Raw genomic sequence first — 72,089 nt, 5'->3', positions numbered from 1 at the left:
CACTAAGGACTACATCTAAACGTCTTTTAAAGACCTCCAGGGACGGTGACTCAACCACTTCCCTGGGCAGCCTATTCCAATGCCTAACAACCCTTTCCATAAAGAAGTTCTTCCTAATATCCAACCTAAACCTCCCCTGGCGCAACTTTAGCCCATCTCCCCTCGTCCTGTCACCAGGCACATGGGAGAATAGACCAATCCCCACCTCGCTACAGCCTCCTTTAAGGTACCTGTAGAGAGTGATAAGGTTGCCCCTGAGCCTCCTCTTCTCCAGGCTGAACAATCCCAGCTCCCTCAGCCGCTCCTCGTAAGACTTGTTCTCCAGACCCCTCACCAGCTTCGTTGCCCTTCTCTGGACTCGCTTGAGCACCTCAATGTTCTTCTTGTAGCGAGGGGCCCAAAACTGAACACAGTACTCGAGGTGCGGCCTCACCAGAGCCGAGTACAGGGGGACAATCACTTCCCTAGCCCTGCTGGCCCCACTGTTTCTTATGCAAGCCAGGATGCTGTTGGCCTTCTTGGCCACCTGAGCACACTGCTGGCTCATATTCAGCTGCCTATCAACCAATACTCCCAGGTCCTTCTCTGCCAGGCAGCTTTCTAACCACTCATCTCCCAGCCTGTAGCGCTGCTTGGGGTTGTTGCGCCCCCAGGTGCAGGACCCAGCACTTGGCCTTGTTGAACTTCATACAATTGGCCTCAGCCCATCGGTCCAGCCTATCCAGATCCTCCTGCAGAGCCTTCCTACCCTTGAGCAGATCGACACACACACCTAACTTGGTGTCATCTGCAGACTTACTGCGGGTGCACTCAATCCCCTCATCCAGATCATCGATAAAGATATTAAAGAGGACTGGCCCCAGTACTGAGCCCTGGGGGACTCCATTAGTGACCGGCCTCCAACTGGATTTAACTCCATTCACCATGACTCTTTGGGCACAGCTACCCAGCCAGTTTCTAACCCAACAAAGCGTATGCCAGTCCAAGCCAAGAGCAGCCAGTTTCTCGAGGAGAATGCTGTGGGAAATGGTGTCAAAAGCCTTACTGAAGTCAAGGTAGACCACATCCACAGCCTTTCCCTCATCCACCAAGCGCGTCACTTTGTCATAGAAGGAGATCTGGTTTGTCAAGCAGGACCTGCCTTTCATAAACCCATGCTGACTGGGCCTGATTGCCTGGTTGCCCTGCAAGTGCCGCGTGATGACACTCAAGATAATCTGCTCCATGAGCTTCCCTGGCACTGAGGTCAAACTAACAGGCCTATAGTTTCCTGGGTCAAGCTTCTGGTCCTTCTTGTAGATAGGCGTCACATTTGCTAGCCGCCAGTCGACTGGGACCTCCCCTGATAGCCAGGACTGCTGATAAGTGATGGAAAGTAGCTTGGCCAGCTCTTCCACCGGTTCTCAATGTAGGCATGTAACCAAATTAGAGCCCAAACCTTCAGCCCAGTCCTTGACCTGAATAGTGAGTGAGGATCAGGATCCTGGCATTTATACGTGATAGTTTATACGCAGCCAAAGTAAATAGTGTAGTCAGTGGTCACGGGGCTAGATTTTGAAAAGTCCTACATAAAGAAGAGATAGAAAAGCAAATTTAAATGACATTAATGTCAAGAAAAGTAATTCTGATTGCTATATTCTTTATCTGTCGTGACTAGACAGATGAAAATCTATGACAGCAATTTTGCCTTTAAGGTCATTTTCTTTTTTCTTTTATTTCTTTTATTTTTTTATGTCTTTTATTTCTTTTATCTATTTATTTATTTATTTATTTTAACAGGCTCTGTACTAATTTTCCTCACAGAATGACTAACAGAAATATGACCCTTGTGCACCTTTTGTAGTTAATTCATTAGGTCAACTCTAACCACTAGGCCCCTTGTCAGGTTATTTCTCGTAATGATAAGGAGCAATTGACCTTAAAAGACTGAAGCCAGGTAGATGAGCCTTTTCTACAAGGTCTCTTGGCTCCACCCTTGTTCAGTGAAATCTGCCAGGTGTGGATCATTTGACCTTTGCTGTATAGGAAGCATGAGGACGTGTGGGGAATTGTCTCCCTGGGGGAGTTTGAGGCTCAGGTTGTCTAGGGTGCTTTCCTACTATGGTGAAATGGATTCTGTGTTCTCCAGTAGGCTGCTTTTTCTTCATGTTTTCTACCATCTCTGTGAAATAGTTTTAGTGACTCTATGAGCTAGCTACATTGGTGGTGCCTTCTCAGTACAGTAAAACCCTGGTGGTATGACTTCACTGTGAAGTAGTTTGGAAGTGACTCAAGCTCAGAAGCTGGCAGGTAGGTGCTCCTGGGTTCTACAGTTGTTTAATGTTGAGGAGTTTGAATACTTCCTTCACCTTGTCTGTTTTCAGTGAAATTACTTATGTGGATTCTCAGCTCCCTTTCCAGCCCTTAAAAATATAATAATAAAAAACAAACACAAAAACTCAGAAGCTCAAGTGCTTACAGGTAAGCCTGACTTTGAAGAATGTTCTTAAGTATTTGTTAAGGTTGAACAACAGACTGTGTGAAAAAGGCGCCTTAACGTGAACTCAAATTATGCCTTGTGGTGAGTAGAAACAGATTTGGATAGATACTGGTGGCATTATCGTTACTTTCACTAAGTGGAAATTGTGAGAATGTGCTGTTCATAAAAGAAATGCTATTTTCCCAATATGCAAGTCAAAAGCCTTTAGATTACCAGAAGTTATAGCTTCAAGGAGATAACTTTAAAGAAAGAAAGTAGTGTTGGACATTTCCCCTTGACCCCTCCGTAGACTAGCTCCCTGAAGAAAAAGTGTGGAAGGTGTAATTGTTAATAGTTTCTGAGGTAGGGTTGGGGGAAGGTGTTTTTTCCCACTTGTTCCCTCTGCCTTTCTTGTCCTCCAGGAGTGTTATGGTAGCTTTCCAAAACTTTGACTATCCTTGGGATGTTCAGACCAGCATGTTCTTATCGTTACATCTCCTGAATACACTTCAGGATTTGTCAAAGGTTAAACAAATACTTAAGAGTGTCATCCAGAGATCCGTCCTGAGGCAGGATAGTTAGGAGTGGCAGGGAGAGTGGGAGGATATGGGCAGGCATCTAGAGCAGGGGGCACCTCCACTGGAAAGGCCATGAGGAACCCACAGTGGATGAATTGGCTAAACAACCCTGGCAGTACGAAGAAAGTCTCTCCTCTTCCCTACAGGCCTGCGTCTCGGCTGTGGAGAAACTTTCGGAAGAAGTCCGCCAACTGAGAGAATCTACCTCCCTCCCCACCTGTACAAACAAGTGTCTGAGGCATCAGGGGTAAGCGTCCTTCTGTGCAAGCAACACGACAGAGTGGGTACACAGCCCGTGTCACCCTGTGGTTATACCAATGTGACCATACAGAGGACATGAGAAAAAAGGATGGAAAATCTACGTTGACACTACAGGCACAGGTACGTGATCTGGTCCCCGCTTTTAAAGGGCTGTTACACCGTGTCGTGCTGTTGCTGGCTCACCCACGTGTACCTTCAGACCTTTGAGAGCTTTCTCAGTGCTAATAATTGTCTATTATGCTGCTAATATCGTTGTTAGACTCCCTCCCTTAGTGGAGGCTTTGGGGCTCCTGGTGCTGTAGGTGCATCAGGGAGGCTGTTTTGTTGGCATATGATCCCTGCCAACAAATTCCAAAATCAGGTGTTGTGGGATGTTCTGACCAGGAGATACAGAGAGGAAATTACCTGATGGAAAGCTTGGTAGCTGCTCCTGCAGTAGTCATATCACCTGTGCCCCGTCCTGTGTTTTATGAAAAGTGATCTGCTCCTCTGGGCTTTACCGTGCGGAGTCAGATATCATCTGAGAAGCCAAAGAAACAAGAAACTTTCCAAATGCTGGTACTACTGTGTGAGGGAACAGGAGCCTCCCTTGGGCCTGATGCGCTCCTTGAAGCGTGTATGCTAGCGCAGTTAAAAGGCATGTTGTTAATCACATGGGGAATATGTCAGAATACATGTTGTCTCCTGTGTGGAACTTGTTCTGTGAAAACCAGAAAACAGGCTTTTTGTCCTGCCTGCACTTAGAAATAACAAAAGAGGGTTTACGAATGAGGGGAGTGGCAACATTGTTTTTACTGAGTTGTGGTTGAAGCACTAATATCTATTAAAACAATTGAAGTGGGTTAATTCTTATACTGGCGTGGTTGTCACAATTAAAAATACAACATTTGGATTAGATTTAAAAAAACTTTCAGTAGGCTGTACGAAGTTAGATATTGATTTACTGAATTGAACTATTGTCTTGATTTACTTAAAGCTTAGATTACTTCTTACTTGGATGTCTTTTTCAAGGTGGGAAAGAGTTTCCATCTGCTGAGAGACAGTAATATAAAATTGAATTCTTAGAATACTTCTTCTAGTAAGTATTTGTTTCTTTTAGTTTTGCTTGTATCCTAATGTCAAGGTGTCTTTAACTTTCCATTACTTTAAAGGTCATGAATGCTTGCAACTACAGGGAGCTTTTCCACAAATGCAGAAATAGTGAATGCAATAGTGGCAATTATAGTGACACTAAAGACTTTCATTCATGATGTTATAAAATGGATTATAAATAAGCCCTTCTTTCCTATCATATTCCTCTAGTTTCTGTAAGCTAAATTGTGACTTTAGCTTAAAAATCTATATGTACGCAAAGCACAAACAAAATTGAAATATAAAACAAAATCTGATTTACTTAAGAAGGAAAAGAATATATAGAGAAAACATTAATGCCCTTTCATTTGCATGCTGAGCACAAGAGCCAAAAGCCCAAAGGTGTTTTCTGCTGTGTTTTTTATGGTGCTCGGAGTCAGCTTGAAGTCAGGGTTATCCAACCAAATCAGGAAAGCCTGAGAGCTCTTTCATTTTTACTACTTCTGGAAATGTGATCATCTTGCAACATTTTGTCTCTGATTACTCAGGAACTGTGCAATGGCTTCTAATTTTTGACTTGGCTACGAGGATTTTGTAGGTAACCTGAAATGTACCAAACACTTCAAAAACATTTTTTTATTTAGTGCTGTGGAACATTTTGCTTCTAAACATGCCAAACATTACTTTGAACTTAAGTGAAAGTATGTAATATTCTGTGCTTTGTTCTGAAAAAACACTTTTTTAATACAATTGCTGCAGATAAATGGTTACTACAAAAAGCAATAATACATCCTCTTAAAAGTAAACAGTACAATTTCCTGCTTACCTGTTTTCTTTATATTTTTATGTTTAAAAACAATACAATAATGCCATATTCTTCACAATGATTTGATTTCCCTGATAGCGATCAGGGAGCTGGATTTAACTTTTCAGCAGTATGACTAGGCAGCAGTGGGAAAGATCAAAACAAAACATCAGTTTGATTTGTGTACACAGTGACCTACCTCTTAATTAGATTTTCCCCATTTAATCTCCCATTTAATTAGCTGTTTATATCGGGTATCAGTAGAGGATGGGATTGCATGTGCTGGGGGACAGGGCTATGAGTTGTTGAACACAGTGGTTTTGGTACAATTTTAGGTTTAAGTTTGCAAGGAGGTGGAGAGAGAATTTATGCTCTGTGTACCAGTTTTGTACATAGCCTCAGCTGTTTGCTATTAGCTGTTGCTGAAGACATAGCAGAGAATGTCTTGGTGTGACTGGCCATAGTGATCACAGTATAGCATGTGATTACGTATGGCATTTCTGATGCCATTTTGAGCAGCTCATACAACTCTTCTATGTAGATCTCACTCTTCTGTTTAGGTTGGTTCTAACCTCTTCAGTTTGAATTCTAACCTAAATTCCTACCCCATTTTCTTGATATTTACTTTATTGGCCGTGTATTTACACACAAATTGTATACAAGAAGCACTATTAATGGTAAAGCAAGCCTGGGAGGCTATAGGCTATTATTCTAGGGAGAAACTGTGCAGCAGGGGTAATGTTATTTTGTGTCTTAGCCAGCCAGGAAAAGCTTTGGAAAACACAGTAATTTATTTTGCCTGTCTTCCTCATACCAGGAGTGACCTGGAAGGGAAAGGGAAATACCAGCTGCTTCTGCATTGTTTAGGGAGGGAGGCTTGAAACAAGAGGAAAATGTGCTCAGAGTTACTAAGAAAATAAGCTTGAATGAATTTGGGTTTGTTCATTTGTAGGCAATACACATCACTTACACGAAACCCATTTGCAGTGTCTAAGCACTACTTTTATATTGGTCTGATATTAACTGGTTCTGCTAGTCTAGCCTAATGCTGTTACTGCTTTTTGTTACCAGAAATGGACAGTGTATCACATGGACACTTGTGAGGAATGAGAGTTTCCATAATTAGCTCTCTCTCCCAGCCTTAACAGTGCCTGTGGAAATGGATGTTTCATAGTTTTCTACAGCCGTCAGCCTGTCAGAAAAGATGTACCTCCTCAGACAGGGTTGAATGAAAGCAAAATAAAACCTGATAGGTTTGGCTGTGAACAAATGTAATTGCAGTTTTTGTCACTCTGATGGTATTGATTAAACATAGTTTTGTATTAAGAGCTGATGAGGGTTTTATACTGTGGTAAGCATTTAGCCAGTCCCAGACTTACCCTCATACACCCATGGCACACCTTGATGATGACAGGAAACAGCTGCCATTCCTGCAGGAAATGTGATTGCAATCACGTCTTTCCTTCCTTGGGTGTCCTTCCTTTTCTACACGTTATTCATTAATTGCTGTGTGTTTATTTTGTTTTTAAACATCTGCTTTGCACAGCTCCTGATAGCACAAAATGAAAATGTTCCAATCTGTATGAGTCTGCTTTACCACAGCACTTTTGGCTTCTGGTACTCTAATAGAAGCTGCTTATGCATTAAAAATATTAAGAAAATGATTGTCCTGACCGTGTCCTTAAGCTTTCCTCAGATCTTCTTGTCTTCTCATAAATCAATACCAAGTTTTAATTTCCTTGTAATCATGTTTACAGAAGCATGTAATTCTGTCTCCCTAAATGCAACAAACAATAACAGGAGTCAATTTTGTATGCTTACACTAGCGAGCTTTGTCTTTAGCTTGCTCTCTGGCTTCTTGTCTTCAACACAGACTGGAACAGGTCTGTTGCTCATGGCATTTGACAGGTGCTAATTGACTTCTGTCAATACTTGGCTAATTTAAAATTAGCTCAGATATTTCTTAAACTTGGTAAGTAGCTATAGTCTACCTAATACGAGGTTTGATTTTATATATTATTTGAAGTAAGATGTAGGTTCGTGTCACCTGGACGCTTACTGAAAAACATAATGTCAAAGAGAACTGGGAGCTGGTGGAAGAATTCAGGTGGGACAGTGTTGAAGCAAGGGCACATGAACAAATTGAAAGGGTTTTTATACGGGTTTCCTAACCTTATATAAATACTGGAGGTAGGCCACTTATCTTTGTCCAAACAGGGAAAGAGAGAGGATATTAAGTAGAGATCAGGCACTGGTGATGAAAGAGAGAGGAAATAAGATCCTCAATCCTCCTTCTGCTTTTTTTTTAATAACTTTGTGAGTGAAAACTGTAAAAGTATCCTGAGATTATGTACCTGAGTATCCAGAAAGTTATTTTTGGAAAGTAAAGATATATTTTTTTGGAAAGAAAAATAGATCTTTTCCAGAAGCTTACTCAAAGATGGTAAAACCTTGAAATGACATAATCTGAGAGAAGGACAGAGGGAGAACATTACAAGAAGAGCAATTAATGATGCTGAGCTTGATTTATTAGTCATCAGCATAGAAATGATAACTGAAGATGTGTCAGCTGATGAAATTGCTTAGAGAGAACCTAATGCGAGATGAGAAAAAGGCAATGGATGCTGTCCTGGGGAATATCGAGAGTGGGAAAACAGCAAAAAGGCTCATCAAGACTAAAAGAACAGTCTTGAAATGGTCTGGAACAAGAAGAGCAATCTTCAAGCCTAGTGGGTGTGAAGTGCTGGGAAGGCAAGATGGGTCAATGGCATCCAAAATAGGAGGAAGACAGAAGAGGAAGAAAAGATGGGAGAAGACGACCTCATGCATTCCTCATCTATACATCTGACCATGATTCCCTCCTGCTATTGTACCATGTAAGATGGGAAAATAAGATATGATCCAGATATCGGAATACGAATCACAAGTGCATTGTGATACAAATAAAAAGATAATCTTTGTTTTGCAGGGCTTAAATATATAACACATATAGAAGGGCAGGGCTGACAAAGATAATAGAAGCGCCATTGTTTTTGTGCCTTATGCAATTTTTCATGTTATTATTTAAGTATGAGGAGATAACATTCTTTTCAAGGCAAAGATTTCTTTTAAACATTACTCACACTACAGGCTGATAACTTATTATATTATGGATGTCATTTCCAATATAAAGTTTTATGTTTAAGGTCAATCTGATAGGGTTCAATTTTTAAACAAAATACATATAGGCGGTTAATTGGACAACTACCTTTATTTTACAGTTATTGCAGAGGATAGACTAAATGAGCTACCAAAACAGAAGACTTCTTGCGATTTTGGTATCAAATCTGAAAGGAAACATTGCCTTCAGGAAACTGTCTCTGGCAGCTAGCTGAACAGGCAGCACGTGTGGAAAGCACGCAGCTGAAGTCTGATACCATATTGCTTACGGACACAAAATTGTTACTGAATATTGATCTTCCTGGACTAACAGTACTGGATTTTTATGAACATGGAAATGATTTTAGAAAAATGTTAATGTTTGGAATTCTTTTGTTTGAGACCTATGTAAAAACGGTTAGAAGGCAATGTCTATTTTCACATGTCAAATTAATCCTTGACTAAAGGAAGGAGCAGTTCTAGCACTGGAGAGTGATATGTTAGGTTGCCTAAGTGCTACTTTGGTATTTTTTAAAGAAAATACATTTTTAATGGCTGATAACTTAGGAGCAGAGTACTTGAATATACATAAAAATATCCTCCTGATCCTTGTCTGAAGTACTAGATTGTCGCTATAATTGGAAAATGTTTTCAAATGTATTATATAATAAGGTAAATGTTTCATCAGACAAATTATTTATTTAACTATTTCTTTATTTTTCCCTTTAAGCGGCACAGAGACAAGGTTTTACATTATCTGCATGGTCTCTTTTGTGAAACTGTCTATGAAGTTTATAGAATAGTTTCATTCTTCTGTGTAAATATTTTTGAAACAACTTGGAGTAAATGTTGTACCTGATAATTAGTGTATTGTTTTTACTATGGGAATGCAAAGGCAAGTTTAATCAGCCTCTGAACTGTATTATACCTGTCCATACCCAGGGGAGGCTTGGTGCTCTGGATCCTGAATGAATTAAGATAACACAAAAGTGCCAGTGCAATTCAGTAAGTGATCCACAATTTTATTTTTCATAATTCTTATTTAACATTTCCTATTTGCTGACTATGGATGATGCTTCAAGCGGGAACGCAGAATCATCATATTTTAGTTTTGGGGATTAAAATGGTTGGTATGTGGTTTGTTTTGCTAAAACACCAATTCTCATAGAAATGTAGATGGATATGCTTCAAAGTCTTAGGTGGTTTTGAATATCCCATATATAAATATTATTTCAGGAGGAATTCTTTCAGAAAGAAAATTCAGGAGGTAACAGAAAGAGGATAGATTTGCATACTAACCTGGAATCAAACTGGAAAGGTCTGTATTTTTATACTCTGCCATTTTGAAATTAAGCATTGCTGTAGATGGTTTGTTTTCCAGTCTTCCAATAATAATATCCAATCAGTTATCACCCTTAGACTTTCTGATACACCTATTGTATCAGCATTCTTATTTCAGAAAGCAGAAATACTTAGACTATTACTACTTTTGTAGAACAGATATATTTGATCTGTTTTACTGTTTTTCTGTGCCTTAAGTAGGCATTGATCCTGATTCCGTACTCTTCCACAAGTGTGTTACTGATTATTCTTAGAGCCTGTGCTTTGGTTAGGAAATACTTCTAGAGTAAAATGTCTGACACTTTAGATATGCATTTATTTTTCACCTGTCTTCACCCTGTACTAACATAAAAATTAAATTAGATGAGAATAAAGCAATAGTTTGTTCATTTGTGTTTGTTTTACATCACTTAATTACTCGATCTAATGGAATGCAGTGGTTTTATTGAACTATATGGACTGTTTTGTATTGCCATGATAGTATGGTTGAAAAAATGCAAGCATTTTTTCCATGTTCAGCATTTCTGTTTTCATTTTACAGAGACACTCTTTAACACCAATCACACCTTGCGTAAGTGCCATGTACTGGCTCCATCCTTTTCTTTGGTATACAGCCTCATAGTTAGCAGAGGAAAGGAAAAAACAGGTCATGATGAGTAGCTGTATTAGAGGCAAATCCACAGTACCTAATATATGAAGAACACTCTACACTTATCTACAGCGTTAACTCATTCTTCACACTGAGGTAGCTTTAGCTGATAATGAATATCTTGATAAGAAATACAACTTGAAAATTTCAAATGTCAAGAAAACTATGACATGTAAAAGACTTGAATATAGTTTGCGGACTGATAACGGAAGTCTTATTCTTTAAATCATCTAACAGTGACATTAAATATAAAGTGTGCACTAATGTTTGCTTTGACAATCCTAATAATATATGTAAAATGAGATATGGAAACGAGTTTAAAATTTCACAGAGAATCAACAATACAGTACTCTTAGATATTTTCTGGATCAATATACTTGGTTTATGTACTGTGTAACAGTATTAAAGCATGTCAAGACAGATCATACAACCATCCTATGAAGAATGAACATACAGTGTATCTGATAACTTTCCATTGACAATATTTTACTCATTTTGTTTTAGAAGATATTTCTTAGATTGATCTGTATTATTCTCTTCAGTTCATCATTAATCTTATTTAAAAAGAAGTTCTGCCTTCAAAAATCAGTATTTAACACCAACATTCTTAAGTTATTTGATATTGTGCTGTAGAGGTTGTTTTTTCCTAGCTGTAATTTATCCATTTTAATGAGAAATACATTAACCCTATGTGATTATCATTAATAGGCATTCACTTGAATTACTTTGCAGCACTGTCATGATACTTGTATTCACAGTTGCTTATAAGTATTTTCTTTCTGCCAAATACTTTTGATTTTTTTCAAGAAAAAGAGAATTGCTTAGAAAACAGCCTGTAAACAGTACAGCTTTGTAGCTAGAGTACTCTTTATCACCTCTTCTCCTTGATCAAAACCAAAGCTTCAGTAAATAGTTTTACTTCAGAAAAAGGTGTTGTTTTGATATGTTTTTAAGTCACATTTATAGTAAACAAAGATAGTGAGGTGTTCTGGACAAGATTTGGTCATGTAATCTCTTTTGGATAGAGAAGGAAGAGAGTGCTACTTGACTAAGAATAATATGTAAACACCAGTTGATTGAGTTAGGCTGTCACACATTGACACTTCTGTTTAGGGAAAATGGATAAAAAATAGAGAAATACGAACTTTTTGACTATAGATAATTTTGTCCAAAGTAAATCTGATTATTATTTACAATGCTTTTGTTTTCTGTATTTGGAATGGGAACACAAGTGCATTCTCAAAGTAAGAAGCAATCCAGAGCACTGCTGTGGACTTTGTTATGAAGGACAGCAGGCTACAATATTCTACAATATTGCATGGCTTCTTCCAATCTGTGAATTTGCTCTCATTTGCACCAACCAGCAAAAAACGTACCTGTTGCCAAATCCAGTAGCCCAAGGGAAGCAAGGCTGCTGCAGCACCACGTCGCCAGGGCCAACTGATAGTGAGCTGAAGCACACAGCAAGTGTGTACACACAAAATATGTACATAGACACAGGCAAAAAACAGCACTCGGGATGAATGCCCTCATCTGATTTCCCCTTTCTGGCTGATCACAACGAAGGTCCACTAGTGGGAGACAGACAGACAGTGTCTGTCCCTGCAGTGACTGGGCTTGGTCTAACCAGGAGCTGGCCCCTGTATCTCCATTCCCCTGTTGCTGCTAGCTGTGAAGGCGCTGCTCCAGCAGTGATGCAGATCTCCCCCCCCCTTGGAGACACCAACACACACAGACACGCCATATCTACTGCTACTTCAGTTTATCCTGAGAAGTTTAAAAAAAACCCATAAAACCCAAAAATCATACAGAGTCGATTCCATGAACATACTATACCATGTTTTTAATTACGAAGTGGTTTTGATAATGTATCTAGAACACTGCACCCTTAAAAATTCATTAACATGAGAAAAATAATGCATTTTTAGGAAAAGAAAGTGTTGTGTGTTGTGAAACAGCATTAACCATGTAGTCCATTTGATAGAAGAGTATTGAACTACAGAACTTCTTTAGCACACATACAAATAAAAGGCAGCGGCTTAACATCCATTGTCACTGTACATGATACGTTGATGCTGTATGTGCTGCACCCTGGCCTTTATGCATTTTTATACAACAAATGACTTCTGTTACCCAAGATCACTTTTACCTAACCTACCTTTTTAACTTAAGGTTTCTCAAATTTGATGTAAAAGATGTACTTTGTATTATTAAGATATCTATTACACCTCTTTCCCAGACATAGTTCTTTTTTTTTCCCAATAGTATCATCTTTAAAAGACAAAGAGACAAGATTCAAGTATTTTAAGGTACTTTTATTTAATAAATAACTTCAGTAATAGCACTGTAAAAAGTGAACATCTGTTAAAATAAAAAGGCACTTAAAACAAGAAGATGACTAGGATGCAGGTTGAATGGTCAAAGGCAAATATACATGGCACATGTCAAAAATGTGTGACTTGTCACATGACAAACTATGCAATCTTAGCTACAGGGCAAAGGCAAATTTACAGCTAAGACTGCCCCCAAAAAAAAAAAAGCTTGTGTTGATACAAAAATATTACAAAAAGAATTGCAAACAAATACATTAAAAAGATTAGAAGGGTGACAAAGCACCAGGCTTTAAACTAAGGAAACATTACAGAAGAAAGACACAGTATGACATAAGGCCCTTATGGGTTTTGAGGATGTCTTGGTAAAGTACTTCATGATACTGCCACCCAGGGCTTGAATTTACAAAGAAAAACTAGGCAAGTTACCAGTCAGCAACTTTTTCAGTAATGGCACGTGTTTTAAAGCTATTTATTCCTTCTTAAAATTCTTTCCAAACCCTTTCATCTTAACCATAACCTGGCAATAAGCAATTAAAAAATTAAAAATAAGTATGCACACACTTTTTCAGTCCTTTACTCTCCTCATTTCCAACTTACTCAACTTACCATATACTTAATCATATATCTAGTAAGTAGAACACCAGTTATTCACCAGCTCCATGCTACATGAGTTTAATTATACCTGCAAACTCAAGCCCTGATTTCCCTGTAAAGCTAAAAATTTTAATACTAAATGGCTAGGCAGAGCCCTCATGCTGATTGCTTTAACCATTTCCCTCCCGTCATGTCATAGCAGTATCACACCCTGTAGAAGATCTAGATTCACAGCAAGGGAGTGGAAAAAGGTCAAAAAGGCACCATGTGACCTTAGCTGACTAGGCTATACAGTCTCAAGTTTTTTTGTCAGACCCCAGCACTGATTATTTTTATTTGCAAAAAAAATAAAAATAAAAAAATTACATATGGTACATTCTCAAAACCTGAACAGGAAAACAAACCTATATGTAATGAATTAGTAAAATCACTGCAGTTTGCCCTAAATCTATCTTACTGTGACTACAAAAATTGCTATGCTGCATACAGTGTTGTGAAGTTATACAAGCAGTGTTCATTTTCCCTCATATTTAGGATTGACCACAGTTGTCACTGCACTCTTGTAAATAGGATTTTCACCCTAGAAAAAGAAAAACATTTATATTAACATTCAAAGAGATGAAAAAAGCACTGTGTTTGCAAGAAGTATGAAAATTAGCTTAAGAAATTATCCACAAATGTTTTGTTTGTATACAAACAGCTTAAGTCAAACTATTTTTCCCTCTTGCAACTTTAACAAAAGCATGCTTAGCTAATAAAGCAAAGGGTTAGGGCATGATCCTATTCAGTTTATGCCACAGGTTTCCTTCAATACTGCTGCACCTCATATGCTCGTATCTCAGGGCTGAGCAGTCAACTCAGGTCTGTAGCCCATTATGCTTTTTTAAAGAACTGCAAACGATATCTTTTGAAACTATGACAGATCACAGACCACATTCTGCTAAAATTAATATTTAAATAGCTTCTTTCATATTATAATTTAATTCTAGTAACAGATTGGAAAGGCTTGTACTATTTTAACAATACACATACAGTATCTAATGTTGAACATTAGCACTTGTCATTCTCATTTTATTCCTGCAGGTTTCCCCCCATCCCAATATACAGAAAATGCATAGTTAAAAGAGATTACTGTCCTGGTGAGAATGCTGTAATAAAAACATTATTTCTACTGATAAGAGGAATGCCCACATAACTGCTTATATCTCTCTTACTGAGATTTGAAAACCTCTAAAATAAGCTTACTTTAAGTTTAAACTTCCCTTGTCCCCAAGTTTCCTTTTATCTCAGTAAATCTTACTCCATTTATGGCACATCTTTGCACACCTACGATGAACTCCTTGAACTCTAAATGAATAGTTAAATCTTATTAGAAGAAACTCCACCTGCTAGAACTCTACTGATACAGCCTGCATCTCCAGTACTGTACTCTTACCACAACTACACTTCAAGCTAAATAAACATTGTTTATCAATGTAAAGCTCTTCTGTGCATGTATGAATAATTTCTGAGGAAATTCAGTACAGAGCAGATCTCAGCCTGAGCACAGCTCTGGCTAGAACCGTATCTGGCCTTCATTAGCAGCAGGGGAATATCTGAAGGTTAGGAAGGGAGTACCTTTGAGGTTCTTCCCAGCTGTGATAACTTATAACGCCATTATTCAATTCTGCTCTATTAAATTACAAACCATTTAAAACATTTCAGGTAAAAATTATTGTTCCTACAGTCAAAGGAAATCCTAGCCCTACGCCCCAACCTTGGATGACATTTTTTTTCTTTAATCTTTGATAGTCCGGCTTTGGGTGTAGAGCAAACTGTGTCTAGTAGAGACTTATTGCTTTAATAAAGTAGGTTTTCAAGTAGTCTTTTATTGTACTTCACACAGCACTTCAGATCAGATGGCACATAGCAGGTGTTCTGTAAAGTGTCTAAACCTAAGTGACTAGTATTACCCATTAAACGGGTTGCATCTTGCCATGAGATGCCGTTCCGAATATTCATTTTATTTCTAAGAAACCCAAAGCCCCTGTAAATATATGTGATTTATAGAGATTAAGCATGCGTGTTTTTTCCAGGGTCGTAAACCTTGAACATCAACTACAAATACCACAGGATGTGCCAAAAGGTGACAAGGCAAGCAAGAAACAACTTGGTCTGAAACCATATCAATTCCTAGGAGGTTTGTTGCCTTCTATTTGTGAGACCTGGTAAGGGGCAAGTGACTGTACCCCAACAGAGGCAGCTCCTGCTGCTAGGGCAAGGCCAATTAGCTGGTATTCTGCCTTTCTGTCACAGTTTCTCTCAGACAAAAAGGGTATTTCTCCTTAAAGTAGGCTTTTCTACATGCCAGAACCAAAGAAGCACATGCAATCTTGCTAGATCTGCCACCCCAGCCTAATCTCTCAAGTCCAGAAACTGCACTGCTGGACAATGTCTCTTCCCTGGAAATCAAGATTCTCTACTTCATCTCCTCAAGACCTGAGTCAGCATCATCTGGTTTGAGGTAAACGTGGAACTAGGTGTCCAGTGTTGGCTAAACTTCACAAATACACAGTAACAGTAAAAGGCTCTTCCATCAGATGCCAGGACAACTCTCTCTTGATTAAAAATCTGTCATCTACTGGTTTGGAAAAGGATGGGGAGCTGAGGGAAAGAATTTATTTATGACAGAAACAGAATGTTGTGGCTAGTTCTCAGCCAGAAAAATTATCAAGGCAAAAATTACTTGTACCTTCTTCCCAGAATATTTTTTATTAAAAAGTTTTGCAACAGTAAGATACAAATTAAACTGAAAAAAGCATCCAGGGGCGAGGGATTTCATCAGTAACTGAAATATCTCATTATGCCTCAAAGGGCTTGGCAACGTATGTTGATTGTTTCCTAGACAAGTTTTAACAAAAACTTCGGAAATAAACAAAATAGGAAAAATCCACACACACAAAAAAAAAGCAGTAAAATTTGTAATTCAGAGAAAGTCTATAAGCTTAGTAGGCTATATTGAATACAGATTAGAAAATAATGCACATAGCTTTTCAACAGCAAGGCATTATATAACACTTGTTACTCTGTGCTTTTAACCTTCAACATTTTACAAAACAGACTACCCCCTGCACAAGCATGGAGGTATATGTTTACATTTTCTTATTTGTAAAAGAGCAGTAACTTCCATCCATCAGGTATTGCAGGAATCAGTCCAAAGGTTAGGAGTAAAACCTGGAAATCTGCAGGGTACGACTCATGTAAGTAATTTCTATTTGGAATCAGGTCCAAAATGCAATTTGCAAAATATGACTGTAAATATTTATTATAATGCTTCTTCAAGAGAAATCATGATTTGAGATGTACAAGCTCTTTATTTAGCTAGCATAAGGCCTATTTACAAAGAAAGTGAGATGCTGTACTGTCTTCCCCTGGGCTTGCATTTTACATTTACAAGAACTCACACTGGGATTTAGGTCACAGAGCAGCACTTAACCAGGTGCCTCCCCACATCAGCTGAGCGTCTCAGTTCCCACTACAAATAATGGAGATTCAGTCACCACATTCAGAACTGTTCAGCTTAACCCAACCTTACGCTTAATCAGCTTAGCAGCTTGTGTGGCTTTACTGCCTGTAACCAGAACAGAGGTGCCCGAATGGCTTCTGTTAGCCAGGCACTGGCAGCACTGGCCTTGCCAGCCACGCTCAGTCTCTGTCTCAGCAAAGTCTTCTGGACAGTTTATTATTAAAACTAACATGGAAGTAGTAAATAATACATCCACTAGTCTAACCCAACTCTCACCTCACTTAGGCCCCTGACAGCTGGCACATGGTACGAACTTCAAGAGGTTAGCAGCATTCCATATTTTTAACTGGCCACTAAAACATGGTATTCCAAACTTGCTTAGACAAGAGCTACGGCTTTGTGAGTAAACCCATTTCCTTTATGCCAATGCAGAAAACACACTGGTTTAAGCATGCAAAGTTAGGAAAAACTTCTGCCACAAGTTCTTATAAATTAAAACATCACACACACTTAAACAAAAACAACAATAAAATAAAACAAAAATCAACAAACAATAATTATATGGAAGATAGAATGAAATACATTGGACAAAAGATAGAGGCATTTAAAAAAATACCTTCACGAGAGAATAAAGCGTCATGTTCTTGCAACAGTACTTATTTTTAACCAGACTGGGATGTTGAGAAGTAAACAGTTTAGTCTGGTGCTTTATAAGGATAAACTTATTATACAGGATGTTTGATCAACCTTTTTACTTCTTTTTTTTTTTTTTTCCATGGACTTCCTGCTTCAACAGTCACCTGAAATACCTATATAGTGGGTTTAAACCCTAGGTCTGTAGGAAACTGCACTCCAGAATATTTAAACTCACCCAAATTGTTCAAGAGCTGGCTCTTACGTTTGTCAGCTCTCATACTTTTGTTTTATTCATTATATTATCATTATTATTACTCATTATTTTACAGTAAAAAGACAAGTCATCTGTCAATCTGTAAATACAGCAACTGAATCAGAGGATAAAGCAAAGGCCCAGGCTGAGGGCAGTACAGATGACAGAGGGCATCACCTACCACGACTGGAAGACTAGAAGAAAACAACTAGCCTACGACTAAGCAAATACTTTTTTAATGGCACAAATCTAAACCATGCAGTCGGTGCTGCAGGCCAAGGACAAACTGAACTCAGTTCAGCCTAGCTGCCCTGAGCACCAGATGCAAGGGAGCTGCGGGGACAATCCCTTCGCCGTGCCACAGCCCAGGGCTGGTGAAGTACCCGGGCACCTGGCCCATGGCGAGCTGTGTGCTGCTGCAGCTCTGCTTGTGGCAGTAACCGGGCCACGTATCACTATGACTGCTATGGAAGGGATACACAAAGTGCACACAATTTCTTTTATTGTGTATGTATACATCTGGAGGGAACTTATTCCGTTGGATTTTTCTTGTAATGGGATTCCAGAAAACTTCCTTGTCAATGTGAGACAGTTCTTTCTTCCTCTCGTATTAAATGGAAGCCCAGAAAATCTGAGATATATGGAAAAGGAAGACTTTCTCCTTTTTCTTCTTATGGGTGATCTGTTCTGCCAATACTTTCTGGTGGCCAATAAAGCTAAAACTGCCTGCCCTCTCTCTCCAAGGATCGGATATTTCCATGGATACTAGAAAGGATTAAAATCATACTTGAAAACCTATACTCCTTCCTATTTTTTGATTTTCACAGTAAGTGAAACAAGAACACAGGATTCACTCTCCATGGAAAGAAAGCTTTCTGCAAGAAGTAAATTTTGAGAAGAAATGGCAACACTGAAGACATTGTATCCTGGGAGGAGTCATGGGTAGAGAGTGAGAAGAAAGAATGGAAGTTACACACCATGTGGTTTGTTACATGCTTGTTCTGCACGGAACAGAAAATACACAAGTCAGTGAACAGCAGAAAAGAACGTAACAGAGACTTAACAGATGGAATACGTGAAATATCAGAGAGGAGTAAGAACTCAATCTCCTCCCCAAAATAATCGACTCTGAGAAGAAAAAAAATTGAAAAGAAGGTGAATGTGGTCACTGTGGCAAGCAAAACATTTTTTTTTTTTTTTTTTTTTTTTTTAAAATCCATTTTGGACACACTGGAAAATAAAAAGATTGTAAAGAGAAAAGGAAAGTACTTTTCATCAAGCTGGAGCTCAGAATGCTAGACAAAGTATTTGAAAATGTCATAGTGAGGACAGGTAAGAGCTTAAATACTCTTAATTCCCATTTTCTCTTTACAAAATCTTTCAAGTGCAACACTGAAAAATTGAAACAGCAGACAGAATAAAATTTGAGATAAGAGATCCTTCCCTTCCACTAGCTCCTGAAAAAAGCCCTTTGATATTTAAAGGGATGTGCTGCCTTCCCAACGTTTTCAGGTCCCACTCCCTCCCTTTAATCAGATTTTCTGCACATCTTATCTCTCAGCACTCTGACATCTGCTCCCCTACTCATCCTCCCTTTCCCACTCCTTCCCCAGCAACTGGGAATCCCAGGGAAGGAGGAGAATCCTAAAGCATTCAAGACAGTGCAATCTTAAAGTCTACACAGGATATCCATCACTTCTGGTTTACTGTCTTGCTCTTCTGGATACTACTGTTTCTCTCTGGGTATGAAGAGAACTGAAGTCAGCATTTCCAAACAAATTAGGAGTTCAGACAAAGTTTAGGAAGGACTAAGAAACTAGGGCAAAAAGTACATCTGGAGGGGACAAGAACGCTTCCTCCTCTCATATGAATGCTCTTTTCTAAGGAAGGCCCCAAGCTGACTGAGCTACAAGGATTGACATTGCCAGTTACAACAGAAATAGGGATGGAAAAAATAAGATGCATATTTAATTACCAAATGAGTAGAGTATATGCATTTCACACTTTAAATTCAGGCTCATTCTATGCTAGGTTAATAAGCCAAAGCACTTAAAAAATATTATATTTATAGGCTGGATATCTCAGGAATATCTAAACCAGCTTTGCAAACACATCTGTTTTAAGTAAACTGATTGCTGATTTGAGGGTGTAGAAGATAAATCCCTCCCTGAACAGTGCATTTCTTCACAATCCAAAGAGCTTCTTTAATCCAAAGAACTGTTCTATTACATACCCACATAGTTATTCACAAATAGTTCATTTAAAAAAATATATCACTGGTAGAATAGTTTAAGCCAGTACTGGTGGTATTAGTAAGTAAGCAATCTTTCTGTCAAAACAAGTTAGACTTTCAAGCTGCATTCTTTAAAACCCCAGAATCAAAGCAGCAGTAGATAAACTGCACAAGACTCAAACTGTGATTAACTGACTGTGACACACAGTGAGTTCGAAGTGACATGCAAAGGAAAAAAAAGGAAGAAAATGAAAGAAGATACAAACTGAGCCTTAGAGACCAGCTTTACGTCCATAGTTTGGATTCTTGAAATTGTTAATAGGACTCTTGTATATTGGGTTTTCTTGCTGAAGTAAAAGAAATGGTCAATGTCGAATAATTCAACAGGGAAAAAAAAAGCAACATTCTCAACTGTTACTGAAAAAATCATGCCATATATAAAAAGAAAATTGTTAGTATTATTTTTCCAATTTAGACTTAATTTTCTTAACAGAAGACATCCTAGGAGATTTTTTCAAATTATTCTCTCACCAACCATGTATGGGTATTGACCTATAGAACAGTAGCATAGGGTTTTTGATTAGCAGATTCCTAGCATTTCCCAGAGGCAGAGACCCAATATCATATGTAAGCCTACAGACCATAGGCTTGCTTTTCTTACATATTTTTTCTGTTGTCAAGAGGTTGGGAAGATTTCAACAAGCCAGCACCAATCATGACCTTGCAACCAGTTATTGAAATCTCCCAACTAATCCCATGTGAATATTTACAAGATCTCTTTCATAAGCATAAAATTTCCTTCTTTATTTTATATAAGTGTGATTTTCACCTTCTAACAGACATTTTAATAGTATCTTACAGAACGTGGTACAACTGCAAAGCTGAACTATTCTCTCACCATAACATTTTCTCTCTGAAATTTTATTCCAACTGAAGTTATTACTCACTTTTCTAAACCAAGATGTTCTTCTTGAAGAGGACTGTGATTTTTTGTTTGTTTGCTTTTGTTTTGCTATTGGTAACAAATGACACGTTTTAAATCAGCTTAAAATAAGGATATTTCTGTATTCCTGTCCTATGGAGAAACAAATCTGAAACATGTAGGGCATGTGAACAACAATCTTCTAATCCTCACCAACTACTGCAGCTTTTATACAGATAAAAGCCTCCTCACTTACCGTATCCCACTTGGCATTCATCTTCTCCTTTTCAAATTTAGCAAATTCTCTTCTGTCATGAATGATCATTAGTAGTTTCCAAATCAATAACAATGCAAGTCCAATAAGAACAATTCCAGCAACCACACCAGCTACAATGGGAATGATGTCAGGGCCACTAGGGCATTCTAGGGAACAAAACAAGGAAAAAATGATTTTACAGAATGGTGAAGGTAATGTGTATGAAGATGCCTTTAAAATTTTATTTTGTACTGAAGCCAGTATTTACAGTACCAAAGATAATACTACTTTCACTTCAAATTACTAAAGTTTTAGTACAGAACATCTCGTAACACTCCATCTTATTTTTATCCTTCTAATTTTTGTTTAATCTTAGCAATAGAATATTTAATATTCTGAAGTCTACACACTGCTAACCCTTTAAGCAATTCATCCAGAGTATAAGAATCAAATAGCTAGCAATTGTATTTTAAACATGCAAGAGCTTTAAGTTAAAAAAGGTGTTCCTCATTTTATCTCAGACTGTAAGTAATATATATAGATGTTACTTAGATATGTGCTAGTTAGCAACTAACACTTTGCTTCTACGCAACTTTTTTTTTCCTTTTAAATATTTTCTCATCTTAGGAATCGATCTCTACTGAAAGAAAAAAAATACAAACAAATGGAAAACAAATCTATATACCTGATTTTTTTGTTTTTAAAAAACAAAACCCGTTCCCGTCAGCCTAAAGAAAAAACAGATCTAGAGAGACTTATGTTTTTAAAAAAGCCACTGTGTTTCCAGGTATAAGCAACTCTCACTCAGGAAATAGATCCTATTGCTGAATGCATCTAACTCAGGCAAAACAACCAGAGCGACTTTGTACTATGTAAGTGCGGGAATTAAGGTGACAGAGAAATGACAACATCATGTTTATACCTGGGGTCTCTACCACGTGGACATTGGCTTCACCATTTGAGTTGACGGAGTATGTGAAGTAGAACCAGCAGTCATCCACGTCCTTCTCTTTGCAGTGAGACAGTGGATCGGGCTGGCCGGGTTGCGGCAATTTGTCTCGACTTTCTACCCGTGTCATGTTAAAATGCATACATTCCTGAGAACATGTTTCTTTCTTTTCACCCTTATTGAAAGCTCTGCATTGAACACAGTCCCTGTGGAAATGCAAATCAGAAGCAATGCTTTCTAGTATGTTCACAAAAGATTTTTAGCATTTAATCTAAAGAAATGTAAATGAGGGGAACAAAAAACAAAAACATTGCCATAAAACCAAGAAACAAAAAAGGAGCAAGACTTTTTTTTTTAACCAGTCGTAACATTAATGTATCTTTTGATTAACAAAAACCTGCTTTGCCAAATTTCTGTTTTACTGAATGACTGGCAAGCTTCAAGGACAGGGGGTTAAAAAAAAAAAGATAAAAGACCTAAACTTCTAAAAGGAAATAATTCTAAAACATTTTCAACAGTTACACCTGGAAAATGAATATTCTCTCAAAGAAGTTAGTGTAGGAGCAGAAGATTTACAACGAAACAGTATCTGAGAGACTGATGGGTTAAAAAGAACAAACCGTGTAATTAGTTTTACAGTAAGATATCACTTGAATAAATCATTGAAAAATAGCAGACTGAGCAGGATTTTTATAGTAAAAAGACTGAGCTGAGAGAAATCCTAAAGTCAGTTGCACAAAGCCAGGAATCAGCAGAGTCACTACTCAAATTTATTTCAAAATTCTGCATGTAGAGAACAGTTTCCTTGCAAAAATCTGGATTTCCTAAGACAGGGATGCAGATTTCATTGGCCCCCACACATCTAAGTTTAGTTTTTGCCTGTCAGGATAATCTGACTTCTTCAATAGGATTTTAGAAAAAAAAAAGTTTAAAAACAAAACAGAAGTTCTAAGCAAAAAGAAGCTGAAATTTTAACTATTCTGGAAACTGTGCAGTTTATCTATGCTTACTTTTGCTGCATTAATTTCAAAAGGTCAAGACGGTGGGACTTGACTTTACAGCCTGTCACATCAGACCTAAGCTTCCTGCAACTCTGCAGAAAGTTGGCTGTTAGCAGTCATACATGAAACAGGGGAAAGCTGTAACCTGCCCAAGTCAACGTGAACGGATAAAACTGATTTAACGTAATATACCCATTTCTGTGTGTAACAAAAAACAGCAGTGAAAGAATTTAAGACAGAATTTTTAGAAAGAATTTAACACTGTTTAGTTTGTAATTCTTGATTCTCACCTTAAGACTTTTATTACCTAAACAGATGGCATTATATTCCTGCATTTCAGGGCACACCATATTTTTCAAATTACGCATAAATTCACCACGAAGCCAAATGAATGGAAGCTAGGATTTGGTTTTCTAGATACTTACTTGTGCTCTGCACAGACACCAAGGCAAGTCTGACACATTTCACATGTGGGGCCTTGGAATTTGGGATCTGTACAATTACAAGTTCCACATTCACAGGTTCCTCTTCCATTGCAAATCTGCCCGTTAGATGCCATACATGGAGTAGTATCCAGGGAGCAATCACAAGCACTGCCAGTGAAGTTGGGGAAACACTCACACACTCTGCATTTGCAGATACCATTTCCTGAGCATTGAAAAGATATTTCAGTTAAATGAAGTCTTATATTAAACAAGTTTATGACATTAAGAAACAAAATGTTTACCATCTTCAAATACATAGGGAAAAGAAAACTCTGGTGGACAAAAAATGAATATACTAATGAATCAAAAGAGTTAAAAAATAAATTTATGTCCTTAAAAAACTACTTACAGAAGTTTCTTTCCTTCTCCCATTTTCCTACATTTGGATTTCCTTTCATAAACAAAACAATGAGACTAGGGAAAGCTGATCAAAACAGTGTAATGTGATGGCCATACCTCATGGGTGGAAAGCATCACAGCACTGCTTCAACTGGCAATTTTGTATGTATATAAATACTCTACAGATCAATATTTATTGATCACTACTGTACCTATCTCTATGTAAATTTATAATGCAAGATCTAAAAAGATGAGGAATGCACTGACTTAGACTTTATAACATAGAAAAATGAAACACCTAGAAATATAGAATATTCTGAGTTGGACAGGACCCACAAGGATCATCAAGTCCAACTCCTGGCTCCACACAGGACCACCCAAACATCAGACCCTATGTCTGAGAGCGTTGTCCAAATGCTTCTTGAACTCCGGCAGGCCCAGTGCCATGACCACTGCCCTGGGGAGCCTGGCCCAGTACCCGACCACCCTCTTGGTGCAGAACCTTTTCCTAACACCCAGCCTGACCCGCCCCTGTCCCAGCTCCAAGCCGTCCCCTCGGGTCCTGTCGCTGTCCCCAGAGAGCAGATCTCAGCGCCTGCCCCTCCACTCCCCTCGTGAGGGAGCTGCAGGCCGCCATGAGGCCTCCCCTCAGCCTGCTCTGCTCTGGGCTGAACAAACCCAGGGACCTCATCCGCTTCTAACATACGTTCCCCTCTAGTCCCTTCGCCATCTTTGTTGCCTTCTTTTGGAGGAGTCTCTAATAGTTTTAAGTCCTTTTTATACTGTAGTGCCCCAAAATGCACACAATACTTGAGGTGAGGCCACACCAGTGCAGAGCTCCCTTAGGCTCCTTATAAAACCTTTCAGCTACTGTAACTCCGTCTCACCTGAGCTTTACTCTCTTTACATTCCCTACAGAGGAAACAGATATCCATATCTCAAAAAGGGCAATTTGGATGGAATGGAAAGATCTCTGGCTACACTTCTTCTCCATTGAAAATAAAGTGTTCAGGTCAACACTCCTCTGTCACCAACTATTTTGGGACACCACTACCACTGCTCCTATCCTTTGGACAGCTGATGAGCAACAGGTGTATTCCATCTAAATCAGACAGATTAGGTATTCTCTTAAAGCTTAGCAGCTTCTCTGTTTCATTTTTTGGATCGCAGTCAAAACTGAGGTAGTAGTTACACTCCCACCAGCTACTTCCACGTATGAAGAAGCCTAAGGAAGTTGCAGGACAAAAATATATGCAGCAAAATTAAGTTAGACACTCACTGCTAGAGGATTTTCTAAATTGCTTTTAATTTCAGAATAAAGTGCCATTTAGAGTCTTGTTTCACGCACTTAAGGCATCTTTCTGGGGCTAGCACATTCTAAGCTTCACTCACCTTTCAAAATAGTCTCAAGATAGCATCTCACTGGTATGTTGTCAAGCACAAGCTCAAACACTATTACAAGTAAACTGAGGTCATTATCTCTTTTTATTGACGGAGTGGTTACACTGAGCCAGAATAACTTTATAATCTCATGACAGTTGTCTCAGCATTCTTTACTATAATACCTGAGGGCAATTCTGTAATAAACAGCAGAAGTCAAGTTCCAGTTTATATCCTTTTAGCTCTGAATCAAGGAAGGCTGAAACATGTATTAACATACCCTATGTTCAGGATCACAAAGGGCTGTTTTATTAATAAAAAGTGTTTTCAGTCTCTGTTACTCTGTGCATTTTCTCATCTCATCAAGTAGATATGTATTTTTAAGCTAAGTATCACCGCTTTACAGGGTACAGTTGACAGACTTGTAAACTATTCACCAGTTTTGTCTATGAAAAAGTCTGAAGTTACTTCTCACCTCCACAAATCAAACCATTTGATCGATCACAGTTGAAGTTATCACATTCACAATATTTGCCAGAATACACTTCGTTGGTGTTTTCTCTTTTCTTGCATACACATTGTCCACAAATGCATTCTCCATTGTTACTACATATTTCTGTACTGTTCTCCCTCCTGCAGTAAGCATCCATATCCTCACTATTTACTTCATCTGTACTACATTCACAAAGTCTTCCAATTCGTCCTTCATTACATCTGCAAGGTAAGAACATGACTGAAAATGTAAACCTAATTAATTAAAACATATACAATAAAAAGACTGCAAAAATAGCACAGAGAACAGGAGTAATAGTGACTTATCTCAATGAAAGTTCCAGGTTAAATTTAAAATAGGATTTCTAGCTACTTAACAGCTCTTGAAGCTGCTGGAGGTAACTCGACTAAGATGCTCCTATCCTGATTACTTTTTCCAGGTGAGAAACTGTTGTCACCACCTCTAACTAGATTGCCATATAACCACTATTAATTCCTCTCCGATGTGACAGAACCGTAATTACTTTTAAGTGACAGTGACTGTTCACTGTAGCTGCTGTTAACTTTCAATGAAAGAATTTCCCATGAACAGCAGCAACTAGTCAGGGGAGTAGCTGATCTTCAGAGCTGCTGAGCACCAGCAAATTCAGCTGAGATCTTTGGGGCTCAGCACTTATGAAGCATAAAGCAATGATCAAGAAATGGAGTTTGTTCTTGTTCAGCAATTGGCAAGCTGTTGTCACCTGTCAATCAGAGATGATGCTTCCATCATGAAACTGCTCTTGCTCCAAAAGCAAAAGGCTGTTCTTATCCACAGGTCTGCTATCCCCTGTGTGAAATCATGGGGACGCTAATAACAGGGATACCAAGTTTAATAATTCCTTCTACGGTCATTGATGGTTCATTATTTAAAGGAAACACCAAAAAATGTCTTCAAAATGAAGCAATTTATTCAGTGTTTATTGTCTGAAGCAGTTATTCTTCAACTTACTGAGTATTAAGGAGTTAAGAGCCATATGTCATTCTTTCAAACACTCAGTTCTCTACAGTCATCAGCTTCACCACAAAGATATTAGTCAGTCCTACACCAGAAGTCCTATGAACTTGAAGTCAGTAACTTCTCCTTTATTTTCAGTCACATAAATAATTGCATATTGAAGTATGAGGAAAAAGATTTATAACTCTTATTTCAGCTACAGTTCACTGAGCAGGAACCAGTACTGTTTTCTGAAGTCCTGGATCTTGTTTTCCTTGGGAACTACTTAATTTTGTTCTGGTCTTTGCATTCTTGTCTCAAGAGTTTCCAAAAAGAGACTGTTTTCATTTTTGCTGTACATTTCTTGGGAAAAAAAGCCTTAAACCTTGACGTACTAGAGGTCAATCTTCAACTACTCTCTTAGTGGTGTGTAAATCCAGAAAATCCAGTATCATTTTACTTGACTTTCAAATGTGTAATGAGAGATATACATCTGATCTAATAACTATGATTGGCAATAATGGAAATTTCAAAGGCATAAGTATATAAAAGATTACACATAAAGATTTATAGATGCATGTAATTAGAAGAAACATTTTAATAAGACCCTAAAAGGTTAAAAATAACATATGGGGAAGAGACTGAGGGAGAAGAAGTCATCCAAAATAAAAGTCGCAAAAGAACAACTACTTTACTCTTCCCTTCTATGGAATAATTGGTGCCAACCTAGGTAGGAGCTCCTATCAAAACCTAGGAAGACTTTGAATTTCTTGAAATCAGCAGAATTCACATTAGAAAGACAAAATTAGATAAGTATTAATATTTGCAAAAATATCACAAGTTAATCCCATTTTCTCCTATAATTCCGCTACATTAGATAGCCCTTAAAATTAAATATGGGAACAAAAAAAAGCATTAAAGCCTATATCTTTTAAAGGACTAACCCAAGGCCACATTCTAATTCTGATGTGTGCAATAGCTCCAATATAATGATTGATATTATGAATTCCAGCACAAGGATTATTTGCAGATATATGACAGTATGTCAAAATGTCCTAAAAGAAATAGGGTTATAACAATAATTCTTGTTCCTTCATTCAAAAATTCTTAAAATCAAATAAACCTTAATTAAGTAAACCAAATCTAGCTCATATTTCCCATTTGCAAAAATAAATAAGGTCTATATATTTACCTGCATGCACCACATTCAAATGTTCCATTCCCTTCGTGGCAGGCTGGACTATTAGGTTCTCCTTCGCTTTGACACTGACATTCGCAGATGAACTGGAGATTAATTTCCACTTCTTCAGTGAATCCCAGTGGTTTGATTTTAATTGTTTCATTTTGTCCTTTCTTTGGACATTCATTAGCTGTTACATTAATCTCAAATCTAACCTGCAAACAAAAATAAACGGAGTGCTATATTATTAAAACAAACTTAGTAATATTTATAAAAAAACAATAAATATTGGACACTTTCAATGAAATTTCAGAGTAGCACATGTATTGTAAGTTACCTCATCTCCTATTGAAATATTAGAACATTTCCTTCCATCTTCTTGTGTGTCATTCACTCCATTCTTGCAGTAAGACTTGTAACTGATTGCCACTCCTTTTGGTAGCTTACTGTTTTCCAGGATAACCTCTGAAGAAAGGGACTAAAACAATTGCTATTAGCTAACTCAGAATGGAGTTGCAAAAGCATTTTGATGAACTCTCCCTCACTCCTACTGATGCAGAGATATGCCAGGAAATGCAAGACATGCAGGAGAATGAGCAAAAGAGGCTTCGGGACCTGCTCCCAGTCCCACTGCGTGTTGTGCCCAGTGGCTCTCAAGGGGAAGCACAAGTGGCCTCTGACTCTTAACACAACAAGGTCCAAGTACGCTCTTCTCCCTCAGGTATGTTTTAAGCAGAGGGAAATGCTGCAGTGTCTGCCCGTGCCCAGCAGACTGGGACACTTTGCCCCAGCCTTCCAGGTTTCTGGGCTGGGCAGTTCCAGTGTGCTGAGACAGACAGCCTCAGGGCTGCCCATCCTCACGCGTGGTGACCCCTTCTCACACCTGAGCCCTGCTACGCATGGACGTTGGCAGACACTTCTTCTATGTACTCCAAAGGGGGAACGGTTCTCATTTACACAACACAGCTATGAAGAAAATATTTTGGAGCCAAATGAAAGAACCACTGAGGTTGATGGAGACATTTTCCAGGTTGAAAAATGGCCCAATCCTTTTCCATGTTAAAATAAGGCAAAGAGCCAAAGGTCCTAAAGGAAGGGTTATGTTTGTTTGTTTAAAGGGAAAACATAGATGATAAAATTAGAAAAAAGTAGTAAAGAGGTTAAGTGACCGTAAGCGTTCATCTTTCTAGTCATCTAAGCTCTGATCACCACAGTGCCTGAAAGTCTGATGTGGTTTTAGTGCACTGGCTGTACAGTTACAGTTTAGAATACAAACTTCCTATTTTGTAGAAAAATTTAAAATCTATCTTGGAAAAAATCATAGTAAGTTAGAAGCAAGAAAAACAAATACTATACAAACAAAATCTGAACTCACATTGTATGCATCAATGATCAGCTGAATCACATTGCTGGAGTTTGAAGACAACGTTCCCACTGCTGATTTTGGTATCAGATTTTTCAGTTCCTGTCAATATTTACAAAAGTAAAAGGGAAGTTACAGCCTGACTAACAAACCAAGTATAAATTGTAGTGTAAATACCTGTATGGTGATATAATGCTTTACTGGATTAACTAGTCAAGATCAAGTACTTCAAAAAATAAAGCTGAAGTGTTGCCAGCGTTCTTCATGATTTTTGAGGTTATACAAAGGAATACTGGAATAAAAAAAAAATATCCATCTTTCTCTTCTACATTTACACTTTAAATTTGTCAATTAAGACATTGATTTTATGGTAACAGAATAAAACAAAATAGAATAAAAGATGTTCTCTTGCACATATTTACCACACACATCTTCAAGATCTTAAAAAAGAAGCACAACACTTCTAGAGATAGATGTAAAAAAGATGATTTCCAGTGAAAATAAAACTTACAATTTGAATACAGATAAAAGAATGAATTATACCTTGTTGCATTAAAATGAGGAAAAATAAGCATCTCTTTTACATAGTAATTTCTTATTTCATAATCACATCCAACATTCAATTTTAACCACCATGAATATAAATAGAGCAAAAAGGACAAAATATGTTCTTTCATAGGTGTCTACACTCTCCTAAGCTATTTTGTTGTAAAAACATTCATAAAAAGTAGCATTGCAAATATGTTCTCCACTGCCTTATATCTATAAAGGTATAAAAAGAGACAAGGAGGATTATTTACTAAGGAAGTACGAGAATTGTTTTCTCCTTGGAAATTACTAACATGTTCAGTATCACTTTGAATGACTTAAAAAAAGGTTTAATAACAAAACCATAAATAGCAAAATACTACTGTGATCACTTCCATCCATACTTGTTTTAATTTCAAATTAAGCAACTTTAATTAATTCAGTCCAAACCTGAAGTCTCTAATGGGTTAAAGAGAAAAAAGTAGAGACCAGAAATATGTTACTTATCTTTACCTTATAAACTGCCTGAAACTCTTCAGTAACAGCAAAAATTGTCTGAATATTGTTCTCACTAAGCTTCTGTACCAGATGAGCAATAGAGGGATAATCCTATTAAAAAACATCAAGCATAAAATGCAGTTCAAAGTTAATACACACAGTAGAAAATCAGAAACATTTTGACAGTAGAAATACAAATCACTTCTAGAAACATTCATAAGACTTCTAACTAGCCAGCTTATGTTACAACTCTAAAGAAAAAACAACCCCTCAAACAAACAATCCTTGAAAAGATTCCATATAAGCCCCATGAAGATAGGTGATCTTTGAAGGGACAACAAGAATGTTATCCCATTCCCTGACATTTACATCCTCCAAGTTAAATTCCTAATCTCAATGTTCTCAGAAAATTATCTTTGATAGTTTTCCATATGACATCTCTGTGAAAACCACTAGCTTTTGCCCTGTTTCATAAAGAAAAGATTAAATAAAATTGAATTAATTGTAGGTTGTCATTGAACAAGCACTCTCAATTAGGAATACAAACATGCAAACTTTGTAAAGCTTATTGTGTTCACCCTATTAAGTGTTTTTCATTTCACTTTTCATCTGCTTAAATAAGACACGGTGACAATGTTGTTAAACATATTTTTGTCATAAATTTTGCATCATAAGATTTCAAGCAGTCAGTTCTATCCCATTTCAGTTACAAATCAGTGCAAAATTGATTTAAAAATTACAAGTATACAGTGAGAGTTCATGATAAAATGATTCACAATGGCTAACAGACATAAAATAAAATAAAAAATAAAATATAAAAAGTAAAATACTCATGAACGGAGACTAATTACAGGCAGTTCTATCATTTGGGTCCCAAAGAAAACACAACTAGGTATGACGTTATAAATAACTGGATGGCAGTAGAACTACTTCTGAACAAGCAGACTAAAGAAATAACAAAATAATAGGACAGAGCACCACAGTTTGCCAGTGAACAAGCAGTTATTAACTACCACAAATCATAGTATGGAACTTGCCACTTCTTGAAGTTTTCCAATTAAGACTGGATTAATTCTTTTTCTCTGCAGTTTTGCTTTACTTAAGCAAAGGTCACTTGATTTAATACATAGGCAAACGGGTAAAGTTTAGAAGATGTAGAATTCTGAAACCGTGCCAGTTTACTCAATCAACTTTTTTGGACTTAAACACCAGAAAATATAAATTTCCCTAGAAGAAAATGCAAAGACTTACGTAATAGTGGCTCATTGTGTACATATTATTTTCCAGGTGACATTTCCCATCATTTGGTAAAACAATTCCACCAAGTTTACCGTCTCCTGCAAAGTGAAATCCAGCATCCGTGGAAAACACTAATAGTCTTGTAACATTTCTCCATCCAATTTGATCCTTAGGAAATAAAAAAAAAACATTTCAGTATTCTGCACCACTTTCTTTTATATTAATGTGGACCAACAATGAAGAGGTAAATACATGATAAGGCAGACGGATGTAGGAGAAGCCATATAACAAAAGCATCGTCCTGGAAATTGTAATTCACTCAAATCTTAAAAGCACTTATATTTAATTAAATGTCACCTCTAAAATATTGTCTGTAAGATTTTCACCAAAGGCAATAAACTTTCCTTCTGCACTTTTAAAATAAGACTCCATATAGTTACAGAAAGTCCTTACTTCATTGATTAACAATATATTAATAGAGTAACAAAGCAGTAAAGTAGGATATCATTTTTGGAGAGTCTATATTGCACAGGTGCATAGAATCGTGTCAGACCAGAAACATCAAAGAATAATGAAGCGATCTAGATCAGCTCTCCAAAAATAAACAAAAATCTGGTTTTGATGTACTTCTGTCTGAGAAGCTAGTAGAAATTAACATTCACCAAGCTATTCTGAAACATGAGCTAGAAAAAGCATAATGACTCTTTGAAATCACTGGATAACAATTGCCTGTTTAGAATTCCCTGCACCTGTGAGCAGAATTTGACTCTTCTTTTGCAGCAACCTTTAAAAACATCATCTTTAGAACTCATCTATCTGATGTGAACACAGCCTGTGATCAGCACCTTCACATTGGCTTCGTTCACTCACTAGAGGTCTCCACAAAACAAATCAATGTATTCATGCAGCCTAGTTTACCTTATCTTGCTAGCACAAGCATGACAAGTTGAAACATCAGGCACCGTAAAACATTAAGGCTGTATTAAAACAATTTCATCTAATAAAGTATTAGTTAGAACAATTTCATCTCAGAAAACCAACACACACTTACCCCACAAACTGCAACCTGCATTATTGCATCAAATCCACCTTCAGGAGAATCCAAATTCCCAGAAATGTGCTGTTTACCTACAAGTTCATTAAATCTATTTCCTTCACTGGTAAGACTGAGCACATTTTTATAGCTAAATGGACTTGTACAGTTCTGGTCACCTGTACAAGGATTTCTGAGTTTGGCTGGCGTTGTACTTATATATGGCATCACAGTTTTCTCCACAAAAGAGCCAAACCCTAGGAGAGAATGAGAAAAACCCTGTAAGTCGAAGAATGGAATTCTATTATCTATAATCGTGATGCAATAGAATACAAATTCATTATAGTTGATCTGATGTTAAAAAATAGCTCTCATATTTGTTTACAACTATTCTCATATTCCTCGGTAGGTTTTATGCGCTAGAATATTTGCCATAATACTGCTAGTTTTAAAAAAATAATTATTCTTCATATGATGTGATTTTCACTTTAATGATGTGAAAAACATCAGGAAGGAAACTTTTTTTGAATAAGCAAATCTTTCTTACCAATTCGAAAGTCTGAAGTTATTTTTTGCATTTCTTGCATCAGAGCTGTTCCCAGACTTTTCACATTCTCTAAGTCATCTTTCATAGAATAGGAGAGGTCCATAAGATAGTAAAGGTCAATGGGGTAATCTTCAGCTCTCTTAAATTTTAATGAAAATGTTTGCGGTTCCCCTGTTTCAGAGATTAAACAACAAACAGAAACCATTAAAAATTCCACAATAACTACACCGGCAAGAAAAATGTCTTTTTAAGTAAAGTCTTTGAGATATTGATGATGAAGGTTTTGAGCTAGTGGTGAGTTTTTTTTTCTCCTGTTAATTGAAATGGTTAACATTAAATTATGATGAAAGAATTTTCAAGGAGTATTTATTTCAGATGCCCAACTTTACACGTCTAATGCATTTCATTTCCCCATAGAAAATAGTATCCTGCTAAAACCAAGCCTCTCTTAGCTGCTGCAATTTTAAATCTCGATGCTTGCAATAATTTTAACAAAGTTCCTGAAAGATCTAATAGCATAAATTTTCAATATCTATTTGCATCCAAGATGACTGAATAAATCCTAAGGGTTTAGTTTAGGAAAAACATTCTTTAAATAGGTTTATAAAAGAAAAATCAGTTCTGGATAGAATATTTCAAGTTACTTTGCATCAAATATAGGCCGAGCACAGAAACAGTAGTTGAGATAATTGGTTACTGTCTGTTGCAATTGTAAGCCCAGACCCTGTGCTTAGCCAACAAAAGCATGTAGTTTCACTCTGATGTTGAAAGACAGTGCACAAGAACTACCCCCAAGTTAAATGGAAAATAATTCTTTTGCCTATTGTTTATGAAATAAGGAATGGAATTGAAAGTTTTTTCCTCCATCCCAGCTTTTAGTCACTAAAGTGAAATGGTGATATTGCTGCTGATTAAGTCTGTTTAATAATTAGCAAATATTTGCTTAATATGAGGAAAATTAACAAGCTGGGGAAAACGTAAGATGGGCAAAGGGAATGAGTGTATGGATCAGGCAGCTATGCAGCATGTTTTATTTAAAACAAATAAAAGCGTTAGATTTTCCCTAGCTACTGTTTAAAAGAGCCTGCACAGAAAGCAAACATTCCCCTCTGTATGCACACAAACCCTAATCAGAGACCTTGTGACCAGAAGAAGTGCTCATAAACTGAACAATGATCTTTTGGGTTAATAGGTTTTGGTTGCCCAGGTCCCTTGTATGCTCTGCTGATCAAACTTGTGTCAACAGACTATTATTTCGTCTCTTGAAGTTGAAACGGTCACTAGAACTAAACAGGGCTAATACCAAAATTGTAAAATAATTTTAATTCCTTTCCTTTTCTTCCTTTTCCTCCCTGTGCTAAGCAGCCTCGGATCACGTTGCATTTATTGATGCAGTCCCCAACAAGCAGCTGCCTCCAAGTACAGGCTCTTATTCCAGGTAAATACAATGTATTTTTGGACCTGGTTGCAGCACCTAGGAAATCTCCTTAAGGTTTGTTTCCATTATGTTCAAGTATTGTGTGAACTACCAGAATTGTTCCCCCACCCCCTTTTTAATCAAATATCTCTTTATGGGTTTGAAATGGTACACAACTGCTTTGTTTTCATTAATGCAGTCTCATATCCACTTCTCTACCCTCTGGAAACTATTTTATATAGCAAACCGAAAATCTTGCCACATATTATGAAACCATTTGGTGCAGACTTTGCGTAACAGGAGTACTTCAAGGAATAGCACGTGTTCTCATAACTTCTCTAGGTTTTTGCATGCTCCTCTACTTTTGTTACAAGAAGTCGCACTGCAGAAAATCAACTGTAAAATACTGAAAACGGAACAATTTAATTTTTGTGATATATGTGAACCATTCTGACATTTTAATGAGCTTTATCTATTTTCTCAGAAATCATATCTGGAACAAGTGATAAAAAACTGTATCTAATCTTTTCCAAAAATCTGACAGTATTTGAATTACCTAAACACCTGGGGTTAACCTGAATAGTTCTGCTATTATTCAGATTATCGGAACAATAGCAGTTTCAGGAACAAAATGATTATACATTCAAAACATAAAATGCACTTGTGGTGGTGACGGAAAAATCATATGAAGACTAGAATGAAACTGTCCTTACCGACTCTTAGTTTCAGTACTAATTTTTGCGGCTGGATCTGTGTAATGGCCTCTGGTTTCAGCTTCTCTGCAGCACCTATTTTACGGTTTGTTACTTCTCTATCTTCAAGCACCTGTTTGCTACCTCTAGGATTTTCTATATCTTCCATAGGACAGCCTTTACTTCTCAGTGCTGCCAAGTCATCACATCGAGCAGATGTTGGTTCTCCTTCTTGCAAGAAGTCCTGGAAAACAGGGGTGAGCAAATATCAAATTTACAGCTATCTGCAACGTGCTATACTCTACACACAATAACACAATAAACTCCATCCTTATAAAAAAATTCCAGTATTAAAACACAGTTCTGAAATATGTTAAATTTTACTCAATGAAACAGTGGCTATAATTTAATCCAGGAGTTTGCATTTATGTATATAAATCTGTGTATAAGCAAGATGAAAGTAAAAAATATATATCCAATGTCACCTCTAACAGAAGCAGGGCATCCTTTTAAATCAGCTACTCTACAAGTGACAGCAGATGGGAAAGGCTCACATCTTCATGCAATTGTCAATTATGTGAACTTATTTGTACAGTCTACTTTCCAATTACCCTCCTTTTTTTTTTTTTTTTTTTTGAAAGGCTTTAATTAGAGATTATGTAAGAGTACCTTGGTACTCCACAACAAAACAATGGCAATATGCTGACAGAGCAGGGGGAAGATGGACAACAATCCAAAAGTAAGATTCATGAGCAGCAAAAAAAAAAAAAAAAAGAAAAAAAAAGTTACTTTGCTCTGAACACAACTTACTATTACCTCAAATCTTCAAAACAGCTCTAAGCTCAAATATAAGTAAACAAGGTTTCTAATTGAGGAGCTTGGCAATTCTGATTTTTCCCTCCCCCCAGAATATACATGTAAGTAAATATATCTTACAGTTTGTCAGTTCTTGATGAGAAGCTGACTAAGACCAAATAAATAAAATTTGGCCAAATGAATCCGAGAGCCAAATTTTAAAGTCAAGTCAGTTTACTAGAAAAGTTTAAAGCTTACAAGCTGATCCAAGGGACAATAAGTTGGTACTGCACGGAATTAAGTACACAGTATCATCTTACAGCAGGAAACAGGAAAGTTTCCCAGTTTTCATTAACAAACCAAAAAAGAGCTCTAAAGAACCTTTCCTTCTGTTTCTAACCTGAAGACACTTCAACTCAACTTTAGCATATACAGCACATAATTTAAGATATAATTTTTAATTACACAAGCAAGCTTTCTTTTGAAGGTTCATACTAAAACAAAAAACCCACCCCCACAAACCAGTCTCCCACCCCCAAGTCTACCAACAACAGAATACTAAAATTTGAACATCATTTCTTTTAAAAGCAGACCTTCACTCTCTTCCTCTACTCCACCTATGTCTAAATATACCTCTTACTCTAATGTCACTGAAAGAATATAATTAAACATACCCAGACAGCCTCCATGCTGGAAGGATTTAAAATAGCTATGATACAGCTTGTAGGGTCTATATACATTTAACTTTTAGAAAAGGAAAAGTAAACACATTGTGAAAAGATCTACTCAAATCAGGACATCAGGAAAATCATGGTACTGAATTTTTATGTACTAATAGGTATCCAATTGAAGAACTACAGGAAATTATTGTTAATGAAAACGGACATTTCTATACATTTAAATATTTATTTAAATTTGAAACTGAGGGAAAAAAATAAAAGGAACTGTGCAATACTTACTGTTTTTTTACACCAACCACAGTTTGGTCCTGCTTGTATACATTCACCACATGATTTTGCATTAGCTTTTATGCAGTCACTTCCACCTATGAAAGAACACAGATAGGTCAGTTCATTTATAAAGACGTGCTGACAATAACACAATTTTGTTTCATACTGGCCCTGTAAACCAAATTCTACATGTTATGACTAAGAGATATGAGCAACATCCTGCTATGAGCACTCATCTAGCCAATATATTTACAACTGCTAAATACATACAGTTTTAAAGCAATATTAAAGTAGTGCAGTGAAATCAAATGATTTACCTTGCTGAGCAAACCCGCTCCATATCAAGCAACAGAGGATGCCAGCCCACGTGAGAAATTTTAAATTAATCTGAAATACAAAACAAGACAACCAGATTGTATGATTTATTGTGACTAGTAAACAAAAATAAAGTTGCACGAAAAGTACACGCATGTAACTGTTTCAGAGGGGACAGGAACAGAGTAGACTCAAACCAGATGTTCCTATCCACACCAACTGGACAGACAGATGAATTTTCATCTAATACAACCGTATTTATGAACCAAACTCTGCATTTATAAGACATCAAACAGGGCAGCTGCTACTTAAATTCTTTTGAAACACTCTTGTTAGATAACCTCTCAAGATACAAGAAATTTGGAAATGCTGTTCAGTCAGGGCAAAAAACAAAACCAAAAAACCCCAGCCTATTAACATCCCATCCAAAAATATTTATGCTCTGAATGTTATCAGAGAAAGACTTCAAAATAAAGATACCCGAGAGATATGAGAGAAATGGAGCTTCTCTATTCAAGCCTCTGCTTTAAGGCAAGAAAAACTTCAAGGCCCTTTCCAGAATCTTTTCCTAGAAATCTTCAAAGGGTATTTTACAGCCTAACTTGGCACCTTATACTCCAAACTAGAAATTTCCTCTCAAAATATGTAACCTAAAGCATCTTTAATATAAATTTAGCCTTTTTTTTCCTTCTTCTTCTTCAGGGATAAGGATAATTAAGAAGTACCATTCTTATTAATGAAAAAACTCTTTACCCTTTTTCCAAAGCTACGAATCTTAATGAAAACCTGCCCCCCCCAAAATAAATACACGCAAACTTTATAAGTTTTATGAGATGAGATTTGAATGCTTGTAAACCACAACTGATCACTGACCAAACTGGTCACTGAACTGTAACTTTCCATAATTATTAGAGACTTCACTTATTACTCCAGAGTTAGGACCATTGACTAAAAACAGGTTTCAAACAGACCATTTTTTTTTCCAAATTTTCTTCTCCTCTAATAGTAGATAGTCATCTGAAATCAGTTTTCACAGATCTTATACAACTTTGGAATTTTGGTGTTATTTTAAATTCCATTTCTCTATTATTCATTATAAGAATGAGAACCTGGACCCTGGCCACCTATTTCCTTTGTAGCCCTAAAACGTTACTGCTAACTACGGCCTTTCCAGGCATCCTAAAAATATCAGAATTCATAACAAGTTTTTGTTCTCAAAGCTATCTTGCAATTTAGCCAAGAGAATCTTTTAAAATGAACCTGCCATTTTCTGGAAGATGTACCCTTATTCATATAAATTAGCAGCAAAGAGAGCAGTGCTTAAATTAGCACAGCAGTTGAGTTTTGGTTTTCCCACACTGATTTAGGGCCATTCATAATTGTAACTTTGCATATCCAGGCCTAACTTAAGACGGGACAGCTGCTCTGAAATCTGGAGGAGAAGGTTTCAAACAGGAGCCAACCCTTTGTTAATAGATTTTATCCAACAATAATATTAGATGTCTCATATTTTTCTGACAAATCATTTTGGCCCACTTTTGCCTTCAGTGGATCCTGCAGCCAGAGGGCGGGGGAAGTTTAGACGTAGGAGAATTGAGAGAATTTGGTGTGGGATAACTCTGCTAGATGGTGTGTACAGGCACATAAGAAACTTCTGGTAAAAAGAAAAAAAAGGAAACACAACAAACCAAAAAATAGAAAAACTGAACTGTGAACTATACCCAACCCAACTTTTCAACATTATTCATTGCACAGCTAACTTGGATTTCTCCCTCTGGCCATCCCTGCAGAGGTGTTGCTCCTTCATTCTCAGAACTACTTCATGAACACCCAGTGTTAAATGGGCTGTCTAAGCAAACCCCTTCTAAATCAAACGTGTGTGACCGCAAGCCTTGCTGAGAGGGTACGTGTGATCCAAAAAAGAGCCGAGGAGAGAGAAAGGCTGTGAGGTTGGCGAGAGACAGCAGTCAGAGGGACACAAGCAGCCTGGAGGGGAAGGCCTCACTGGGCCGCTGAGCTTCCTTCTGGCCTGGCTTCACGGAAGCCATGTTGTGTTTAGCAAACCTTGCCCCCTCCAGATGAAGGGATATACTGCTGCTCTGCTTTAAGTTTTACTTTAAGTACAGCCCAGAAACGGGGTGGTCTTTTCAGTAAGAGAAAACCAAGCTGCTGGCATCAGTTTAGTACTGTCTTTTCTGTTGGCCAAGATTATAAACAGTTCACCTTTTAGGGCAGACTAGCAGTGGATGCACAGCGAGCCCATGCAGACTATATAAATAAGCCAGCAAAGATGTGACACAGTGCTAAAACTATGACTAAGACGATTTGGAAAAGAAACGTTCCTGTGGAAATGCATCCACATGATGAATGCAGCTCTGGGCACCGATTCCCCGTGAAGTTAACGAGGAAAATGTCCTTTCCCTTTCCCATATAAGGCCGCGGCGGTGCCTCTCCTCAGCCGCTCGCCTGGCCTCCCACGTGCTCCGGCTCACTTCCTTCACCTCCACCGCTGAATGGCTTTTCCATCTGTGAGTACTGGAACGACTTCAGGAAAGATTTGCTGGTGTGAACACTTGCTTGGACTGCGAACCTCCTCCCAGCCCCTGCCGCAACCTGCTCGTGGCGGTGTCAAACCCGCTTGCCCTGTGGGTCACCGCTCAGCGCTCCGGATTGCCGTGCTGCCGACTTGTATGTTAAGGGAATGAGCAAAACCAGTAACGCCCAACTACACCAGACCGTCAAAAGGAGCCCATGGAAACCCCTGGTGGAACAGGAACTAAATCCTGTGTCGGTATTCAACCACAGAATATGGGAACAGAAAATAACCCATTGTTACAAGGAAAAAAAAAAAAGAAGCTTTTTGCGCAACATTTACATATTTTCCTATTACACTTGTTGTTCCCCTTTTAATTAAATCCTTGAAAAATATCCCAGAATCCTTCAAAAAGTTATTTTTCCCCTGAAAAAAGCAGCTCAAAAAATTCAAAAGGTATGCTTGCCAAGAACTGAAATCTCTCTATATTTAACAACTAAATCACAACCTGGATCCTTTTTAAAAGGCTGCAAATGGCATGCTGCTGAAAAGCTGATTTTAAAATTATTTCTGTATGTTTGCTAACCCTAATCTATTTTTGTTAAATATTTTAGGAAGACAAACATGGGCATAACCTTGAATGCTTGAACTAGTTGCTTTCCAAGATTTTTCACTAAGTGCCTCATCAAACAGTAATGTCTAAATAGACTTTTTTTCAGTACGAAAAAAACCAACCCAGCTTTTATGTACGTCTCTGAAGCTTCTAATTTGAAATAAGAGAATCATCAAGTGACAACAGGAGAAACGGATTACTTCTCTGCAGCGAGACTAATTTTAAATTTGCAAATCAAGTATCAACACCTTTGTATTCTGCTCATCACCATGTATTTAGAAATAAAATTTAATCCTCCATATTACTAAAGCCTTTTGCAGGTTTTTTTTCTTTAAATTAGAACAGCAATAGCATCTGTGTAGAAAATTAACTGGGCAAATGGGATCAAGAAAAAAAAGATAATCATTGTGGAAGCATTAATTCCTTTGAAATTAAGTGTCAGTGGTTAAGATGCTCAACCATTGCAGCATTGTCCCAGTCCGTCAAGCAGCTCCTCACCTCACCCTGGGCTCCAGCATCCATCAGGCCAATGCCAAGCAAAGGAAAAAAAACTACGAGGCATGTGTCTGCATGGTGCATTGAGTTGGGCCTTGCTGCAAAGCTTTATACTCATACATACCCACACTTCGGAACGCAGGGGAAGTATGCACAGGTCAGACACCCAGCAAGAACTGAGTTGTTGTGCAGAAGCCACCTTTTTGAGGCAATAACCACAGAGCCTGCTTACCCACATCCCCACAGACCACTCTAACTAAACTTATAAAACTAGAAATGAATAAGCAGCTCACACTTTTGGACTACCATTTGCACTTCCTGCAGACTGACACCTCTATACATCAGCTGTGTTTTCACGGGTTTAAAGCTTGATTGAGAAATGCTGTACAGAATTAATCCCTTCTAAAACTGAGACGATGTTTACAATAGCCACTTTGACCTAGCCCTAGAATGGAAAGTCACTAAAGAGAACTGCCGCATCCTACTTCTCCTTGTTGGTAATTCTTACTACTTTCCTTTCTGACCTGTCACCATTAATAAAACCACCAAGAAGAGCCAGAGCAGTGAAATGATCTGGCGGATGCACTAAGCCAGCAAAGAAAGTACCTGTTTTCAGCCACTGGGTACAGAAACGCTCATCCTGGTATGGCAGAGGTGGTGAGAAAAATCAGATGGGGATGGAGGAAAAGAGAACTGGGAGAAGAACAAAGGATGCCTCTGCCCCGCAAAGCCTGTGGCTGTATGCTGGACTGGAGTGGTCACACGGTCAGCCCCGACCCCCAGTCGCCAAGGCTCTGTTTATAAAAGGAGCAGGAAGAGACATGTTTCTAAAATAAGCAGAATTAAATACTCTCTGGAGACATCTGATTCAGGACTCAATGGATACCGTGCTAAAAAAGTTTTCTTCATTCACTCCAGAAGGTTTACCCTCTTTAGCTGAAGGCCCAACTTTTCAGGGTGAATTTTAGAGACTGGCAAGATGTATCCCATTCACATTTCTGAAAAAGATGGAAGAAAAAAAGGACATGGCAATTTTCCTTAACTGGAAAAAAAACAAACCTGGTGACATGGGACAGATACTAACAACAGCAACCCACACCACTGCCAGCACTCCTGATGGCCACAACTGCAACCGATGTTCACTGCAAACCCTAACTTGCCCAGATATGCAACAACTGTACGCACTATCCCTTCTGCTTGTTAACAGTTCACTGCTAAGCAGCAATTCGCTATAAAAAGATGGTGGTAAATCAGTGTCTTCCTGCTCTCTCTCTTTAGAGAGGTATATTGGTTAGAAAAGCACAGGTACAAAAATTAAAATGTTTCACGCCATAGAGTTAATCTTGGTATTTTGAATCAAAGGTGTGGGGTAGATTTTCCAACAAAACTAAAATAGGTAATTCCTTACTTGATACCGTAGCAGCTATCTTATTTAATCAACAAGAATGTTGCTGTGACACTGAATTCTAGCTGGAATACACTGCTTGCACTGCAAAACCTGCGACCACCACATCAAGAATATACCTGGAGCATCGTTCTACATGGCAGTGGAGATTTGGGGTACGCACTGACAGCTGAAAAAAAAGCACGACATGTTAAAGAACCCAAACCTTCACTCATCATGCAAAACTACTTGCTTCCCAGCTGCAGACCTGGCTTTTTGCTCGGTGCCCTGAGGACACGCTTTCACAGGCCGGCCCAGCTGCTGACCCTGCACCAACAGAGATCAGCGAGTGGGGTTTCGTGGGCTGGGAACTTAGTGCAAATGGTCGAGAATGACACTGGAAATGCGGGCTCAAGAGTGGGACTTTGCAGCATTACAATTCACACAGAAATGCTAGACCTAAGCCTGTTTGCACCAGCTTACTGCATGGTTCAGCAAGACCAAGATGTTCCTTCTCTCCTGGGGAGCTTAACAGACCTTAACAGATCACTGCAGTAATATGGAAAGAATGGGACATTAACCCAGATTAATGTGCAAAATAAGAAATTCTTTAGTACTGAAACAGCTTTTGCGCAAAAATTCATCACATCAAGACTGCTTACTCAAACTGTCCTGAAAAAGCTTTGTTAACGCATGTCTTCAGCTACTGTGAAGCTACAGGATAAACCAACCAGCAGCATTTCACACTGGATTTCGTTTCTCTTTGTTATTATCTCTAAGTTGATGGAATAAAACAACTATGTTCAACAAATACTTGTGATAAGCATTTCCACAACCACTTCGTTCTACTGGGGCATCATATGTTAAAGTAAAATATGATATACCAGCTAGGACTTACATTTTAATTACAAAGAGTTAGAATCTCCAGGAAACTAGTTTTCTGCTCAGGTTAGGGAGACCAAATCCTCCAGTATGGTTATCTGAAGTTATGACACAATTAGTGTATGTCACTGTTTAGTTCAGAAAACCTCTGCAGAGCTGGCAGTCCAAAAACGCACATTTCTGAATTGAGAACCACAGGGAAAGATATCATAGTTCTGCAGGTTCTGCAAGGGAACCTGTAACCACCTCCTGTACTTACGAAGGCAGACAAACGTATCTGGTGACTCAACTGGTTTGCCGAGAGGCTCAGTAATGTCTTGTATCACATAACTGCCCACAGTTAGTTTACACTTACAGCTGTAGAAAAGTGGCTTAAGATTCACTGAAAAGCATGGGAGTCAGGGGGAAATCCACAGGTGTTAGGTTCTAAAATATATTTGTGGGTCTGAAATCACAACTGAAAACCCAGCACGCGCACCTGTGCCACGCTGCTCTTCAGCTGAATTCATGCAACTGTTCACACGCATGTACCAGCAGGCTGCAAACACAGCTTATGAACAGAGGTACAAATGTGTTCTCATGTCTGCTTGTGTCCCTAGAGGACGAGATTTCTCTTTGTTAGTTTATAGAAGACACAGCTGTTTTAAAACAGAATAGCTAACTTAATAAGCAGTCACAGAGTTTGATATTATTATTCCTTTTATATATGGTATTTATTGATATTTATTCCTGGATTTCAAGGGAGCCCTCAACCTAGTGACAGTTTTAAATAATGGAAGGAATAGCAATTAAGTATTTTTCTGAAGAGTACATTTTGGTCTTGATTTGAATCACTGAGTGGAAACAAGTCTGCCCAAGTTAGGTGCCCGGCTGCACGGAGGCGGGTGGGGATGGAGATTTTTCTTGATAGAACACGTAAGTTTCCTCTGTTAGCAGAAAAAGGAGGTACCTGTTTCAGAACAACTGCAGATGTCAAAGTTTCCTTCTACGTGACACCTTTCCACCTCAAGAAACATAAAACTAAGAGGACACGGCACATCTTCTGGCGGTATGGTATGACAAAAGGGTGCTAATGGTTCCCAGATATTTTATAGCACATACCCAAGACGTGAGATAACTGGGCTCCAGAGCCTCCTCAGCCTCAAAGGGTTTGAATTCACATTTCCAGGGAATGCTGTGGATATTCTGGTAAGAGCATTCATCATTATTCTTATAATAACAATGCTGCTATGCAGCCAAGAACAAAAGGCACCAAGACAGAAAACAAGCTGACAAGGTTTTGACTGCTGTTTAAGTGCTGAAGCACTTGGATGACGGGAGGTAGAAGAAAGATGTAAGTGGGGTTCCAGATCCTATTTGCTGTAATTATATTGCCAATGGATAAAAGCAAAGAGTCTTGGAGATCTTCGTTTGGAGTATTAGCTTTCCTTCTTTCTCCCTGAATAACATAACCTGTAGAGAAGTGGAAGGAAACGAACGTATGTTTACAACCAGATGCAGAAGAGAGCCTGAACTGCACATCTCCTGTATCACGCACAACCACTCTGACTTAGTGGACACCAAGCAAAAATCATTCTCTAATTGTGGACCTGACAGCTCTGAACCATATGGTCTATGGAGGAACTATGGAGTAAAGGAAGGTAAGGTGAACACTCATCCTCCAACAGGCAACTTAAGGCAAGGAGAGACCTACTGAATTTAGACTCCTATGAAGCACAGCAATCCTATTTAGGCAGGCTCAATTACATACCATGTTTTGCTTCATTGGACTGCATTTCGATACAAGTTTTCAGTAGCAAAGTCCCGTGATAATTTCACTTAATGACTAACAAACTCCTGCAACCAGCTGCAAACCTAAACAACATTGATCACAAACAAAACCAAGTTGTGTAGCGCTCTAGTAAAGATTACTCCTAGCATGGCTAAAGCCTATTCAGACAGAAAGATGTTCCAAAAAGACAAAGTAAATAGTTACACAAATCCAGATCTCATGCCGGTGACGGTGACTGAAAGTAACAGAGTGAGGAAAAAAGGGAGCTCAGGGACACCACGAAGATGCTGCCGCTGACAAAGCGTTTTCACCTGTTGAATCAGCAAACCCCACGAGTAACCTCAGTCTCTTGCCTTCGATGTAACACCTTCTGGAGAGCACTGCAGTACGGGCAGGCCGACGTCGGGTAGTCAGCACCGCTTCCAAAGCAGGGATGGCTTCTCAAATAGTATGGGTGTGCAGAAGCCTCCTGTGCATGGCATTGATTCATGACTAGATCTCCTCTGCACTACCACACTACTAATAATTATTCATTTAACAAGAGCGTTCATCTGCTGTATTGGACATCCTTGTCCTCAGCTTGGTCCTAATGTGGACAAAGTGCTTATTTGTATAACGTTTTCTTAAACTGTTGAAACATACTCGTAAGGCAAGGTTCCACAGTTCAGGAGTTGCTTTGGAAAGCATATTGATGCTTGTAAGGCAAGTAGTACATGGACGCAGCTCACAAAAACAAGCCGTCCAGGATCACCACGTATAGGAAACGGCTTGAGAGCCAACTGAGATGCTCTGTCTCATGAGAATATTATTTTTTCCATATAGATTTACTTCAAAAATTTAAAAGGAATTTATCCACAGACTACAGTTTATGGAATAAACTCACAACTGTATTTCGGAAATGACATGAACTAGCAGGTACATTGTGCTTAATGTTCAACATTAAATTAGGAGAGAAACACAGCTCCTCATATTCTCAAGCAGAGAAGGCAGAGGCCTGCAGCTACACCTAATTAAAACACCAGCAATATGCTTTTACTGTTTAATACCTGTAACTTACTCCTAGCTTCAACTACGATGTGCACCTTTTCTTCTGAAAAGCCAGTTTGTAATTTTATCTTGCTGTTGCACACCTCTCAAACTACTGTGTTTGATAAAATACCAAATAAAAAAGCAGAATACCCCCACCACACACATTTCTCTAACAAATCACATGTTGGTGCATCCTGTCTGCAGAAAGCTGCAATTCCTACAATGACATTATGAAATTACTTGAACTTCAATCAAGAAGAAAATACTAAAACCTATTCATGCCGCTGCTTATGGTAGCATGCAAGCATATCACAAAGACAGCTGGTTAGCCTTCCAGAGGTGCTAACAGCAAGACCCTGTGTACAGATACTGTGGTTGAAAGTAATAGTTTCTCTATCAACAGCTTCTACACAAGTATATCTTGAAAGCTTCCTCTTTAAGGATAAATATATGGGGATGGGTTAAGTGTTAAGAACGGAAACATCTCACTTTCTTCTCCAAACGCTGATTTTCTTCACCTCAAAATCTTCACTGCCAAAAATGTTTCCTGATCTGTTCCCAAGAGGTTTCCAATAGTTCAAGTCAACCGCAGCCTTAATGATTCCAAGCATACTATCTCCAAGACCACACTGTACCAATTCTGTTATCAGTAGCCAGTTTTTCATAGTAAATACTTAAGTTTTTCATTATTACAAGCACCTCTTTACACAATTGCGATTAAAACAAAGCAAAATATCTGTTGTTGCGTCACTTTTCAAATGCTTTGTAACCCACCAGTGATTTCTGCCATGATAATTTAATTTCCCCTCTTGCTTAAATGTGGCACTTTTGCATGGGGGGAGATGAATTTAGCATCCAGCTTGTTCACAAAGGTCTTACTAGTACACAACACTACTTGGCTAAGTTTAGCATTTCCATCTCAGATTACAATTAGGAATGCTACCTAATGATTTAAGGCATTCTAGTTGAAAACATGGGTGTCTGTTCCTTGTGGTAGTATTAAATTCCCATACACTCTGCACCACTTACTACTCCCGTAAAGAGGCTATTTAATTTTGTGCAACTCAAACCTCACATTTATCCACACACGGGGAAAAAAAAAGTTTAGTTAAACATATAAATATAGCTCTTAACACAGCTGGCTGTAATTGATGCTTCTGAGGCCGTATTGCCTTAGTAATATTCCACGACTGTCGTAACGTCTGGCTAAACTTACTTTAATCCGAGGCTTTGTTTTAAAGGGGAAGCAGAAGAGAGGTATTTACGTTCTTAAGCAAAAAGAATGTCAGTTAATACAGTGTTTCACGTCTATTTCTTTAAGAGAAAAATGCTTGAAAACGTCCCACTCGCTGTCACGGCAGGTACTACAGGAAATCACAAGCTGGCATACCACAAAGTGCAAACTTAACGGAAACTCCGTTTTTACATGGCAGTGTTACCCACCAGTAACCATCGTGAACACTCTGGTACAGTTTCGGCGACTAAAACCAAGACGAAAGCCAACTGCTGCTGAAAGAAACTGTAGTGCTACAGCATCCCCACCTCCAAAAAATCCAGTTCTGTGCTCCCCATCTTGCAACCGACCCCGTGCCCTCAGCTGCCACCTTGGCCTACAGGGCTGGGGGAGGACACCTTGGTCATCGCCTTCCCCATCCAGGCCAATTTTCTGGAAGCTTCAGAAAACTGAACCAGGCCGCCAAATGGACAGATGAGTACTGAAAAAGCAACTTCTGCGAGGTCACAGCTGGCTGCCGGAATGACTGACCTTGGTAACTGCGCTGCGCTCCTCGGGTGCTGCTAAACCAAGGCGGGCCCACCTACCTTCCTGCCCTGCTCTCCTCGGGTACTGCTCCGTAACAACGAGACAGTCTGGGGAGCTGTTCTGAGTTATATATATATATATTTATTTTTCAATTGTTTGTTATAATAAATTAACTGGCAAAAAATTAAAAAAAAAAATTAAGACTACTGCAGAGCAAACCACTCAATTTTTTTATTTCAGGTTTCTAATGACAAGTACGTGGCATAACATTTATATATATAGTATCTAAATATTTAATTGTGAGTTTTAAAAAGATGCATTATCTAACACAGTTTAGAGTGAGACTTGCACTGAAACAACTCTCAGCCCCAACATACTTTGAACATCGGGTAAATGGCCAGGAAAATGAATATACAGAATTAATTATAATAATAATAAAAAAAACCTGCCATCCCACTACATACAGCTTCATAGAGCTCTATCTATCTATTTTTATATACATATATATACACACACATACAAAATATACATACACACACAGCCCTATAAACAAAATGACTAACGATGACGATTAATACAATGGCAGTGACAACTGGCTAGGTATAAACATGCACTGGAACGGTGGACTTCTCCCAAATTTTAATCTGGGAGTTTGAGTACTTGGCAAAAATTCACCCATCTGACCAAAAAAAAACCAAACAACAACAAAAAAAACAAACCAGCAATATCAAAATGAGTAAGTTTTACATGAGATCCATCACAATGCCGTCCTTGCCCGAACAGCTTGCCTATTAACACACTTTTGCTGCTTTTCAGAGCAGAATTTTAGGCTTGGAGATCATAAGGTACTTCTAAGGGTCCTGCAAAAGATGATAAAAGATGAGGTTTCTCAAAGCATGTGAGCAGATCTGCCAGTTTGTTGCTACTGAACGGCAACACTTCCACTTCTTCAGACCCTAATTATGACTTTGCACCTTTCGTCTGTAACTCATATCCACTGTGGACAATGCTTCCACCTAACTGAAATGCTGAGTTATTTCTCACCTGATCTAGCAAGGTAACACGGATTATTCAAGTCAGAAGCGCACTGATGCATGCACGAGTAGATGCTGTAAGGCTCCACAACAGTTTATGCCAATTTAATTCTGGATTATTGCAGTTCCACACTCCTCTGATCACAAGCCACGCATTTCCCATTCCTCCCCTTGACCTAACGAGTGTTACTAGTAGTGCACACAGCCACCCACTTGAAGCAGCTGATTTAAAGGAAAGTTATTTTTTGTCATGATATTTTTCGACCAGATGAGCTACTTCAGTGACTTACTGTACTGCCTTGTGCCTTCCACTGCTGATGCAATGAGGACGAAGACTGCAAGCTACAGGCAGCAGGGAGAATCAGACTGCAACAGTTATGACCTACTTTGGTATAAATTGCTGCAAGACCGTGTTTCTATGAAAATGAAATGTATTTTCACTTGAACTTACGGTCCCAGGGCTACTGGGGCACTTTATGAAACACAAAATTCAGGTAAATTTGCAGAAGACAAGTGGTTTTCATAGTTTTGTGTTCTCCTTAATGAGCGAGTTCCTTTTTTTCTTTAAACTCCGCAGAAACACAATATTAAAACTGCTGCCAGCTACAAGTAAACATTAATAATATTAAATACAGACATTAATTCATTCAGAAAGTGAAACTGCATTGAAAATTATGCACCAAAAAGAGCCAGTATCTATGCGAGCTTTTTTATTACTATCTAAACACCCTCCAAATTGGTCAGCTGGCAACGAAAGAAGTGCTGGCAGCAATTTTACATGCAATAGTTACTTTTTAATGCTAAAACTGAGTTCTTCCCTGAAACTGCTGATATCAGCAACATGGCTATGTAACATTTTTGTCCGGCCTTTGAAAATTCAAGCAACATCTGCAGTGGAGGGAGGTAGCACAGAGGAAAAAATAATGCTTATCACTGTTTTTTAAAATTTTATGATGCAGTTTAAACAACCTATAGCTGATATGTATAGTATGTTCTTCCGAAAAAGGAAATTTGCTGTTTCCTTTTTTTTAAACACCCAAGTCCACGCCCAAGAAAATCTAAACACTGAAATTCTTGAACATTTGTTTCTCACACGAATTTTTATTTGCATAGAAATGAGAAAAACAAAACAGATAAGGAATGCCCCATTTTCGAACTGTACAGTAGAAGCAAAGAAAAAATGTTATCTCCTAAAACGTTACACTTAGAGATATTTCGCAAATTCACATAGGCTATGTTCATGCACAATTAAGGATAGAGTTTTATCTATTCTGAGGCAAAACCGTCAAGCCCACATTTCAAAAATGGTCAAGACTTGTATTTTACAGAAATCAGCTACAGTACTACTCTCAGCATCTGGACAATCTTCAACTAACACCAGAAATCGGGCACATTAACATATACTAAATACAAGCTTGCAAAAACACAAAAGAAACTTCATAGACTGTAATTCCTGACTTTCTCTCACGGCCATCACTAAAACAAAATTTCAGTCCAAAAAGAGAAAAAACAGCCAGAAAACACTGTTTCAAAGGCAGCAAATAATCAACCTTACTTACACCGGTTGATCTTGTGTATCGTGCTAATAAAAACTACCTCATTTCTTCTTTTTATCATCAGAAGAAGGCGCGTTTCACTTCTTGAAAGGACAAGTGCAAAGTTTTCAGCCATTCTACTATTAAAGATGCTGTAATAACATAGCAACTCATCCTGATGGAGAATTTGATGCAATTTTAATCACAACCAACTACTGAGACGCGTCACCTCTTGATCCTTTGGAGAGTGCTTTATATTTAACATCAAAAAAATTGCAGTCGTTTGTATTTATCTTCACTTCAAAAACAGTCCTTCCTTTCACCTGCTCTCATCTTCACACAAAAGCCTGAATCTAAGATCAGTAAAAGCAGATAGCTGAGGGGCTCGGCAGAGCGTGGGTGTTGCCCGATTTAATACTTGGGCAACTGAAGCTGCAGAGGATGCTGGCCAAAATGCCCCAACGCCAGGCCCTTCAAGTGATGTCCTGCAGCTCCTACTAGGTTCATGATAACCCACATTACTGCACAGCTCACCGGCAGAGAGTGGCACGGGCCCCCACGTTGGGACAGGGTAAGGCCATGGCAGGCTGCCCCATGCAAAGGCACCAAACCGAAGGGCTTCCCCCGCAGCCAGCCTGCTGCACCCCAGTAAGACACACCGAACTGCAGCTCCCTCAACGAAAATTAACAAACCGTGCAACGACTGATTCTCCTGATTTATTATTTTCTCCCTTTGCAAAACTGAACAGCCCCACGTCCTTATCTCAACACTTACTTCAAGGTCAAGGTTGTACCAAACCAGAGAGCTCAGCAGCAGGTTTCTTTTTCAAAAACACGATTTCGGGGATTAATACACGTAATAGCCAAGATACTGCCTTTGACTTACAAGAATCACCATTTCCTAAATGAAATGCTGACTCTTTCTAAATTGATCTAATCCAATTATTTTTCTTCTCTTTTAAATAACCACAAATCAGTCATTTTCGCATGAGGGTGATTTCATTGTTTCAGTTTAGCCCAATATATATAATTACTGTTTTTCATTTTACCGCAAGCAACGAGAAAAGAAGGTACTTTCACTTTTTCAGTTCAGCTTCCACATCAAAAGTGCCATTACCTGTACAGTTCTACACATAAAAAGAAAATTATTTGTTTATAGTCATAACAGAAAATTAATTACATGTGAGTACTTGTACATAGTATAGATACTACAGAGAAGTCTACACTTTCATACAAGTCCATATAAATGATGGCTCTCCTTCCTGCTCATACACTAGAAACTATCGACAGCAGAAGTTAAAACTAAGTGAAGTCAAAGCTAGGACTAAGTTGAGCACATGCAATCTTGTACAAAACACATATCATAAACAAACTGCAAATATTATGTTGATTTTTTTAGGGGAAAATACTATATCGAACTTGTTACAGCTTCTAAGCATTTGAGCATTTTAAGAAGAATGTGCAGTTAAATGTGGTCTCACAAATTAGAGGTTTAGGGAAAACATCTATAGACAGAAAACTAATGGTTTGTTGGCAGAACTTGAGAACTACATTAATTTATCAGAGACATGTGACGTTCTTCTCTGAGAAAGAGAAAAGAATGAAAATGATGGTAAGAAAACACCAAACTCTTCTTAGCTCTTCCTAGCAATAACAAAGTTAAGATTCCAGCCTCAATTTTGTTACTCAAAACTCTCCCCTCTAATAAAAACCACAAGAATACTAATGATATTTCACTGCTGCTGTTGGAAAAGAAAAAGCACATGAAAGAGCTTTTAAGACAGAAAACATATTTCATAACCCTTTTTGCAGCTGACTGTAAAGAGAAATTAAGAAAGACATAGACAAAAAGATCCTTCTAATATACAAAATAGCTTTTATTCAGTGACGTCCCAAAGAGGATTATAGGTCAGGTAGGAATCCCATCACCTTTCCCCAAAGTAAATGTTGATATTATAGTCTCGCCAAGCTGCTTTTGTGCATTTGTTTGGTTATGCTCAAAATTTGTACTAAATTACTGACTTCACCATCTCTGCGGATTTAAAACATCTTCAAACTGTTAATGGGACAATAAAATACCCTAGGAAGCCCACAGAATCACTCTAATTGGTTTAAGAATAGAAAAGTAAAAGGTGGTTATTACAAAAATACAGTATGTTTAGTAACAATATTCTTCTACAGAGAACACCCTTAATACTGAAAAACACAACTGTACTATTAAGTGATGCCAGTGAGATGCCTGTTGTCTTATTTTCTATTCACAGAAGTCAGAATTTTCATTTTCTCTGCATGACATTTCCAAAATAATCTACTAAGCAAGCTGATACATGTTTTACATCAGACTAGAAGCTCATACAGCCAAAGCACATGTTGTTTTCTCACAATTAAGTTGTATATACTTTTTTCTGGTACTTACACTACTCATCCACTTGGGGGGAAAGAAGCAAATTTAGAGAAAGGTCTTACTGGAAATCTACCCTGACTTAAAATTTCAAGTTTAGGTTACCAGGCCATGCCCATGGAGGACAAACTGGGGAAGAAAAAAAAAAAAAAAAGAAGTAGAATTTGTCTTTCCATTTCTGGGTAAACATGAAAAAGACTGTCTAGGCTACCCCAGTATGTCCATAACTATGACAACGCACAGACACTGGTCAATACTGTGGTCAGCTGTGGTTACTGCACAGCAAATAACATCAGCCTTTATTCAGAAGGTTTACAACACAATATGTAACAAAACAGAGCAACACAGAAAGAACTACACAGAAAAAAAAAATAGATTATATTGGCCAGTATGTGACAACATCAATTAATTAACCAACTAATTTCAACTTTTTGTCACAAAAGGAGCCTTAAATCTGGGCACGATACTGCCAACATCTGACCAGGAGATCACGCTGCAGAACGTGTTCATCTGCCGTTTTGTGATTCTCTGACACCCCCCTCTTAAAAAATAATACAGACCCTCTTCAGAAATACCAGCTAAGCCTCAACTAGGCTAAAGACTCATTTTCCTGTAAAGTCTTAAGATGCACATCCTCGTGTAAAAAATCCCAATGCACATATACACCAGAGCAGCAATGTTAAAGCTCCTAACAAGAACACTACTGTTATGAAGTGTCTTCAAAGCAAGGCAGAGTAGACGCGAGTGCATAATTAGCAATATATGAGATGGGGTATGAGAGGCAGGAAAGTACAGAGCTAATTCTGAGCTTTCTGCTACTGAGAGACAGGCAAATTTCTACGGGGGCACAGAATGTGGTAGATGGCATAAAAACTTAGTCAAAGGGAAATAGCACACAAACTGGTAAGTACTTTTAAAATGACAATAAAAAAATCTAACTACAAGTTGCCCTAATTGCATTTTAAAGAATTATTTAATTTATGTAATTGCTTTATGACCTCTACCAGTAGATCCTGAGAAGCTTAAAAAAGAAAAAAAGGCATTCCAACAAGGATTCCCTCTCAGAGGGCTCACTGCAGTTTCTAAAAATAAGTTTGCCAAGGAGAACAGTCAACCTATAAAATATACAAATACATACATCACTTGAAATTCCAGAAAAGAAAATGACAGCAGAACAGGCTCCACTACTGCCAAGCCTGGATTCCTCTTCCAGGTCTAACTAATGCCCTTCCAAGTGCCATCTGAGAAGGCACGATGAATCTTAATGCCAGTTAACTTGCCATACTTAATTAACATCGATTTAAAAAAAAATAATAAAATTTAAAAATGCCTGTTTTAATTGCAGTTTTGCAAGGTCTGACTGCTTGCAACAGCAGCTCTCACATGGAAGAGGTACAAAAAGTATTTGGAAAGGGGTGGCTGGGATGGGGAGGTAGGGCCCATCAACTGCCAGAAAACGTCCATTCTGCCTCTGCTCTTTCCCCCAAAAAAATCACTCCTGAGACCACATACTGGGGGCAACATTTTCTCTCAACTAGCAGGGAACAGAAGGCATCTGCGCCCTACCTGCAGCGGTGACATGCACTGAGGCTGTGCCAGGCATCATGCGTGGGTCTGCATTTACTTCTCCTGCAGGAGCTCACCTCCATGTCTGCTACTAGAGGAGAAAGAGCAACATCTGGGGGAGCCTGTTCCAAAAGCACAGCCTTTGACGGCTTACAAAAAAGGTCCCATCACCAAGCAGGTACTTCATCTGTCCTTAACAGCAGTCGTGCTGCAGCCACCATCAGGATGGTTTCTGAAGGCCGCGCTGCCGCAGAGAGCCATGCGGTCCGTAACAGGCTGGTCCTCAGGCTTCACCAAGGGGCACATGTGCACCACACCCCTCGTCTAAATCAAGAGCAGTGGAAGGTGGGCATGACAACTGCTTATGGGCAAGTTGAAGCACTCATACCAAAGGCAGAGAGGGAACTATATTCGGGGCAACTGCATGCGTCAGCCCCGTGGCTGTGTCACTCTCTGAGCTGGCCCCGCTACTGCCCAAGTTACTACTTCCTGAGCTGTAGCAAACGTGCTCTTTTTAAAACTGCACGACAGCAGATCTACCCTGAGAGAAGTATGGGGAGCATGGCTAAGAGCAGGGGGATGAGAACATGAATCAGGAAGAAAGAACAGCAGGAAAAGTTTCCGGACAGTTTGCATTCAGCTGTGGGAATCACTTCCCAAAGGAAGTGGCAGAAGATTAACCACTCGAGTCACTTAAACTCAACAAGACAAAACACTGCAATTCTGCACTCACATCAGAAGCTCATGAATATTCCAGAGAAACTTGCAGCCCTCCGAATCTGTCCCTCGCGAGGGCGGACACAACTAGGACCATTATGCAGATGGGACAAACGCGTGTCCAGAACCAAATGGTCTCCCTGGCTGCACAGAAAGGACACCAGATTTGTAACTGCTGACGCTTCATTTTTGAAGTAAGACTGGTTATTTATCACACGGCTGGCAAACAGGCACAGCACTTACCAGCTCCAACTTTGACTACAGTAAGATACCGTCCTCCAGGCCTGTTGAATTTGCACCTTCCACTTCACGGAACATCTTTGAAAAGGACAAAAGTTGAAGGTGTTCTCATCATGAACTTGCCTCGTCTTGCCTACCTATTGCCAATGGCTCACTGTTTTTGCAACCCTTAAAAATATAGCCTTAGGCAGGCTTGCAAAATGCTACTTAATCATTTGCCAGAGGCAAATTTTTTTTTTTTTTGGTGACAGGACAACGAATCATCAGTTTCATCACAGGGATGGACATGGACAATGAATGTCTTCACTACTTTTAGAGTTTTGCTTAATTTGTCAACTTTAAGTCCTTCTAGTAGCACAACACTTCTTTAAAAAGAAAAAAAAAAGTTACTATCAAGTCATCTCATTTCACAGTAGCAAACTGGTTCTTCTCACCCCACCACCATCACCTAGTGAACGTGCCAGGAGCGCAGATTATCTAAAGCCGTTTCCACACACGTGAAGCCCCACTCCATTTCAACACCTAAGCACACGCTCAGTGTTCGCCACAAGCGGTTTCACTGATCTGAATGGAGATGATCCCTCCTCCTAAAGCTTTGTGTGCATTGGCATGAACAGGACTGCAGCACCAAGCTGGTAAATGCACAGAAAATCAACATTTTCACCCGACAAGTATGCACACATGTGTTGGCATGAATGCTCCGTTGTATTATACAAAGGACAAATCCAGCAGAAATGAAGAACTCATGTCCAACTTTTTTGATAAAGAAATACAGTCACGAAGGCTACCTGATGAGTCTAACAGGCAAGCAGACGTTTATTCCATAACACGAAGACATCTGACATTGGCTCTAAACGCGACCTAACAGTGAGTCAGGGAAGAATTTCCTATCCCTTCACGCTTCCTCCCAACCATCTGGTACACGAAGGCAGTAATACTGGACAAAACGCGCCGCTCTCATTGTTTTAGGGCATTTCAGAAATCACCACGTGAAAGGGATCGCATACAGCGGCCTCCCATTCCCACTTTCACCCCGAAACAAGCTTATACACAGCAAAGGCTCAGCGCCAGCAGAAAAGGCACCGAGCCGAAGGCAGCGAGCAGCCCAAGCGCTGCTTTGTGCCCCCGCAGCCATTCAAACAACCCCGCATGCCTCCAACTCGAGGCTTTCAGACAGGCCCAAAACCTCGAGACAGCTACCCAAATTCCTGCCCTGACTCACTCCTTATCGCCCCACTCCTGTCACTCACTCCTTCCCCTTCGCCATGCAGGCAGTCCCGCAGGGCGGACACCCCTCGGGGAGGGGGGGGGTCGGGGCGTCTCCAACTTCACGGGGCGCTGCGGACACCGGGGGGGGGGGCAGCCACGAAGTGAGCTTCCCGCATCCCTCCCGGGGCCGGGCGGACAAAGGGCCACCGGGCGGGGAGGCCTGAGGCCGCCGTCCCGCCGCCACAGGAAGGAGCCGCAGCCTGGGCCCGGCACCTTCCCGCCCCGCTCCCGGGGCCAGGCGGCTCTCAGGCGGGGAGGAGCCGCGCTCCCCGCCCGCCGCCACCGGAGTCCTCCCGGACCCCCACCCGGGGGCTCCCCGGCTCCGATCCCCTCCCGGTGGTCTCCCACCCCCCGCCGCGGGGCTCCCACCCCCGTCCCCCCGCTACCTCGGCCATGGCCGCGGCGCTGCAGGCTCCTGCCAGGGGGCGCGCTCCGGCCCGCCCGCCTGAGGCTCCCCCCGCGCCCCGGCGTCCCGGGAGCGGGCTGGGCTGGGCTGTGCACAGCGGGACGCCCTGCCTGCCTCCGCGTCCCTCCGTCCTGTCCTGTCCTGTCCTGTCCGCCCGTCCGGCTGCCCTCCGCTCCTCCGAGCTCGCTCCGGGGTGTGTGGGGGGGCGCCCGGCGGACGGGGCGGCGGGGGAAGGGAGAGGAGGGAGGGAAGGGGAGGGAGGGGAAGGTCCGCGCTCGGCCGCCCTCTCCCCGCCCCGGAAACACATTCCTCCCCGCTGCCGTCAAGCCCCAGGCGGGGGCGCGGGGGAGGCGCTCCGGGCTGCGGCTTGGGGAGGGAAGGAGGGCGAGAAGGAGGGACGGAGGGCGAGAAGGGGGACAGGAAGGCAAGAAGGGGGGCAGGAGGGCACGCGCTGGACGCCGAAGGGCACGGCGTGGCCGCCCCGGGTGACGCCGGTTGCGCCCTCTCAGCAGCCCCGCCGGGTACGGGACGGGCTCTCAGGGATCGCCGGTGTCCCCGCTGTCCCCCACCTCCCCTGGTGGCAGCCGCCATCGCCTTATTTGGTGGGGTTTCATTAGCTGCATGCCCGCCGTCGGGGCTGGGAGCACGCAGGGCTCCTGCACTTCTCGGCCCCGGGTGTGAGGGGCTGGGGGGGAGCGGCAGGGAGCGGTCGGGGTTCGTGTGCTGAGCCCCGGGACAGAGCCCAGGAGGGTCCCCAGCCCCGGGCAGGAGCCTGCTGCTCCTCTCCGAGTGCCCCCCGACGGGAGGAGCCGCTAATGAACGAGGGAAAAGGGGCACTTGGAGCTCTTCGGGGAGGTAAAGTGCCGTAGGGCGCCCAGTCAGCAGCTGTGCTTTGGGACCGACCTGCTGCCGCTGGAGCTTGTGCCGGTGCTTATTTTGGGAGGATAACTGCAGATTGATGATGGTTTTTATCCTTTTTTTCCTCCAGTTTCTCACTAACAGCGCTTTAAAATAAAAAAAGAAACCCTTCCTTATTCAGGCACGAGTGGTTTGGATGTGTCTTCCCTTTGTGCAGTTGTTTAGGATGGAGTCTCTTAGTGCAGCAACAAGCTTTTAATGCTGGTTCAACTGCAATTCTACAACTTCACATAGTGTTAGAAAATGAAATTGTCGGTTGCTTTCCAAGCAACTTCATCACAAGCAAACACTGAAAAACCGAAGTGGCAAAGAAATAACTCGCACAATCGGAGATAAAGAAGCCAGGAACCATATGGTGCAGCAGTTAACTTAGCATGTATTATTAATGCTGCCAGGAACAGGGAAACAAGCTGCTGTAAAAACAAACATCCAAGATGGCATATCACACAAAATAAAAGCAAATGCAGGATGGATAGCAATCTGCCATAAGACATTTAAGTACTGGGGGAGAAAAATGTCTTAAGGCAAGGTATACCATCCTTACTGTAAGAAAAAAAAATTAATCACGCTTTGCCAGACTATGTTAATAGTGAGTGGTCTTGCAGTACGGTGTACTGCAAACAAGCAGCGGCAAATGTGGCCCCCATTCTCATGGCTGTGGCTTGCTGGGGCTGAGGAGTCAATAAACCGGTTAGCAAACTGGTGCTTCCAACGCTACCACAACTCCCAGCGCAGACATCTGTGCGTCAAGTTGCCAGTGGCTGACTGTGCGATAGGAAGCTGGCAGGAAAAACCTCCCAAATGGCTGAAAAGAATCGCTGAATTATTTGGCCGCTTTCTGGACTCCTTTTGGAGAGTGCAGATGTGCACGAATGCCATTTGTTATTTTCCAACACTTCTGAAGTACTAAAGATGTCAGAGAAAGTGCTGGAGGTATCTGAGCCAGCAGACGCAACTGCAGATGATGTCAAAATGTTTAATGTAGCATCTCCATATTGTGGTATACACAACATCTGTGAGAGTGAGTGAACATTTTTGCATGAAGGCGATCAAGCAAAGGCAGGTTTTCATGGTCTGAGCAGGCAGCAGGGAAGTGTTCGGGTTGCTGTTAGGCGTGGGTACCATTTCTGGGAATCCACAGCCTTGCATCTTACAGAAAATAGGTGAGCAAATGTGACACTGGGGAAAGGAGTATGAAATTGTGTGTATTCTCTCAGTATGTACACCAATTTGTTTGATATTGCTGGATTTGCTTTCTGTTAGCTATTGTTTATTCTGTATTTTGAGAGATTGTGGTTCTTTGTTACTGGACTCGGATGTAGGTTTTTGGCTCTTCCTTCTCCATGTGCCTGCATGTGTCAAACTGATACTATAATTGGAAAATATCAGAATTATATTACTTCAGTTAGCTTAACTTAGTTTTATTTATTCGGCTTAATTATATTAAAATAATACTATTTTTTCCCTTATTTCTTCATGTGTATTTAATACTTGGATTATATTTAGGAAACCATAAGCACTGTCACTTGGTAATGGTGCCTTTAATTTTCCGTGTAATCTACATGCATTTTCTGTGAACAATGTAAGAAATTTCTGTGCTGTAAAATAGACTGTCCCAGGAGAGCTGGCAAAGTGATGTCTGCAGACATACCAACAGAAATAGCAAAACAGTTTGTAAATACCTCTTGTTTTTATTATTGTTTGCATAGCATATTATTGAAAAAGTCATAAGTAGTCAGAAAAATATTTTAGCATTTTAGTTATTGCTTTCAAAATGGTTAGAGTATATTTGGAAAAATATATTACTTAGTGAGTACAGCTGATTTAATTACATGGAGTTATGTTTTATACCTACTAGAGTTTTGCTATAAAAGTCCATTAAAGAGTATGTTTTAATTCTGTCTAGCTATCTTTTAATCTGAGCCATTGGCAAAAGAGAGCCACATATCACGGAAGAGTAGCGAGTGGTTGGTGGAGCACCAGGTCGCAGCCTGAGAATCTCTGGCCAATTGTCAGTGCATCATTTTATCCATAGGTATAAATATATACATTTTGGGGTGGGGTTCTTGGCTGCAGTTTCCCGGTGGCTGCAGGTTGCTGCCACCCACTGAGCTCTGGTGGGTGCCCAAGCTCACACAGCTGGGGGCTGTCACGGCCGTTCTCCGCCTCGCTGCCTCTGCTCCTGAAGCTCAGTGAAGGGTTTAAAGGGAGATGCTTTGCAACTGGGGCCACAGCGAGGAGTGCTGCGTTTTGCATGTTGGTCCCCACATGCCCACAATTAGGCAGGCTCTCCCCGTAGCATTGCTGCTTCCCACCTCGCTCATAATCTCACCACTTCGTAACACAAGTCTTTTCCCCTTCGCTTCTTCACACCACATGAGATAACTCAGCCTGTCTCAGCCTCATTGAGTGTTATCTGTACTGCTTCTCTTCCCCAACATGTGTTACTGAGAGTGGAGTACTTTCTTTCTCTTTTCCCCCCTTCTTTTCTTTTCTCCCCCTTCCTGTTCAAAATGCTTCTAACCCACCTAGGACTTTTTTTTTTTCTTTTCAAACTAAAAAAAAAAACAAAACACCACCACCACCACACCATGCCATAAACCCAAGGCAGACCTCCTGGGATGCTGCCACCTCTGCAAGCACCAGCCTTCCCTGCCCTGGCCTGGGAGTGGAGCAGCATCCATGGCCCCTGCTGAGGAACTGCAGCCACCTCTTCATGGTTGTGGAGGTGCACAGCAAACAAGGGGCCCTGCTGGAGGCTGCTCGGCACGGGGCTGTGCCTTTTGGCAGAGAGAATGAAGGAGATGTTAGACACGGCCACAAGACTGATAGCATGTAGTATTAAAAGATGGGCTCGCTTGGTGCAGGAAGCGATGGTGCTAGACGGTTGTGGTAATTACTTTTGATGTCAGCCTCTGTCTCTTCTTTTCACAGATGCAGGCAGGGAGCTGACCTGGCAGCTTATCGGCCACGTACAATGTGCCCATTATATAGAGTGGTGTGTTTACATTGGGGTGAGTTACTCCTGCCCTGTGCGAGGTCTGGAGTGAAGTGAGTCACAGGTACAGCAAGCTGGAAAATTGCAGCAGATTGCAGTCTGGTGGCAAAGACTTGCTCTCCAAGACTGTCCACTTGCAGGACGCTGAATGCCCTGCTGGATCTGCCTCCTGTTCACGTTCAGCACTTGGCTGCTGCAAGCTTGATACATTAACGCCTGGTTTATGATCAACGCTTAGCTCTCTATTTTGTTTAATCAGTCCTGTGTCTCACATGAGGCTAAAAAGGTCAGAGTCCACCAAGCCCTTCCTTCAGCTCAGCGGTGTTTAAGAACACCTTGTGGCTTTGGCTGTCAGGCAGCAGGACAAGAGGGCATCCATCGCGCAGGCACGCAGTGGGCTGCTGGGGCTGAAGGGCAGCTTGGGTTATAGCTGCGCTGTGCCCCGTCAGTCTGTCTGACTTCCTCTGGCTCTTCTTCTGCCTTTACTTCACCCACAAAACTCCTCCCTCATCCTTTTGTGCATATTTTTGAATCAGCTAAGCTATTTCTGTTGCAGTCGTATGTTTTCCCTGCTATCAATAGTATACACATTCCTTGTTTGCCACATGGATATATTTCTTCCCAAGCTGCTTTCTGAGTCTCTATCATTACAAAGACAACTGATTTTATGTATAAATTCTTTTAAATGTTTTGTCTCATAAACAAGGTTTCCATGCCTAGGCATGAAGCACAGGTTCCTACCGTGTTCCAAAATAAGGAAGTGAGTAGGATTTAAACAAAGAGAATAAAGTCATTTAGATTTGTGTTCCAAGGAAACGCTTATGATAACACAGGGCAGAGTTTCTGCACCAGCTCAGTATTTTGCTTGAAATTAAGCATGTTTGGTAGAGAACTTGATTTTAAAACTTCAGGCTTGAAGATCTTCTAATGTTTAATTAGCCAAGAAAAAACGCCTATGGGATATTAGAAATATCCCCAAAGGATGATAATTGTGAATGCACAATAACCTTCTGAGTTTCAGCAGTTAGTTAATTCTTACCATGTGCTGCTTTTATTCTGTGATGAGGGAGGACGGGGCTCTGAGGCCACATGCCTGCAGATTCCGTTCCCTCTTTCTCAGGGGATTCCCACTGCTTGGAGAAGCAGCTCATGCATGTTAGGGGAAAAACTGAATTCCACTGCTCCCAAAAAAAGCATGCAAGGAGGGTTGTGAGAGTTTTCCTTTGTATAATTTTTTTTTTTCTCAATTTTGCCATGAGGGACATGCTCCAACATTTTAAATTCAATGCAGTTGTTATTACTTAGCAGGGAAGGTACAGGAATGAGAGAGGAGGACTTTGATATCATCTGCTGCAGAAAAAGGAGGAGAGGGCAACAATCTACTACCAGTGAATGTTTGTGGCGTAAGAGCAGGAGTAAGGACAAATTTTATATTCATTGGTGTTCAAAGGGAAAGACGAGCTATATGGAGCTATATGGAAAACAAGATTGTAAGCAAGCAAGTCTAGAAAGCAAGAAACAGGAAGAATAGTCTGAAGTAAATAAATAGAAATGCGGCCTCTGGGAAAGGAGATGTGGGCAAATGGAATCACTATTGTATAAGATGATCAGCTGTTCTAGGAGAAAACAATGGCAAAAAAAGGCCAGAACATAATATTATTTTTCTGATATTGTTTCTGTCAAGTAGAAGAAAAGAGTCCGATGCTGAGATTCTTCTGAAATCCCCAATTTATCCTCCTCATTCCTACATGCTCAGCCTTATTCTCCTGGCTGTGTTTCTTCAAATCATTTCTTCTACTCATTTTTCTATTTCCTATACTCATATCTAAAATGCTTTGGCAGTAATAATGTTTGGTCTAAGATGCCAGTGATTCACAGCCAAAATTTCTCACTTGCAAATTCTCAACGATCTCCATATATTGTTCTCCTTCTAGCACAAGTGTCATAAATTTTCTTATTCTTAAGAGGTTACATCTGGATGTTAATAGCAGTTTTGCCCGAGTATTGATTTATCCCACTATCTTGTCATCTGTGCACAGGCTAATACAAAGCAGTTCTGACTTTGTGCTATTCACCAAGTTTCTCTTTGACTCTGCCAGCAGTTACAGTGTTTTGCAGCAGTAAATTGTCTACCTCACTGGACTCATCAAGAAAAAAAAAAACAGTTTCTCAGTCTGCTCGCACAGGCTCTTAAATACCTCATTAATTAAATGTTAGGTGTGAAACTACAGTAAGAAGCCCTGTTATTTGCTGGTATTCTTTGTGATAGGATATTCTGGCCAGAGTTGATGTTATAACTGCTACAAACACAAATCTCCATTCTGATTTCTCCTGGGTATAATGAACCAGCAAGGAATGCAAGTGAAAAAACAATTGTCAGTGAATATAATGGAAAAAATCACAAGTAATTCTTAGAACAGCTTAAAAAGAAATAGGTGGAACACCATGAGGAGGTGAACTCATCAGTCTAGTTCTTGTTTAAAAAAAAAAAAAACAACAAAGAACCACAACAACCAAAAACAAAAAGCAAACAATAAGAAATACTACAAGGGTAATGCAGCTGTAGGCCGTGCTGGATGTCACGCTGCTCAGGTGGTAGAAAGTCATTTGGCTTTCAGCCCTTTGCCTCACAGCTTACTCAGAATCTGTGGTATTTTCTGTAACCACATACTTTAATATGTGGCATTGCCTTTCTACTGTAGCTGAGGTTTAGCTAAAATTAAACTGTCTTCAAACCAGTAAATGTGAATTTTAGGTCTTTTTGCTCGGGTAGTAACAACATCAAAGAAAAACTTGTTCCCTATATGATCCATCTTCCATCTTATCCCATCCTTGTCTTTCCTTCTTCCTGTTTTCTTCTGTGAGCCTCTAGATCGCCTCATCCGCTTTGTCTGAATATTCCTCCAAAGCTTTGGAAAATGTCAAATGCTAATAAGTTTCTATCAAATACATGTGAACTGAGTCCATTGTCATAAAGCGGCCCAATTTACTAAATTGCCATCAGGAATGTAAAGGATACCTCTGGTGGCTCAAGGGCCAGATGAGTGCTGAACATCAAAACTTTGCCCCAAGCATGAGAGATTGCAGGAATTATTTTACCTTATTTTTTTTTTTGTATATTAATTTTACACTATTGGAAATGGTGGGTCCCTTTTTTCTTTCCAAAGAAAAACATACACATTCAGGAAGATGGTTTTCTTAGATGTATAAATATAAAAAAGCTGTATAACAGAAAAAGGCAAGTTATAAACAGAAATTTGGCCTTGACTGAAAGTAGTAATGGAATCATATAATCACAGAATTGTAGAACCATAATATCCAGAGTTGGAAGGGACCCACAAGGATCATCAAGTCCAACTCCTGGCTCCACACAGGACCACCCAAAAAATAAGCCATGTGTCTGAGAGCATTGTCCAAACACTTCTTGAACTCCAGCAGGCCCGGTGCCGTGACCACTTCCCTGGGGAGCCTGTCCCAGTGCCCGACCACCTCTGGGTGCGGAACCTTTTCCTAACACCCAGCCTGACCCTCCCCTGTCCCAGCTCCATGCCGTCCCCTCGGGTCCTGTCGCTGTCCCCAGAGAGCAGAGCTCAGTGCCTGCCCCTCCGCTCCCCTTGTGAGGAAATAATGTTTATACATTAATTTTGTTGGTTTACAGAAACATTGCTGAGCCTGGCATTAATAAATTCCCTAGAACCTTAAAATAAATTACTGCAATGCTAACATTATAAAAAGCTCTAAAATGAAAAGATGATATTCGGTTCAAGATGCTGTTCTCTCAGATGTCAGTGCACTGAGCTAACATGAACCCCAAATAAAAATTGGCCTGTCATTTTATTGTCTAAGCAGATCCAACACTGTAAGCTTGAAAACATGATTAATAGTAAATATTAAATTAGCTTCAGAACATATCCCTTTTGATAATTTAACATCTTCTGCCATTACTGGCAACACAAGTCTTTTAAAAAACAGAACAGTTGTCCAAAACCCTCCTTTTGCACTTTTGCACTTTTCTTTATTGAAAACATCCTAAAAGTCTAAACTTTATTTTAAATTAAATCCTTTGTTTTTATTACTTTTCAAATATCAGAGGAGCAATGCTTTATTGCTGTAAATATTTATTTGTGCATTATAAAATTATTCTGCAAGGAGCCTTCAGCAGCAGATCAGTTGCTCAGAGGCCGCTGGATTGTAAACTTGGCAAAGGCCAAGGTGCAGATCTCTGCCTCCACCAGTTTCACGGCCCCACTGGACCCGTAGCTATTGACAGCCTGACAAAGACCATCGGCCTGTGATCCATCCTACATGCAGACAGCACGAAACTTTTGGTGGGCTCTGCCTCATCCAGAGACAGCTAATTAGTTTCTAGGCCGATACCATAAGTCAGTGGACAGAGTGATTCATGCTGCCTGAAGATAAGGGCCTCAAAGGTCTCGTATCCCTCTCTGCTGACTGTGGCAGTCGGCTTGTACTTGGCAGCGGACTTTTCCTAGGCAAAGCCAAGTGCAAAGAGCCCTACCTTTTATGTTCCATAATCACAATTACTTGGGCTCTTCCAAATACTGGAAGAAACGCGTGGATGTCCAATTTTAGCCGTGACAGGAAGTTGCATGTTATCAGCTAAGTAGATTAGAGCCTGCCGGCCAAGTCCCAGCGTCTTATAAACTTCTTACTCAGTTCTTACTCGGCAGCGTTCCCTGTGAAGCATTTCCACTTAGTCACTGGCTACTCAGCAAGAATGATTGATCAGAAGCATTCCTCTAATATAAATCAGTCTTATCGTGTTTAAACGCAAATATAACTTCTACCAGCCAGGATGTTAGGCATAGTGTGAGCGGGAGGGACGCAAACAGCTGTGAGCACTGTGTTTACCCAGTCTGAAGTGCCACAGGGCTTCTTTGCATAGGCCGAGAGCTGCTGGGCAGAAGGAGCAGTGTACAAAGAGTTTCAAATTGTTTTGCGTGAGAGAACGTGGTTTGCCTTTCATTTTATGCCTTGATTTCAGTCCACTGTTTGGGCTAAAAATAAGGAGACAGATATGTTAAATATGCTGGCATTTTCTTTATTTCGCTGATTTCACTGCCAGCCAATAGTGGAGAATGCCTTCCCACCAAATGCTCCTTCCATATTTCAGAGACTTCTTTTGTACTGCCGAGAGTTGTATTTTTCTGTCTGTGATGGTACCATAAAAGTACACTGCACTTACTCAGGCTGACTCATGGTTGGGGCAGACGATGCTTGCAGCTCAGCTGATTCAGCTGATTCTGGATAGCATCACAGGCTATTTATACAAAATGTTTAAGGCTTTCAAGTGACTTGTGTCTTCTCCTTGTTTTTTTTTTTTTTTTTTTTTTTTTTTTTTTTTTTTTTTTTTTTTTACCAGGAAAACCCTTGGGTATTTTTGTAAGCACTTCATCTGTTGCACCTTGTCCCTTTTTAGTGGAGGTAAACCGAATATAAGTAGCATATTGTTTGCATGCATATTTTTGAATTTTTGTTGGGAAGGACAGGACTGAAGTGAAAATGAAGGTTGTTGTTCTTGTAATTTGGACGTTTTCATCTTAGTCATACTCTTAGGAACATCTTGACTTCACCTGTTGGAACAGGTCCAGGCTTGCTTATCACTTCACATGTAAGGGAAGGTTTGTCTTTTGCTTTGATTTAGTTGTTGGAGTAAATCCAAATGACACAGAACTGATAAATCCATGTACTAAGCTTGTTATATCACCTTATACTCTCTTTTTCCTACCACACTTACTACCTTAAGAGCACTGTGGTATATCTGGAAATAAGTTTTGTCTTGGAATGCAGGAAAATGAGCTAACAGCAGATGATTATTATATATTTTTTTCCCACGAGGCCATTTTTATCATTTTATCTTTTCACAGACATTATTGCTAAAGAAAAAGCTTGGTTATGAGATAATTACATGTTTTTGTTTGGCACTCGAAAATAATTGTTACAGTTTGACTTTGTAATACTTTGTAATTTGATTTAGCCTTTTGATCACTGGAGGAAGAAGTATCATGGACAGACTAGTGCAGGAAGCAAAACAGCACTTAAGGACCTCCTTTGACATGATTTATGCATAAAAGGAAATCTCAGCACAGTTGCGTTAAATGGTCTGTTATATGACAGAGGAGGTCTCATCCACAGACTATGCAATATGCAGTTAATTTCATGCAGGAGTCCATTGACTGTCTTCTCAACAGCTCATGGTATTAAAGTTTAATTTCCCAAGCTTATATGCAGTGGTTGAGAGTGTACCCCAATGTCTCAGCGCTGGGTTCTGGGTAAGGAAGGAACGTGAATCTAGCTTACTATTGATTCACAACATTTAACTCATTTAAATAAAGTAACTATTTACTGGTTTCTTAAAACTTTATAAGCTAAACTTTATGGGTTATATTCAGGACATAAATAGTTCTGCTTTGGATTTCTTCAGCAGTGTTGTTATGACATACCAAGAAGAGTGTCATGTCTCTTATCAGCATTTAAGTTCCCATGCTTCATGTTCCTCTGCTGTTCCTATTAGTTCTAGAAATAAGTGAGATTTATTACACTGAATTTTGGATAGAATTTTAGATTTGATTTTCTCAAATGTTTTCTACCATACAGCTCTTGGATGCCACCGCTGCTCATTATTTTTCTAGTGCAAACATGAACCTTAGTGAGCAAGTGAGTTCATAAGAAAATATTGAAGGCTGTCCTGCTGGTCATTTGTAGCCTTACAGTTTTCTTGCTTTTTAAATGAGCTAGGTTAATACTTCAGTTTTATGTCAGTATATATTGTGCAAATAAATTGTTCTTCCCATCTCCTGTAGGATATTTGGCAGGAGCATGCAGACTGCTGTATATCTGTTTTACAGCACCCTGTTTCTGACATGAAGGATAATGCTGTGCTGCTGGCATCATGCAGCAGTCCTGTACTTACGCTATTTTCCTCATATTATCCCTTGGGTTTGAGTTATCTCAGTGAGGAAATGTCCCATAATGTCTGCCAAAGGTTTTCATTTCACAACCCTCTTTCTACTCCTGTTGCCCCTTATCCCCACCCCCAGGCCCTAAGTTGGCCTCCAGATAAACCCACATTCCAGGCTGACAGCCTCTGCCCATTGTTGGCTGCCCAAAATGCTGTGTCTGCTTGAGGACTTCCCACTGCTCAGCTACTGCCATCTCTTTACCTACTGGTGCTGCTGGCTAAATCTTTCATCTCCTGGATGCCACCTCTTGAGCTGCCCCTTCCCCTGCTCAGCCCCTGGTCTGAGAACACCAGACAGAAGCAACTAGAACTAAAAATCTGCCTGATTAGAACTGAGGGCAGAGCAGGAAGAATAGCATCCCTTGAAAAGCAAAAAAAATGCCATTTAGTAGTTCAAGATACATTCTTCACTAAAAATGTCTCTCAGGCAAGCAAAAATGTTTGTGTTTTGTCTCATGCTGAGTTTGCTGGAAATCCACTAAAGGGTCCAAATGTTATGGGACTCACATACGTGTACCTATTTCTAGTCAAGGGATGAAAAACGTTTTATGTTTCCATACTAAACTGGGCAAAAAATTGAACGAATAGTGTGGAAATAAAAATTGTTTGTACAAAGTAGAAATGTTTCATATATAATACTTTTTAACAGACTACCACCATATTGAAATTATTATTCAAACAGGCAAATTGGACAACCCTAAAGGAAAACCTAGGCCCTTAGTATCTGTGGACTGCTTATTCTGTTGTCTCACCCTCCCTTGAAAATTATTTTCTTGAAAACAGTATTGCAGCCTGGTTGGCTGTTTTCCTGGAAAATAACTTCTGAAAAAATATTAGTGCTTGGTGGAAACTCCATGGATACTGGGGGAACTGGGGGTGTCAGCTCTGTTTCCAGTTGCTATCCGTGTCCACATCTCTATTGTAGCCACTGGTTCTATGAAAATGTATATCCAGCAGTTTCCTCCCTGACAGGAGGAAATTCACATTTTCACATTTTGACTTCACATTTTGACATTTTGACTTTCACATTTTGACTTCACATTTTGACTGTGTGGAGGATTGTATTTAGGTCCTTTACAAGTCCACGCACTTTACCCAGAAGGAATGACTATCAGAAATTACCAGTGTGGTTGTAGAAATTGGGTAACCCTACTTTGTCTTGAGTCCTTTGGCCTCGTGGACTGAGATAAATTGCCATACCAAAAAGAGAAATTACTTGAAATCAAGCATGATTTTGGTTTTGTAAAATATCCTGAGCAGCTGTTTTTGCAAATGCTGGGCTCATTTTTTTCCTGAGCTCCTAAATCTAGAGTTCTCTGCAAGGTTTGGTAGCTCAGCCAAATAATATTTTCAACATAATGGTGGTATAAAGAACAACAGAAAAAAAAGAAAATACAGAGACTATAGAACAATTTTATTTCATATCACAAAGCAGTTTTTTTTTTTTCCAATAGCTTAAATAATTCTTTTATGCTATATTTTATTTTAATTTTCCATTTCAGTAATACAGAACTACTTTCTTATTGTTTGCGATACTCACTTGTGTAGGCAGTGAAAGAAAACAGCAGCCTAAAGGTCCTGGCATAGGCTTCTGAAGATAGAAACTGTACAATAGGTGTGGTGTGCTTTTCCTCTGGCTAATAATTCTGCAAGGCAGGGCAGCAATGCTTCATGTGGGATTGTCTCATTTTAACACTGTTAAGTGAGTGGATATGCAATGATTTTTTTTTCTCACTAAATGTTGCCAAAATAGCTTTAAAATTGGATTTCATTAAAACAAGACAGAATTCTTTGCACACAAATAATTGGGAAAAAAAGAGCTAGCAGCTTTTTAGAGAGAATTACAAATATCTAGATTTAGTATACAGAGACAGTAATCCTTTACTGTAGAGTAGCGAAAAGGCACATCTGGCAGTAGGCTCTCCTCCTGTCTCATTTTCTTGGGAAGGACGAAAGGAAAAATGTTCCGCCCATGGTTTTATGAAAATTCAAGCAGTGCCAAAAGGCCCGAAACTCCAATATGCTTCTTCATCGCCACACTAAATTGTGTGCAGTGGTGGAGAGATGTACATCAGCACTGAGATAGTGTCAACTGATTTTACTGCAACTGATTGAAAAGAGTTTCCATCTGCAGTGCATTCATTTATTTAAAAAACAAAACAAAACATATTTTTTTTCCATCTTAGTGTGAAAACATGTAGGTGAGCCAGAAGCTGCTGGACTTGCCTGTCTCCCAGCTCAGAGCTGTACCTGAGAACAGGGCTCCAAGGCTCTGCTGCACCAGTGCTGTCCATCCCCCACCCACCAAGCTTCCTTGGAAAGCTTGGCTTTGGCCACGGCCTGCCAAATCAAGGCTATTGCAGCATTTCACATTCAGCAATGTGCAATGTTTTTAACAAAACTCAGAAGTAATCCTCTAATTAGCTTTAGATTCAATTCCTTTGTTCCTGCTATGGCACCCAAGCACAGAGATAAGAAATGCTATCATTTGGTGAGACCTTGGGCTAATTTTAGTTTAAATAAGGATTTTAATAGAGCTTTTAAGCAGGGTTGTGCTTTTCTGTCCCTTCATGAAAACTGTGGTGCAAGTATTGGCTCGCTGGAGCTTGCCAGCATCCTTTCCCCGGTGGCAGAAAGAGCAGAAGCTGTGACCCTGAGCCACACACACACATCTCTGGAGCCAACTTCTGGGGAAGCGGCAGTGTCTGCTCGCCCAGGTCTCAGGTTCTTCCCGAGGCTATTGATCATTGCTGGAGACACAGTAATAGTTTAAGTGACTGCGGTAGAATCATTCTTACATTTTCTGCTGTACAAAGACAAGCCTTTGCTGAAGTTTCTTCTGCTGTCGAACAACAATATATTCTTTCTTACTGCAGATTCGCTTCCAAATGCATTTTCTGCTTCTTATGAGGAAATAAGCTGATTTTGCAGCCTTTTTCTCTGTGAGGAGATTTAACAGGTTTCTCTCCTCTGCCTGTTTCATACAATTCGTAGGCGCTTTTCTTAAGATATTTCTGTCATTCTCCCGAGTTTTCGTTACAATATACATAAGAAAATGAAATAATACATACATGCAGAGTTTGGCTAGAAAACAAAAGGAGGAGGATTAACACTTTACAGGTATTCAAAAGGCATCAAGAAAGGAGAGGAGTTTTCTAGGAGTATCTAAAAGCTTATACCAGAATCACGAATAACAGTCTCAAATAGAGCAAAAACTTATCTTTGGACAAGTAGAAGGAAAAAAAAATTCCCAGGCTTACTGTTTTGTAGAATAAACTCTGGAGATAAAGGCTTTATGCATCATCTTTCAGTCCTCTTGAACACTCTGGATGGAAGCATGCTGTAGAAGGATGGAAAAGATGACCTGAGTGTCATGACTGAAATTCTCTAGGAAGAAACAAATTTATTAGCATTATTTAAATGGGCTCCCAAGTATGATTCCCATCCATGCCCTGAGAAGATCACTGCCTAGGGCACTGATCCTGTGTCTGTATCTGCAGAGGAGGCACCTGGAGGCAGGGACGGGTGGGAACCCAGAGCTGCAGCGCTGTGGACCTGGCTGCAAGATAAGGCCTGCATTAAGACAAGCCGGCTTCAGCTTGTATCCAGAGTGAGCATACAGGCAGCATTCCCTGGGTGTCCAGTTTACCTGGATCTCTGAAACACTGGGTTGCTGGTGGAAAACACCTGTTAGCTTCAACAGTCCCAGTCAACGCCTTTGACCTCTTCTAAAAAAATGGTAGAGATGTTGCCTTAAACTTCTTTTTGAATACTGGTGAGGGAAAGCGAGAGGCACAGTGCAGTTTCTGAGGTGCTTACCAGCCCGGGTTCTGTGCTCAGATTGCCAGTGCGTGTTCAGACATCCTTACCCGTTACTAGAACAGACTTGCCAGCCTGACTAACCTGATCCGTCAGCCTGCTGTCGCAGCGGAGGAGAAACTGCCCTTCCCCTTTTTTTTTGAGTAACTTGCCTGAAAAGGGTTGACTTCTGAAAATATTTGTGGCTTAGCCCTACAGCCCCTTTCTAGGAAAATGACAAGCCATCTGACACAGGATGATTACAGGACAGTGCAAAACAACCCCCAAGCCCATGTTTGCCATCTTGTCATGGGAGTTACATACAGAAGCTCTAAACAAAACTGCTTGTGGGGATACTATTTTAGTTTGGGGCATTTACTTTCTTATGTACAGAGAGTTCAGGTTTCTATTTTTAAAAATAACTCAAACATCTCAACCCCATAACTTACTCAGGGAACATCTTCAAAGTTGTACGAAGTCTGCACTGTTGAGATGTAGATGCGAGACAAGTAACCATCTCTGTCCTGCTTTGTAAGACGGTCTT

The 72,089-nt window shown here is 39.8% G+C and overlaps 1 protein-coding gene and 1 long non-coding RNA gene across 4 annotated transcripts; one reads left to right on the top strand and one right to left on the bottom strand.

Moving 5' to 3' along the window:
* Positions 1 to 12,599: 12,599 nt before the first annotated feature.
* ITGB1 (integrin subunit beta 1) lies at positions 12,600 to 57,141 on the bottom strand. 3 transcript variants are annotated; one of them, XM_040546758.1, is made up of 16 exons: positions 56,830 to 57,141; positions 37,215 to 37,284; positions 36,907 to 36,992; positions 35,174 to 35,396; positions 33,044 to 33,214; positions 32,515 to 32,753; positions 31,476 to 31,631; positions 30,240 to 30,335; positions 29,211 to 29,300; positions 28,173 to 28,313; positions 27,848 to 28,050; positions 25,663 to 25,901; positions 23,409 to 23,631; positions 21,956 to 22,188; positions 21,034 to 21,200; positions 12,600 to 13,808 (listed from the first exon to the last, which is right to left on the bottom strand). In XM_040546758.1, the coding sequence occupies exons 1-16, from the start codon at positions 56,836 to 56,838 to the stop codon at positions 13,743 to 13,745; spliced, it is 2,412 nt and encodes an 803-aa protein (XP_040402692.1). In that variant the 5' UTR covers positions 56,839 to 57,141; the 3' UTR covers positions 12,600 to 13,742. The 3 variants fall into 3 exon arrangements, with proteins under 3 accessions (XP_040402692.1, XP_040402691.1, XP_040402693.1); XM_040546757.1 differs by lacking the exon at positions 12,600 to 13,808 and adding an exon at positions 15,012 to 20,202 and having other exon boundaries at positions 56,830 to 57,029; XM_040546759.1 differs by lacking the exons at positions 12,600 to 13,808; positions 56,830 to 57,141 and adding exons at positions 15,012 to 20,202; positions 41,460 to 41,475.
* Positions 57,142 to 57,266: 125 nt separating this feature from the next.
* On the top strand, positions 57,267 to 64,170 carry LOC121064764. Its single transcript, XR_005816672.1, has 3 exons — positions 57,267 to 58,930; positions 59,674 to 59,802; positions 60,702 to 64,170. It is a non-coding gene; the product is annotated as an uncharacterized LOC121064764 (long non-coding RNA).
* The last annotated feature ends 7,919 nt before the right edge of the window (positions 64,171 to 72,089 follow it).

Source organism: Cygnus olor, chromosome 2, assembly GCF_009769625.2.
Source record: "Cygnus olor isolate bCygOlo1 chromosome 2, bCygOlo1.pri.v2, whole genome shotgun sequence".
NCBI classification, from domain to species: Eukaryota; Metazoa; Chordata; class Aves; order Anseriformes; family Anatidae; genus Cygnus; species Cygnus olor.
This window is presented reverse-complemented; position numbering and strand designations above follow the sequence as displayed.

What these genes read in the sequence shown, in the direction of transcription:
- ITGB1 (XM_040546757.1), bottom strand. An exon ending in GAGCGGGTTTGCTCAGCAAG is followed by an intron (nt 36,993 to 37,214) that starts GTAAATCATTTG and finishes GTTCTTTCATAG; the next exon opens with GTGGAAGTGACTGCATAAAA. An exon ending in ATATTTCAATAGGAGATGAG is followed by an intron (nt 28,051 to 28,172) that starts GTAACTTACAAT and finishes TTTTGTTTGCAG; the next exon opens with GTTAGATTTGAGATTAATGT.